At 40.6% G+C, this 72,089-nt stretch overlaps 1 protein-coding gene across 1 annotated transcript; it reads left to right on the forward strand.

Annotated features, from left to right (window-relative positions):
* Positions 1-4,074: 4,074 nt before the first annotated feature.
* LOC114555927 (protein crumbs homolog 1) lies at positions 4,075-49,326 on the forward strand. Its single transcript, XM_028578699.1, has 13 exons — positions 4,075-4,295; positions 19,252-19,947; positions 20,870-21,065; positions 24,223-24,362; positions 27,461-27,646; positions 27,757-27,870; positions 35,839-36,783; positions 37,653-38,194; positions 40,402-40,567; positions 41,855-42,716; positions 44,125-44,241; positions 44,457-44,583; positions 46,557-49,326. The coding sequence occupies exons 1-13, from the start codon at positions 4,226-4,228 to the stop codon at positions 46,776-46,778; spliced, it is 4,383 nt and encodes a 1,460-aa protein (XP_028434500.1). The 5' UTR covers positions 4,075-4,225; the 3' UTR covers positions 46,779-49,326.
* The last annotated feature ends 22,763 nt before the right edge of the window (positions 49,327-72,089 follow it).

Consider the following 72,089-nt stretch of genomic DNA (forward strand, 5'->3'; position numbering starts at 1 on the left):
AAACTTAAAGTATTATCCACTCGTGACAGATATTTAAGTGCTAGGCTACATGTGATTTCAAATGCTTAAATATGTGGCAGGGACTAGCCTATTCATTGCCGAGTTATTTTCTTTCTTTCTTTCTAGGTAAATACCAGTGTTTCTGTACAGTGCTGTGTTGTCTGTGTGTGGTTCCCCCCAATAAATCACCTCTGCCCACACAGAAAGCTTGGCTAGTTTTCACCTCCATTAACTGTGCAATAATGTTGGTCTGTTGGGCAAGGACCGTGGCAAGGAGCAGGGCTGTAGTCAAGTCCACCTTTGTCGAGTCCAAGAACGTCCAAGACCAAGACTAGTCGAGACCATGTCAAGACCGAGTCCAAGTCAAGACCGAGTCCAGAAAAATTTGAGTCCAAGTCAAGACCAAGTCCAAATGAGAGACTGAGACAGAAAAAAAAAATCCTCTTCAAGACCACTCACTTACCTGTTCATGATTTGTGTGATGAGAGGGACAGTATATTGTCTACTTTAAGATGATAACTTTGCTTTAATATTTGTAATAATCAAGAAACCAATGCAGAGTAATACACTATAGGATCAAATTAGGCCATATTATTTACTTAAAATATAAAATGGAAATGTTCCCATTCTTGAATTGTCCTGAAGAATTCACAGTACAAAGTGATCGCTGACAGTGTGGCTAAAATGATAGTTATTGATTCCTGATGGTTGAGGTATATGATCGTATCAGGCGACCAATCTCAATGCCTGTTCTAGATAGATTTTGAATTAAACTAATACCTGTTTTCTGAACGAGTGTGCTTCATCAATGGTTTTGTTTTGAAGGAGGAAGTTACTTTAGAACAAAATCATATTGTGCTGTACCTTGTTCGAGACTAACTAGAATATTTGGCGAGTCCAAGATAAGACAGAGTCCAAATACCGAGTCCAAGACGAGTCTGAGACAACAGACTCAAGTACTACAGCCCTGGCAAGGAGGGTATAAATGAGTTTATAGAGAGACTAAATTGCCATTTTGTTGCTCATTCAGTTTAATATTTAGATCGTATGGGTTATTTTGCTTTGTTTGGTCATAACCAATAAGTACCTATAGGAACAGTTAACTCAATATTTTTCATGTTAATACTATACATTTTCCACTTAAAGGGTTGATTTTTCTGTATGTTGACTAACAGAAACAACCTGTACAGCTGTGTCATCCATGCCATTTATTCTGGATGTAGCTGCTAGCTATGAATATAACCTCCATATTCAAGACCATTAGCTATATTACCTTGTGATTGTTCAATTGTTTTTCCAATTGGGGCCATGACACCAGACTTATTTCAGTTGCTGAACAAATTGGGAAGGCCCCTCGATTTTCAGTTGCCTTGCTAGATTGTCTACTTGCACTGTAAGAAGAAACTGTCGTAGCACAGAATTTCCCCTCAAATTCTTTAAAGATGAAACACTCGCTGCAAATCTGTCCACATAATTACATAGACTCTTGTTGGCAAACAATGTAAATAAAAGGCAAAGGTTTGGTTAAGCCTAATTCTCAGAACACTGGTTAACTCTAGCCTCAGTTCTCACACAGTGCCTCTCACACAGTTGCTGGTTGTGCTAGCATTAGCAAGACCGATAAACTCCAGAGGAAAATTACATTGTGCACAGGAGTGAAAGTGGGATCTGGCAGGTGTGGGAACCCTAATATCTCGGAGAAGGCGCTAACACTACACCAAAACTGCATTACTACTACGCTACTTTAATCAAGTCTGACAACAAAATCTGCGAGTCGGGGCAGGCAAGACGCTCCGCTTCTGAGATGCTCCCGGTGTGGTACTGCGCGTGTCCGAGCACGGAGCCAAACTGTGGCGCAGCCAGAACACAGCACAGATACGCCCAGTGGAAAATCAGGGTTAGCTCGGCTACTCCCATCATTGACTACATTTACAAGCTGTCAATTTTCGGGTTATGGTCGGGTTAAGGTCACTATTCGGGTTTCTGAAACATTCAGAATAACCCGTTTACATGCGTGAGCAGAGAGAGTTACTCCTGTATACATGGAATTTGTAATCAATTGGCAATATCCCGATGTAAATGGCGACGCACGGTTAGCGTCTGGACGTACGGACATGAATCTCACTATCTCGGTATTTTCTGCCGTCAACAAAATACATTATATTCATGGTTTTCACCACACTAATAAAGAAATTGGTTTCCTCCTCGCTCCAAAAGTGTGGTGCTGTGCCATGTTTACCTCTACTTCTTGTTTACTTCCGGTATATATATATATATATATATATATATATATATATTGACATATATATATAACTATATTATTATAGTATATAATTATTATTATAACTATGTTTTCTGGCGCATACAAGAAGTTCCTCTACTCAAAAGACCAAGATTCCTTGCAAATAGAACATGCGCAGAACACAAATCAATGTTCCTTTTGATGGGGATATGCCGATACGCGTTTACATGACCAAAATTTCGGGTTAGAAAAGGGGTAACCCAGGTAGCATATTCGGGTTTTTAAAAACCGGAATATGAGCATATTCGGGTTTTTGCCGGTGTTTACATGGACGTGCGGGTTATTGCTAATATTCCGGTTTTGAACGGGTTATCGGCTGCATGCAAACGTAGTGATTCATCCCCCGAGAGTGTCCCCAAAACAATCGGAGATGTGGGTGTAAATTAAGAGGTCTGGAACCTGGCCACTAGTCCACTGTTTACAATGGAGATGTTCTCTATGTTGTATCATGTAAATATGATGTATAGTGGGATCATCAAACAAAGTAATTAGACTTTAAAATTCAGGGAAAATATCACATCACAGTAAAAATTAAGAAACGTGTACCTCACTTTTCCTTGACAGAAAGACAGACCTACAGACAGACAGAGAGACTGTCAGCATCCTCAGCCTGGCTGAGACTCCATGTCAGCCTGCCAGTCTATTTCTCTATTGTGTTTCTGCTTTAATGAAAGCGGCAGCCAGTCACTGAGGAATGTGAAGCTGTGGAGCTGCTGTGACTCACTACTTTACACATTTGCATGTTGCTTGTTGAAGGCCACCCGCACCCCCTGCCCCTCCCCCACCCCCACCCCCTCGCCGTGCGAGTGTTTAATTAAACTTTTTTGGTTGTTGTGAACGCAGCAGGTTTAATCCTGACGCTGGGATCAGCGCCTGGGGATGGGGTTGGGGGTGGGAGTGTATGTGGGAGTGTGAGTGTGAGTGGGGGGTGAGTAAGAGACATTCGTTATACTAAAGAGGGCTCCGCCAAGCAGATAGATATAAGCTCCCTCTATACCCCTGCTCCCAAAGGTGGGGTGGAAGTTGAGGGGACTGGGGAGCAACAATCCATTGATCCACAACCTGCACTTGTGCAAATACTTTTTTAGAAAGTTGTCTTGGTTAAACACTGAAAAAGTCAACAGTTGACATGAGAAATTATGTGTTTACTTTCTCAATATCAAGAACTTAACACTTCCTCAACTGAAAAAAAACAACATTGCCAGTGAACATAATTACATATCCCTTATAAATTATTCCAGGCAAACCATAGTAATATACAAACGTTTTAATATGTTCTGACATTTTACAGGCCAAGCAATTAACCCATTGATCGGGGAAAATAGTCAGCCGCTTAAGCGACTATGAAAAGTTGTTAGTTGGAGTGAACTGCAGCCATAAACATGTCCATGTGTGGGATGTTGAATCCCAGCATCACTGTGATTGATTGGAGTGCATGTTCGATGCGTAATGAAGAAACTCCTTAAAACAACATGTAAATGTAAAAAACATAACCGCAAACATGGAAATAATGACAGTGAACAGCGAGTCAAGTTCTTAACTGGTTTAGAGAGAGAGACAGAGAGAGACCAATCCAGCAGTCCAGCTCATGTTTTCCTCCCCTCACCCTCTGCTGGGGTGATTACTCTGCTTTACTCCAGCCCAGCCTGGTCTCCAGAGAGACGCACACACACACACACACACACACACACACAAACACTCCAAAACCCACGTTCACACACACACACACACACACACACACACACACACACACGCACACTCAGACCCAGAGTCCCAGTGGTCGGGCATGCATGTGTTGGAGCTCACTCTCAGCAGCTAACTTGGAGCAGCCTGGATGGAGCACTGCCGTGTGCTGGATGGAGAACCTGTGGACTGACAGCATCGTTCTGCACTGACTGGAAACCCTCAGCAGCCTGTTTTACCATGGAGTTTGGAAGAGTTTGGTCCCGATATCAGAGGACGGTACTGATTACCGCGATGATGTTCAAACTGGGTAAGGCTTCAACATGTGCAGTTTACCACAGCTGCAGGAATGTAAACACATCACCTTAATATATGCATTCATTCCATACATCAGGGCGGAACACTTTACGCAGTTTTTAAGTTTTTAGGGGGAAAAAAAACAAACAATTCCATCCAGAATTATAGATTTATCCGTTGCCTGTGTGTGAGGTGTACAGCATGTGTACAAACCTGTTTGTTTTCAGTACGTGCACATGCATGGCCATGTATTGCTATGTGTGTTTAGAGAAACTACAGGACCATCCCGTAGAAGTATGATAGTTTGGTAACCCTTTATTTTATGGGTCTGTACTTTTATCATTTCAACACTAAGTGAATATTGTTCAATCAGTAAGTACACTTTCAAATAATATTTTCTAAATATTTACCAGCATTAGCTGGTGGGTCTTTTAGTCAGTGCACAGCAGATCAGCTGAACATACACACATGGAAATCTGTCAACCATACAGTTAGTACACATATGGTGATGAATACATGAAAATAAATAAGGTGCCCAATCATAAATGAAAAAAAAAAGAAAAAACGTATTCGTACCTGTAATTAATGCCAAATAACAACTTTATTTCCAGGAAACTTACCAGGAAATCATTGGGAATTGATGTAGCTATAAGCTAAAGTTTCCTTATTTATTAAATACCAGCATCAAATGTTACTGTTAATTGCAAAGAGAGAAATCCATCTTTTTAGCATCTTTTGTTTTCATTTCAACATTTTTTATCATTTGTTTTGTATACTAAATGAAACATTTATTTATGTAGTGATTTCTAAAGGTATCTGTGTGTGTATGTGTGGGTTAATTCTCGAGACAGTCCTCTACGTTACAACTCCCTGATTCACAACAGATAATCAACTCATTTAACAATATCTAAGTAGTTTCCTCATGAGCTTCCAGCTGGTCCTGGGGGGTGTGCGTGTGTGTATGTGGGGGTCGTTCTTGGTCAACCCTACCACCTAATGAAGCCCTGTTGACCTATTTTTCCCGCGACCTTCATTTGTGTGAAGCGTCTGAAGCTCGTTTAAACGGTGGCGCACCAGCAGCAGGGATTGGCTGAGGGTGGCATTGTTGGAGGTCTCCATAGTAACGAGCTGAGCGTCCGGCTGCACTGCTACGCAGCTTTTTTGTCTTAGCTTTGAATGGAAGGAGTTATGGCTCTTAAGGACCATGGCAAGAGACCTGGCACTCTGGAGCTCTTTAGGATTTCAAGAAAAAAAGACAGCCGCCGAAAAAACACAAACGCAAAGGAGATTGTGAAAAAATGTCCCAAAAGCGCTGAAAGAAATTGACCAAAACATCAGAAAAAGTGACAAAGAACTTCGTGAAAAGTGACAAAAACACAGGGAAAAGAAACTAAAGTTTCTTGAGATTTTAATTTGAAATTTTGACCCAGAAAAATAAAAGTTGCATGGTCAACGGGAAGACAACACAAGGGTTAATAAGGATAGGGATTTGATTGGAAAAGGTCCCAAAACATGCAGGACTGTTAGCTTTAATGAAGCTAAGCCTGAACAACAGCAGTTTTAGGCAAGAAAAAAAAAACACCAAAAGAACCGTCCTCTGTGGGCCTCTGAAGCCATCTCCGGATGATACACAGAGGAGGCAACTGCATTCTTGGCTGTTTATTTAAAACTGTGACTAAGTTGAGGTGGATTTGCTCTCATAGTGAGAAACTACTGACTCAAAAAATTGGAAAATATGGGTGTACAAGCATCTACAATAAATGTATTTTCAAGGAGAAGCCAGCAGATAACTTACTAACTCCTTAGTAATTCCTCATTCCTCTTAATACTAGAAAAAAACGCACATTGATTTTTTTTATTTATTGTGATTGTAATGACTCGTCCGATGACTAATTTGTCAAATTAAAGTTAAAAGCACATATTTTTCCCCCCAAACTAGACAAAAACATTGCATCAGAAATGAAGCAGTCTTTGCAGCAGCTCACACAGGAGACGATGTGCGTCTCTGACTCAGTGTGTAACTGTGACTGATTCAGAGAGGATTTGTGCATTTCTTTGTACAAAGCAAAGCAGCCACCTGCTGGGAAGCCTTTGGAGCACAAAGATGAACTCCGGCAGAGCTGCTAGTCACTTGTTGTGATTCAATAAAATTCCTCTGAGCCCAACTTGTGCGTTAGACAGGGGCTTCCCTTTTCTCTGTGATTCATAGCGTTGCTGCTTCCTCTGCCCTGCAGCGAGACTCTCTGTTGACTTTGTGTTGCTGTTTTTTAGTGACTCGGGGCAAACACTTTTTCTCACTTTCCCCCTGCCTTTTGCACCTGCCAAGAAGAAAAGTCCTATCTCATTTACGGGTGTCTTACTTGGTATTTTGAGACATACAGTGGCCCTTAGAACAATAAAAAGTATGGAGTGTTTTAGCAACATATATTCTTTCAGCATAACATATTCTCACTGCCCTTAACTTTTATTTCCTACACACAGATTCTTGCAAAAAACACAAATCTATGCACATGGGCTTTTTAGATTAAAGGTCCCATGGCATGAAAATTTTTAGCCCTGGGTATCCCATTCTGCCTTTGAGAAAATGAAAGCTCAGATGGGCCGATCTGGAATCTTCTCCTTATGAGGTCATAAGGGGCAAGGTTACCTCCGCTTTCTCTGCTTTGCCCGCCCAGAGAATTTGGCCCACCCATGAGAGAGAGACATCATGACTTTCAAACGAGCAAAGTGGCAGTTGGTCAAGGCCACACCCCCACAATCCACCTTGCCCCCCCCCTCCTCTCCTCCTCAATAGCATTTAAAGCTACAGACACAGAAATGGCAAATCCTAAGGAAAGCTCATTGTGGGACTGGCTCTAGTGGCTGTAATTCTGCACCTAGGCTGAATTTTGGGAAAGAGACTTCAGATACAGTATTAGGGGACCACTAAGGCCCATATAAAAGCACCCAAAGAGCACCATGCCATGGGACCTTTAAGGTTTTGCTCTGGGTGTTCCTAATTTAAAAAGTTGGTTCCCCCAAACTACAAAAAAGACTTTTCGATATATTTCAAACATAAGTCTGGAGTGGTTCTATATTTTTCTTGTTGTGAACAAATCTCACTGAAAGACAAAAAACAACTAGTGCGTTGAGATGCAGTTTAAAAAAACGATTATATTCAGTGAAAGGCCACACCCGATTTCTCAAACGTCATGTAAACACCTTACCCCGGTTATAATCGGAGTTCTCATAACCCGGTTAACAGAGGTAGAGAACTCCTTTAGTAACCGCAGCATCCCATGCATGTATACACCTTAACCGGGCTGTGATTGGTTTAAGCGTCTGCGCATGCTTCAACTGCCCTCCCAACTCCGAGATAGTTGATTTTGAACCGGACATACTCCGTCAGCGCGCTGTGAGCATGGATGTATTAAGAGAACTTAGTCGTTGCTATGACACCACACAACAAAACTGCATTACCCAAATCAGCGGCGGGCAGCAAAAAGCAGTATGTCTGTTTTACTTCCTGCCGAGGCAGCAGCAGACATCTGAAGATGGCTAAACCGACTGTCCATCTCCGGGGCTGTCAACGCTGTGTCTCGGCAAAACAGTGGAGGGAGCTGCGGCCCCTGGCTAATGTTAACGTTAGCTAGTTAACAAAGTTAGCTTGTTAATTCCACCCGACACTAGTTCCAGATAACGTTATAATCATAGTCGTCTGGTGGGAACATTGTGCTGTCTTACGCTGAAATAATAATGTGTAAATTAAACATTAAGATGTTAAATTTGACAAATTTAGTGATCGGTCAACCGGAAGAAAAAACATTGTGCGATGACAGAGCGCCACCTACTGTACCGGAGGTAGAGTTACTCCTGTCAATCCCCCCATTCTTCACCGCTCATGTATACAGGGAGAACTGGCCTAACCCGGTTAGTCACTTAACCGGAGTAAGACCATACCCCGGTTACTGCTGTGCATGTAAACGTACTGAATGTGTTAATACTCTCAGACTTCCCTACCCAGTCTGTGGCTCTAAGCCCTAAGCCCATTGGTTTCAATTGAAGACGTAAATCTTTATATATTATTATAAAATGTATAGTTTTTTTTTTTATGGATCAGTGATTTCCTAAAACAGCTGTTCACTGGAGTTTTTATCATGTTAACGTTATTCAAACAGGAAGAAGTAGTTAATAATTAATCCACATTTTGTGCTCTAGTGAGTATTTCCAGCAGGAGGGTCTTGTATGTGGGATGAAGTCAAAATAAAGAACAGTGTGTGCTCATTTTAATGAAGTGTGTGGCTCACTGATGTGTTTTAATAGTTTTTGGACAATTTTATGGAAACAGGTCAGACAGGTCTGGCTACTTTGCTTGTCATTGGTTGGCTGTCAAAAAAGCGCTTTAACGTAGGGCATTTATTTCTAGAAAAGTTGAACTTTTTTCAACTTAAAAAAGATGCCCTGAGCTGCAGAAAAGAAGTCGTCGGTGACATTTAAAAAAGCGCTCACGACTTTTTTGAAAACACGGTTTACGTCATAGGATTATAATGTATAACAGATGCTGGCAGCTTAATAAAAGATACCAAGTGTGAAGATAGCCTTACACGTGAATCTACTCCCGCCTTTGCATCAGAGGGAGTAGTGATCTGTGTTAAACCAAACCCCCACTGAACAGACTCTGTAAGAGCAGTTTAATCCTGACATCATTCTACCTGCCAACAGACAGTGTCTCTGCTCAGTGTTATTGTTGAACTGAGATGCTGGTACCAGTCAGTGCCAGGGATCAACCCTGTCTGGCCAAAACCATGATCTATGAAGTGCTCCATAATGGGGGAGGTGCTGGGAGGAGCTGTTATCAGCTCCCTGGAATGTGTAAAGGGTTGATTGGGTTTGGATGGAGGGGTGAAGAGTGAAGAGACTATCAGCCCTTCTCCTACAGGTTTCATGAGATTACAGGTAGCGCAGGTTAAAGTGCATGGTTCTGACTGAGATCAGCTTTACATTCTGTAGTCCAGGTAAAAGATCTTGGCTTTCTTTGACAAGTGAAGTGAAAGAGAACATTAATGAGAAAGAGTCAAAGATGATCTCAGTACTAGTGAGAGCCAACACAGGGAGGTAAAAGAGCGAGGTGAAGCAAGACAGTAAATGGCATATTCTGTAGCATTTGGTTCAAATTGTGAAAAATGGCAGATTGAGGGATTTACGGCATTATCAATTTTTTTACAGGAAAAAAAAATCTTCCTATTGCTGTGTAAACTTTCATGGTTCTAGATATTCATGTTGAAATTTCATGACTGTTCTCTATGATGTGGCAGTGTTACATGCTTTACAGTTGCGTGTACAAAAAGCTCTTGAATTAGTGGGTGACAGTGATAATGAGTAATAGATAATTGACAACAGTTAGCCAATTTTGTATGGATTGCATTTATTTTTAAATGGTGCTAGCTGCTCCTGCACAGCAAAAGGCATACAGCAGACCAGTCACTGCTCCTGTTGCTGTATCTTATTTTGCTACCGTTTTTTTCCAACCTACTTTCCTATGTTTTTGTGTCTAAGTGACTGATGGGAACAACAATCTTTGACATTGGTCCAGTATTAAGCAAGATTGCTGCAGTCGGCAGCGGCGAAACAAGCTACAATGTAAGTTGTCCAGTTTGTATTTACCTTCACAAAAGTGCTCATTTTGCCACTGACAGGCTCAGACTAATATTCGAAATGTCTGACAACACTATGGAAAGGATCCCTTGAGAGATAGATCTTTAAAACCTCTTTGAGACCTTTCTGTTTAACCAGAAACAGCTCTGAAGTAGCTAGCGCTAAACTACTATTTATTTACATTAGAGTCTGGTGGGTTTAGCAAACGCAATTTCGCGGATGTTTTTATGTTTAAAAAAAGGATCTTACTCTTTAAAAGAAAGGTCGACCTCCTTAGAAATCCTTTCCATAATGTTTTCAGACACTTCAAATATTAATCTGAGCCTGTCAGTGGCAAAATGAGCACTTTTGTGAAGGTAAATACAAGCTGGACAAATTATTGCCCTGTTAACTTACATTGTAGCTTGTTTCACAGCTGTTGACTGCAGAGATCTCGCTTAATACTGGACTAATTTCAAAGATTATTGTTCCCATCAGTCACATAGACACAAAAACTTAGGAAAATTGTTTTGTACACTTACAGTATATGCCTCGCACATGATAAATTACAATAACAAATACATTTTGAAAATGTCCAACACTTTGCTCATGACCAGATACGTGCAAAACTAGTAACATAATAACGATAACAAAAAATAACCCTTAAAAGCATTTTGATTAATTTCCTATTAATTCAGCATTTAAAGACAGAATAAGGAATCATGGGCGCCTGACTAGCTTACCTGGTAGAGCGCACGCCCATATATAGAGGTTCACTCCCCTTCTCTCTCCCCTTTCATGTCTTCAGCTGTCCTATAAATACAACTTCCAATGCAAATGGTATTGATTGATTAATTCATTTGCTAATTATTGTTAAATGTATTATTTTTGGATTTGATTTTGATTTAACTGAAAAAGTCTATAATTATTCCAGCGGCCCACTTTATACTCTATAGGAGTATACTATTTGGAGTTAGACTTTCTACTAAGTACTACTTTACACAACAAAGCCATCAAAAGAGCAGAAAACATTTCCAGTCATTATAAATTCACTGAATAAGGTCTGATTGCACTTCACTGCACCTCATTCTAACAGTGTAAACATAGGTTATAAACACTATGCTAGGGACTTCAATTTAAACAGAAAGCAGAAACAACACAGCACTTCTCTGGATCTATCAGGTATGGAAAGCGTCAAGATGGTGGGAGGAGAAGTGAGAGACTGATGTGAGGAGAAAGAATTGGTGTTAGAACAGAGTTCTAGCAGATGCATGTGAGAGGAACTGGGGGTGTTTAAGTGGATGCAGTGGGAAATGAGAATAGTAGGTGTTGCAGGGAAGATATAAACACATTGTTACTGGGATTGTTGATGATTTATCCAAAGCAGCCAACAGGATACCATGCATTTCTGAGTATGGGGGCTTGTAGTTCAAATCAAGCACCTTTTTTAGAAGACACAGCGGGGAAAAAAAGTGTGGATAGTCGTGATAAAGAATGGCAAGATTGTTGGGGACCATGGGGAGCATCACATAGGCGGAAATCGCGGGGGTGTCAGCAGGGTCAGGACCCACCCCATCTGAGAATTGCCCCCTGCCCCCAGATACATCATTAAATAATATATACTTCAAATAATTGTGTAAGTAGTAAAACAATACAAACACAAAAGTGGCAAAAAAAGTGTTTTAAGTTTAGAAAGATTTTGAGTCCCCCCTCCCTTGCTTCACAGTGGTTTGGTCCACTGCTTGGTTTCTTCATTTAAGTTAACTGTATGCAAAAGGCCCAGTCTGGTGGGACTCGTGGGAGAGAGCTAATTGTGTCAGTAAGTAGGCTGGAAGTCTGTTTTATTCACTTTAAACATCGGATGAAGTGATTATTTTTTCTAATACAGATGATGCTGAGTCATTATTGAATTAGTCATGACAAAAAAATATGTATTTTCCAACGAGTCCGCTATGTTAGCAGTTATAACGTTACTTGCTAGCTTGTTTGGTAGCTTGTTGGATAGTAAGTTAGCTAGCTTGCGAATTTCACCCACCGTGCTTTCATGCTACACACTGGTTATAGAAAATGAGATGAACACACTCATCTAGCGAGAGCGTTGTGCTTTTCCACGCTGTGTAAATAAAACAATAAGTTGTAAAACTTTACTAATTAAGTGGCCGGCCTGCTGGCTGGCTAGTCAGCTAGCCTGATTGCTAGAAGGCTCAGTTCTCAGTTCAACATCATCTGTAATAGAGAAAAGAATCACTTCAGCCAATGTTTAAATTGAATAAAACCACTTTGCCAGCCTACTTACCAGGGTTCCACAACTAAAGTTCCACATATCCTACAAGTACAATATTGTGTGTATTATTTGTGTCCCCTTCAATAATTGCTCTTAAGAAATTTTATGTTTGATGTCAATATCCACAATTCATTTTTTGGAGGGCAAAATAGAAAGTGATAAAAATAGTAGAGATAGCATCCTTGCATAGCATTCCACCATTGGTTAGTGGAAAGCCATTTTGAAGCCTCAAGTTTTCCAATACAGGCATCACCATCTTTTTTTGCAACCAGATTTGACGGGTTTTGACAAGAATTTGAGCTGAGGAGGAAGTGTTGGCAAAGTGTTGTTTATGGTTGCAATGGCGCTGTGCTAAGCTAAACTCAAAGGGGGGTAAGTTGCTAAACTTTCAAACCTTCTGAAGCTAGTCATCCAGTGGAGATTTACCAGCAGGTAAAGACGGACCTCCAGCTACTACCGCCATTCATCTGCGCGTACGACAGTACAAACTTTCCCTTAAGTTACCAGCTAAAGATAGCGCTAGCACTAGCTTGTTCGAATCCGATCATCTACTGGCTTGAACCATGTGAGTTGATTCTGAAAAAAGTGGCGAGTTCTCGGTGAACAAAGCGACACAAAGCAGGGTTCAGTTCACAATGTTCTAAAGGTTTAGTGAGACACACAAGGATATACATGTTTTCTAGCAATCGCCACATTCATTTAGATGACGTGTAGTAAGATACAAAAGAGTCAGGATGGGCAAAAGGGTTGTCTCAAGGTTTGCTCACACAGATAGGAAAACAGTGTTGCAATTTAGGATACAAATAAAACGGAGAACGACTTTCTTCAGAGTTCTCACAGAATGGAATGTGGAATGTAACATTATTCACAACAGCTTGGTTGGGAGTACACTGAACAAGACATGTTTAGGTGACCAAATGTTCCAATTAACTTTGATGAAAAGTATCAAAGTTTAAGACGGAAACATGGACCCATCCAAAAAAAGAGTTTAATCATGGATGTATTACATTGAGTGGCGCATATGCCAAAAAGGTTTCTAAGATTCCTGGTTTACTTCTGTGATACTGAATATGCACAGTAGTGTTTTAACCTTTCAGGCACTGCCCGTGAATTCCCGCTTCGCCCACAGACTTTACATTGTGATGACGTCACGTTTTTATATTGCTTGTCCATGAATTAAAAATTCTGAATAGAAATAGTCATAACCAACCTTGTTTGCAGTTCGAGGTGTCCTTGCAGCAGTTTTACAGGCGTCTTTTTTACAATGGTGGCCTATGAGGAAAATCCTTTATGGGCCGCAGGGGGATTTCTTTTAGCAATATCGCTATTGGCCACTAGAAAAAAAATGGCAGTAAGGTTAAGTGCTATTCCTGGGGGGGCTGATTTTAATGTACACAGTGCCATGGTTAGCATTGCTAAGCTTCTAACCTGATTGATAGGTCAGCGTGTAGCCACGTCCCTAAAGCATCCCCAGCTTTTTGGTCAATTTTTAAATAAATGGGACCATAATTTACAAAATAAACATCATGCTACATTGAAGAAGACTTGAATGTAGCATTTGAGCAGTAGAGTAATTTTCCCAAAGACTTCTATAGAAGAAGACTTCTTTTTGCTGGAAATTAGATAGAATGCAGTTTTAAGGTACTTCTGCATTCACTTCACTTTTCATGCCTTGTAGATTCATCCTTAGCGCGGTATGTGTTGGACAAATGGAAAAAGTGGTCAGACTGGAAAAAGAAGCAGCTATGGGGTTCATGTTTAGTATGAGTGAGATAGATAATTATTGCATTTTTTCAGGTTAGTCATATTACAATTGTTCTACACATCACAGTCTTAAGTTCCAAACTGTTCATACAGTAATGAGTGAAACTTTCATTGGCAACACTGACAGCTGCTAGCTTGGCCATGTAATAAGTTTACTTTTAACACCATCTGCTGTGTCCTTAAGTCCAGAGCAAAGAGGGGCTTGTCCCATATAGCATAGCATAGAATTCTATGTAGACCACTGTAAAAGCCGGAGGGTAACGCAGGTTAAGCCTATGTTTGAGGGAAGATCAGTGTACTCTGTTAGCCAACAGGTATTTGGTTCCCTTAAAACCAATTGAAGTGCCAATTCTCAGATGTATACCTTCATGTCACTCCTTTGTTATTATTTAGTATGTCCCATTAGTCATATTCTTGGGAACATATTGGATCACGGAATGTAAAGCGGTAATCTGTGAGTTTATCTGTATTTTTGGAGATTAGCGCTCACACTTCTTTGGTGTAGTTTACTGAGGTCACTTTTTAATCCAAATGTGTACTGTAATGTGTTTACTTGGAATTTCTATTAATAAAGATTAACTTTCTTTTGATGGCACTCTTGTCTTTGTCTATTCAGCCATTGTTGCTAACTTCTTCCATGGTGTAGCTAAATCCACATTCTAGAGTTTTGCCACTAATAAATTACCAAGACGGCGAAAACAACTTGTAACAAAATGTACATATATATATATATACTGTATATATATGTAATTTAAAAAAAGGTCTTTACTTAAACCTGCATAATATGAGTTTTTTGACCACTTGGGGCAACAAGTTGTAAACACAACAATGACAAATTCTCACATTCTAAAATTGATATTCAATCAGATTAGATTAGATTTTCTTAATCCCAAATTAGGAAATTTCATTGTTACAGCTGCAAAATATCAGACACACAGCACACATACAGAATATACAAGAAATACAAATAGGATAGAATGTATTCAAATATTCAAAAAATATACTACAAATTTACATACAATTTGGGAATAAAAATGTACAACTACTTAAATAGTATTTATAAAGAAAGTAAAACGTGTTTGTGGAATTTGCACTTAGTGCAGTATCGCGATGTTTTTGAGTCTTATCTTACATTTAGTGATGAAGTTTTATTGCCTGTGGTAGGAATCATTTATTGTAGTGGTTAGTGCAACACCGAAGCGGTCAGAGCCTCTTGGAGAGTGTGTTGGACCAGTGTGGGGTGAACATTGCTAACGTGTAAGCATGCATTTGCGTATTTAGACTGCCAAGAGAAACATAGCAAAATTTGTATTGATTTGTAGCTGTCAAACGCACTGCAACTAAAAAAGAAGCACATGCAAATAGACAAAACAAGGCAAATTAAGGAAACATCATTAATTTGACAACACATGCACAGCATTTAGCAAACACGCTGCAAATACACACAACACAACCAAATACGCAAACACGCTGCAAATACAGAAACACACAAACCCAGAAAACAAATGCAACAGAAAAACGCTGCATCCAGTTTACACAACAGAAGTTCTCCAGGCCTCTAGGGGGAGCGCTAAGTGGAACAGTTTGATTGAGAGAGAGAGAGAGAAAAGAGAGAGAGAGCAGATGAGAGGTTTGTTTTGGAAACGGGAAGGAAAATGTAGAAAAGAGGCGACATAAAAAGTTGCATATTAATTTTTTCGTTTGGCCCTAGTCTTACAGTATTATAAAAGAGCAACAGGTTTACATAGCTAACGTGTTAGAGACTGACTTCTACAAGAGCTTGCGTGCTAATACTAGTTAATGTTACTGAAAAGTAGAACACTTATTAAAAATCTAATAAAAAAATTAGAAAAACAAAATATCCACTCTCTCTGACATAACCGCACCTTCCGTTGTGTAAAGTGGATGCAGTGTTTTTCTGTTGCATTTGTTTTCAGGGTTTGTTTGCTTCTCATCTCAGTTTCTCTATTTGCAGCGCGTTAATGTATTTGGTTTTGCTGTGCATATTTGCAATGTGTTTGCTAAATGCTACGCATGTGTTGTCAAATGAACGAAGATATTTTCTTAATTTCATTGTGTCTTGTCTATTTGCATTTTGTTGTCTTAAGTTGCAGTGCTTTTGCCCCTGTCGGCCACTGTAGTTTATGGTCTTGGTATATGCAAAAGTGACTTTCCTTTTAATTCACTTTTGGTCTCCATCAAATAAAAATATATGTTCACCAGATAGTCTCTACATTTGTCTGTCAGCCACCCCAATATGTTTCATCTGCTGCTGTCTGGCAAGCGGTAACACAGCCTTAAAGGGGTGATAGAATGATTATATAGAGTATTTCACACTGTTCCTTATGGTCTCCTAATGGGGTATGTAACATTGGTTGGGCTGAAAATGGCCTGGTTGATATTTTATTGGCCCTTATGCATCCCTGTGTTTGGCCCTATTTGTAACAAGAGCTTTTCTTCCAAATATGGTATGCTCGTGAATATTTAGATGAGCTGCGCGCTGATTGGTTGAGCGAATTGCCATACGCAGACATTAGAGAGGCGACAGAATCTCATATTCCAGACACTGCAATGTTTCATTACCAAATTCACTTCTGAGACTTTTTTATGTGAGAAATCAACTATATAAAGCTCAAATATGGTCCGTCTTACCAAAATTGATGGCTAATTGCAAATATGGTAAGACGCATGGTAAGTGTCGGATAATCCTATGTGTACAAGACTTCGGCTAGTTAGCTTCATTTTTGGTCGTAATTTGAGTATATTTACAGTTTGCATTTCGTCACGCCACTTATACAACATCTAATTAAATGTTTTATAAAGCTAACAACGGTGTCCGATTTCAAGTTAATGAATATTTGTGAGCTGTAAGGGTTTCGTTAGCTGCGTTTGTCCCTACAATCCTATTACAAGATTGCGGCTAGTTAGCTTCATTTTTGGTCGTAATTCGAGTATATTTACAGTTTGAATTTCGTCATGCCACTTACACAACATCTAACTAAATGTTTTATAAAGCTAACAACGGTGTCCGATTTCAAGTTAATGAATATTTGTGATTTGTAAGGGTTTTGTTAGCTGCGACTGTCCCTTCAATCCTAGCTGTGTGTAGCTACAAATCACGGATAGTTAGCTTCATTTTCGGCGTAATTCCGAGTATATTTACAGTTTGAATTTCGTCACGCCAGTTATACCACATCTAACTAAATGTCTTATAAAGCTAACAACGGTGTCCGATTTCAAGTTAATGAATGTTTGTGAATTCCAGAGGAATTCTAAGAGGAGGCGAGATAGCTCCATCCAGCTGCAGGCTCTATCAATGAGACTCGTGGACAAGAGGCGTGTATTTCCCCAATCGTTTGTTTAAATAACTCAACACATTATAATTACACACATTAAAAGATTAACTGAAACCTGTGGTAAGACATTGCTGGTGTAACAAGCTCGCTGACCGTGCTCTCACTCACATACACCGGGCATTTAGCTAGCAGGAAGAGGGGAGTTTCAGGCCCTGGAGCTCTGTCAGAGCGGGGGCATTTAGTTGTCTATTACCCCAAGATACGGTGACTTTGCACGGGTATGGAGTGCTGTGGGCTGCCAGTCGTGACGGAGCTCCAAGTACCTCAGAGCAGGCCGGGGTCTGTGAAGGAAGGCAGGCTGGGCGGCGAGGCAGCAATATGTCAATGGCAGCAACACAGGCAGCACCGGTGCTGAACTCCGACACACAGTCGGACAAAATTTGCAATTAGCCATCCATTTTCGTAAAGTGGCCCATATTTGAGTTTTACAGAGTTGATTTCTCGCATAAAAAAGTTTCAGAAGTGAATTTTGTAATGGAATAGCAGAGATCTGCGTGACCTAGCTAGATTCAGAAGACTACCTGATCTCAGGTCAGTTGTGTAGCCTATGTAAATGTTGGGGCGTGACCGTTCTCTTAATACACCCATGGGCTGACAAAGGTTCCGGTTTTTGGGAGGTTGACATCAACTTCCAGCTTTGTTGAGATTTGCCCGTTTTCAGCGGCAGTTTCAAAATATGAGATTTTCATAGTATAGGGGTGTCAATGGGACTTTGAGTTTCTATGTATGTCCTATTTACCCACCGAACTGACGTTATTCAGCTATGACAGGGTCAAATCAGTTTTGCATTCTATCACCCCTTTAAGGTATGGCCCAGCAGGGTCTAGGACAGTTCTTTTCATCAGGCAATCAGGCTTATGAACAATGGACATTAATGACCTGTTGCCTGGGGGGGAGTGAACCAAACAATAAAGTAGTATGCTGTTAAACAAAAAACATCTACAAAAAGTAAAAAATCTCCATAGAGCTGGGGGAACTGCAGACCTGGTCGTAGTTCTCTGTCACATTACACATTTAATTTCAATTCAATTACATTACATTTTATTTATAGTATCAAATCATAACAAGAGTTATCTCAAGACACTTTACAGATAGAGTAGGTCTAGACCACACTATATAACTTAAAAAGATTTACTTACAACAATTCCAGTAATTCCCCCAAGAGCAAGCATTTAGTGCCACAGTGGCGAGGAAAAACTTAGGGAGACACATCGGGTGGTGAGGAAAACTTCCTTTTAGGGAGAAACCTTAGACAGACCCAGGCTCTTGGTAGGAGGTGTCTGACGGTGCCAGTTGGGGGTGTGATGAAAAGTGGCAATTATAGTCACATTAAAGATAATGGAACTATGATTAGAAATAGTAGTTGTAGTAGTTCATGGCGTAGCATGGCACTGCAGGGCGTAGCAGGATGTAGCAGGGCATAGCAGGGCGTATGCACATAGTCGTTTTATCCATTGTTATATCAAAATATTAATTGGAGCAGCTTTAAAGCTTAAATCTGCTGTAGATGGACAGCAACAGCCAGAAATGGTCCCCCTTGAATGAACTCAACCTTCATGTGGCAGTGGGGAGTCAAGGTGCTATGCATCACAGAATGGGGGTTTAAACGTAACACAGGCGCCAATTTCAATATTAGACTTCTTGAGCGTATAAATAAAAGCACACAGAATGATTACATAAGACAGTAATATTTAAGCAAAGGGAATAAAATTACAAACATGCATAATATACACATGATACGTTATATAATGACAGTATGATGCAAAACATTTGTAATTGAGTAAATGTACCTTACACAAGAATTTGGGATGGACTAAGACGAATATGCAATGTTTCGGCAATTGAATACCACCTCTCTCCATCCCTGTTTGGGATTTAGTATGTTAAGAAAGATAATTCTTTATAGAAAGATGTCTATTGCATCTAAATTCCAATTTTGTCTTCCATTCCAGGCCTACTGTGCACAGTAGCAGCAGACTCGTGTTTGTCATCTCCCTGCAACAATAATGCCACATGTCTTGACCACCTGGGTGACTATGTGTGCGTGTGCCCCAAAGGACCGGTGTGGTACATGGGGAAAAACTGTGATGAGCTGTATGACGCATGTATTATGGCACCCTGCACCAACTGTACCAGCAAGCCTGGGACTGACAAGTTCACCTGCCATTGCCCGGACGGCTTTACAGGGCTAAACTGCACCCAGGATGTAGATGAATGTCAGAGCAACCCCTGCAAAGGTAACCAGTCCTATTGTGTCAACGGAGTCAATGGCTATTCCTGCCACTGTCCCCTGGGAATGGGAGGGCACGACTGCCAGGAGAATGTGACTACTTGTTCAGAGAAAACATGCCAGAATGGAGGCACCTGTATGGACATCCCTGACATTGGGCACATGTGCCAGTGTGCGGCTGGGTACCAGGGGAGGAACTGTGAGGAAAACATTGATGAATGCCTGTCTGAGCCCTGTCAGAATGGAGCCATCTGTAAAGACGGGGTTAACGCCTACCAGTGTTTCTGTGTGCCTGGATTTCAAGGCTACCACTGTGACTTAGACATCAACGAGTGTGCATCTCGACCCTGTCAAAACAATGGCACATGTCTGGATGAGGTGGATCACTACAGGTGTGACTGCGCTCCGGGCTTCAAAGGTAAGCCAATGTGTATAGTAAGCCAGGGTTGCATCTCCTTTTGAAAGGAGAACTGTATTTATTTATCCTTTATTTAGCCAGGAAGTACCCATTGATATACACAATCTCTTATTCGAGTATGTTTTGGATCAAAGCTTCTTCGCTAATGATCTGACATTTTGTTATTGATTACCTAGAGGGTAAGCCCTAGGGCTCCAGACCCTTGGTGGGTTAGGGTTAAAATGCCAATTCCATGTGTGGCAATACATTTGTGGTAATTTTGTTTATTAAAAACCCATATTTGGTGTGTATTCCTTAATTAGGAAGGGTTCTGGTTGGATTCGCCATTTCAGTCCCATTATCTGTCATGTTGGATGATTCAGCACGGAAATTAATGTTTAGTGAAAAAAGTAGTGCACAGCAGTAGCACAGTTTCAGACTTAGAAAACCTGTGCTCAAGAGAGAGGTTTTATTGCTCTTTTTAGTGAGTTGGAGTAAAATTTAAATAATATAGTCATGGCATTACTTTTATGCTGACCATGCTTATGTTATCCAGTATTTCGTGACATCATTCAGTGACTTTAAATTTGCACATTTTCACGAGTTTTATTCAAACAAATCTCTAGATCTTTGAATGAATCATAATGCATTTTGGGGCGTAGCTTAAGAGAGATTAGTACATTCAGAACAGATAGTATGCTTTATCTTTACCTTTGCATAGAGCGTAAGGGGGGTTGAGTTTTTATATCACTGAGTACTCTAAGAAAAGAGGTTTCATGGCTCTGTTTAAGTAGAATTAGTCTGTGTAGCAGTTGTCCGTCTGCAGCTGAGTTCTTGGCAGCTCCAGTGTTATTGTGTTGTATCTGTACGTGTGCTAAGATAATTAGGTGTGTTGCCAATCCCACTCCTTGGCCCACTGTCATCCCTGCTCTGTTTCCTGCAGGGATTAATTGCGAGGTGGAGATCGATGAGTGCGAGGTGCATCCCTGCCAGAATGGCGCCACCTGCCGAGACCACATCGCCACATACACGTGTGAGTGCATGGCCGGCTTCCAGGGTCAAGACTGCGAGGTCAACATAGATGAATGTGCCAGCATCCCCTGTTTGAATGAGGGCAAGTGCATAGATGGGGTCAACAGGTAGGATTACACACAGGCATGCTTTGAAATGCAATACAGCATCATGTATAAACAGTTACACTGATACATACAAATGAAGTGTAGTACATGTGAGGCAGAATGCAATTGCCAAACGGACCACTGATGTTTGATTTTTTTTAACTAACAAAATGTAGACATATACCGTCAGCTGGTGTGATGTTGATTACCTGAAACTTAATAATACTAGAATTAAGGAGGTATTGACCTTTGAAAAAATTTAAAAGGTGCCAATCGCCAATTTTCATCATAAATCTGCAGGCTGAAATTAAATTGTTTCCTCTTAGAAATACCTGAGAGTTCATATTGATATGTAACTGAACTTGTCAGAAAATGTTGATGCTGTTTGTAACATTATTTTCTATCCTTTGATTGTAAATCCGAATTTTGTTTCCAGTGTCATGTTTATGTAATAACATCTATGCCAATAACAGAAAAAGGCTTAACAAGGCTAATTCTATAGTTGGTTTGACTCAAGATTCTCAAGAGAAAGGTATTAAAGGAAATAAAGAGGGGAGTTCAGACCTTACTTCAGTCCCTTCTTCAGTTTGAAGGTTGCCCTTTGTAAGATTTTGCAGTCCAAAAAGTATGTTGGTTGACCAGTCACCTGCTTCAAATGTTATCAGCCGATTGAATGCGCATTACCAGTTAACAATACCATAGAAATTGATAGATAGATTTGATGTGGTAGGGCCCAAGTCTACCTACCAGTTGGCTCAGTTGGTTCTTCTCCTGTGTAAAACCAAATGTGACAATGACTTTTTTGAAGTTACATAGTACATAGTAAGTTAACTTTTACATCATGCTCCTTACGTAAAGTCCTTAACTAACACCACAAACGTTAGTATTTCAACTCAAACCCCAATCTTTTACTCAACCTATCTAAGTAGTTTTTGATGAGATGTCTGACTATGAATAATGTAAGCTTTGGTGGAATTTGATCAAATGCCCAATATATCAAGGTTATACTCATATATTGAGTTAGATGGGGGGCTGTAAGTGATCACCGTCTTATCATAATTAGTGCAAATTTCTATATGACTTTCTATACTCTGTCTGTGTTTATATTTCCCTCTCATGTTGAGCTTGGTAAGGCCGATGTGTCATCCAGCAGTGTGTTGTGTCAGCCTGAGGCTGCATGGCAGACATTAAAGTTGACTAGCAGGGATAAGAATTAATCCACTTACTGTCAGCCATTGTGATGAGTCATTAGATGTCTGGAGGTGCTGAGAATACCTGGTAGAACAGCCGGGAGTGAGGAGGATGGGTAGGATACCAGACAACTGATCTAAATTGGTCCAGAAAACAGTATATCAGTGCAGGTTTCAACAAGAAGATGAAGTTGTTAGACGCCACTCAGCTGATCACCCTGAGCGCCAACTACACACCCATTCATATAACTTAGTTATCGTTTTAAGTGCACCTTCAAAAGGTCAATACAATGATGAAGAAATAAGTGCAGTTTTTTTTTTATTGTATGAATCAGCTGAAATAATGCTGTTTTATTAGTTGTGGCCAATACACAAGGTTTTCAGATTTATATTAACCTTGTTAATTACAGTCTTTGCAACGAGTACCACAACATTCTGTTTGTCTGTCTATTTAAAATCTTGTCATATATGTTTGTCTTCAAATATTCTATCATCTTTCTTTTCTATCTATCATCTTAGTCTGGTATGACCATTAACGTATGGTTGCTAATGTCAGCAAAGTTTAGGTATATATCGTTGGGTACAGTTACTGAAATAACATTATAACTCTTTTATAGACCGATGTCTCACTAACAGAAATCACTTCTGGGTAGACAACTGCCCGTTGATTTAAATTCCAGAGATATGTGAAATCGGCAAAGTTGTTTATTTCTGTTGTCATTTTCTACTGTTACATTTTGGTCAGACCTATCTGTGGTCTCTGCTGTGCTTATTTTCTGTACTGTGTTGCATTGCTAGCGCCTTTGATAAACCAAATCTAACATTACGAACAGCAACATGTTACCGCCGGTCGGACTGACTGCTACTGTAGTTTGGGTGGTGTCATTTTCTTTAGTCTGTGGCCCAACAGGCAAATTAGGTGTGTTAGTGTTTACATATGAAAGCATAAAAAATGCATTTTAAATGAATGAGAGTAGTAAACAGTTCCTTGTCCCAGTTTGCTCAGCGCCGTTTAATTGGATGTAAAGGGACTTTTTTACCAGGAAGTTATTGCAAACAAACATTGTGATTGGGTCTATACTTGGTTTCTGTTGTATCATCAACATGTTTAAATGGTTTTATAACTAGAGTTAAAACAAGTGGTAACCCAACGCACCTCAACAAGAGACATATTTGTTGTTTCCTACTTGTGGTGCCACTTCACTCACTAGGTTACCTAATCCATTAAAGGGTAACTACCATTTGTTTTTCAACTTGGACACTATTTTCCTATGTTTTTGTGTCTAAATGACTGATAAGAAAAACAATCTTTGAAATTGGTCCAGTATTAAGTGGGAACACTATAACCGGCAGCAACGGACAGGGCTGCAATGTAACCCTATGAGGCAAATGTGCATCGTCAATTTGGTCCACTGAAAGTGCGTTATTTTGCCACTGAAAGGCTCAGATTGATATTCTAAGTGTCTGACAACATTATGGAAAGGAGATAGGCCTTTTTACAATCTATTTAAGACATTTTTGTTTACCAGAAACATCTCTGAGGTCGCTAACGCTAAACCCACCAGACTCCATTTTAAAAAACAATATTTAGCGTGTATAGAGCCAACATATTTTCATGTAAATCGGTAAACTATGAGTTTATTTTAGAGTCGTGATGGTTGGAAAAGTGGAAAGACGACCTGAAACGGCTTGCATAGCTTTATTTTGTTTCTGTCGACTTTGAATGAAGTGTATTTTACGATGCTAAAATGACTGTTTATTTACATGGAGTCTGGTGGCTTAGCTTTAACGCAATTTTGCAACTGTTTTTATGTTTAAAAAAAACTCTTTAACAGAAAGGTCAACCTCCTTAGAAATCCTTTCGATAATGTTTTCAAACATTTAGAATATTAATTTGAGCCTGTCAGTGGCAAAACAAGCACTTTTGTGAACGTAAATCCAAGATTTTTATTGACTATTCCTTTTGTCTTTATTTATCCTTCCTCCAGCTATGAGTGTGACTGTGAGGGGACGGGCTTTGTAGGCGACCACTGTGAAGAGGATATTCCTGAATGTGCTTCTGACCCCTGCCAGCATGGAGCCACTTGTTTGGAGGGGACCAACAAGTACAAGTGCCTCTGCTGGCCAGGTACATCATTACTCTGGACCAACTCTACACCTGTTACAAACCAACTCTCACACAGCAGCAGTCAGCCATAAACTCACTGCTCAGTATAAGGTTATCATACTTTATATAGCCATTACATTCAACATAACATAATTACAGTGTGAACAATTTGTTAATATTCAGTAGATTGCAACAGCCACAAAGGGCTCTGCTTGAACACTAAACAGAAAGAATAAAAGACATTCTAAGGAAAGACATTTAAGGAACTTTAAAAGAAAAAGCTAGCTAGATGCTTGCACATATAAAAAGCATCAGGCTGGAAGATTCCCATACATACATCTAACCGAACAAAAGAGTTGGTTGATCTGACCCTTGAGTTTAGAGGACAAGAGGGGACAAAAGAGCAGGGCTGTGCTTTGCAATATGCAGCATGTATGGTAGAGCAACAAAAAACAGCAGATCTAAGCCCTGAAGGGCTATGATGAATTAAGAAAAGGGATGCATGAGCACACTGCGACAGAGAAAGGTGCAGACGTCAGCAGTCTTTGTCTGATTTTTGCTTTCATAATTGTATTTTGTGTGTCCATGTGTGCGTGTGTGTGTGTGTGTCTGTGTGTGTGTGCACGTTGTATGCATGTCCTAAAAATACCTTGTGCAGATTTCACAGATGGATTTAAAGAATAGGTTCGGATTTGTATTAGTCACTGTAATACTGTCCATACTAGCTATACGCAATTCAGTCTTTCCCACAGGTTGAGAATTTACTTGTTATGGCTGGGTTCAGGAAAAACTAGTCAAACAAAGGTTTATGAACTATTTATTGAAAACAATGATTAGGCTACATAACATTAACATATAATTTTGAAATAAATAACCATTTACATATTAAACATATCAGACTAAAAGATGATACAGATATAGATGAAGTGTAGCCATGATGTGCTTTGTCAATTAAATCTGGTTGGTTTGTTGTTTGGTTCAGCAGATAAAATACCTGATTACCCACAGTCCAAATAGGCTATTATATGTAACATAACCATAATACAGTGATCCATATGGAGAGTTACATGTTATTAAAAATCTCAACAGTCTCCTCTTAATTCCTGTTAAATCATATAAGACTAAGGCTATCTAAAGTAAACATAAATAAAAAATTGTTAGATCTTTGTTTGTTTTCCGTGTTTTGGGGATCGTAAACAGTTTTTTGTAGGCTACTATAGCTACAGGTCCTTGTTGCAGATCTTTTCTGAAGATTTCATTCAAACAACTCTGAGTTGTAGATTAAACCTTTTACAGCCAACTTAATGAAATATAGGGTTTTTTTCGGGCTTAAGTCCATAAATACATGGATTCAGGCATGGAGAACGACAACTGAGAGCTCAGTTAGCAACGATTAACTCTGTTAGCGGTAAGCTCCATTATGAATATATGGAGTGGAGGAGACTGCCACGGACAGGGGTATCAACCGAACTCTGATAAATGACTTTCAGGGAGCTTTGACAGCGGTGTGGCCGCGGCATTTCTACGGTTTGTTAAAGGGGTGATAGAATGATCATATAGAGTATTTCACACTTCCTTAAGGTCTCCTAATAGGGTATTTTATATTAGTTGGGCTGAAAATGGCCCAGGTGCTATTTGTTTTGGCCCTTATGCATCCCTGTGTAATGGCTCTATTTGGAACGAAAGTTTTTCTTCCAAATATGGTATGCTCATGAATATTTAGCTGAGCTGCACGCTGACTGGTTGAGGAACCACATACACAATACATTGGAGACGATACAGCAGGTCTCGTTCTAAACACTTTTCTCAGGGCCAGTAGGCTATTCCGTTGTACAGTCTGGAACACTGCATTTACGACCGTGGTTCTTTTTCAATATCCTTCCAAAACCTCCAAACTTTCTTCTTTTCTAAAGTACACTGCGCAGCTCGTGTGGGAGATCCTGACAGAGCTCCAGCTCAGCGGGTCTGTGAAGGGGGAGAGGCCGACAGGGACGACAGCAAACCCGGCCAGCAGCCGCCGCCTGTCCCGGCAGATTGTGGAGCTCGTAAAGTCCGACACTGTCCTACCAAATTTGCCATCAATTTTCATAAAACGGCCCATATTTGAGCTTTACATGGTTGATTTCTTGCATAGAAAAGTCTCAAAAGTGAATTTTGTAATGGAACAGCAGAGATCTGCACGACCTAGATTTAAAAGACTAACTGACCTCAGATCAGTTAGTGGCCTATGTAAATTTTGGGGCGTCACAAAGATAGAAGGTAGAGCCAAATGAGGAGGAATTGGGATGTTGACATCAACTTTTAGCTTTGTTCAGATTCGCCCGTTTTCAGCAGCAGTTTCAAATTGTGAGATTTGCAGAGGAAAGAGGTGTCAATGGGATTTTGAGGTTCTATGTATGTCCGATTTACCCACCAAACTGTCATTTTCCAACTATGACAGGGTAAAATCGGTTTTGCATTCTATCACCCCTTTAATACAGTTAATCCCACGATAAGACCACCAGCAGCATGCTACTAGCCTGAAGTCATGTATGTCATGCATGCAGAGCGCGACTTCCAAGGGGCTGGTGGCCGCTGGTCTGTGTGCGCTGTAAACAATACATTGTTGATTGGGGAAAAAAATGTATTTGGATTTGATCTATCTGGGTGGGTCTCAATCTACCTATGGGCAGCACTGCAATTGTTATCGAGCCCTTGTGTGACTGGGGACGAAATCCACAGTCCTTGTTAGTGTTGCCAACTATTTTCAATGGAAGTTAGCTCAGGCATGCTTGAAAAGTAGCAACATGACTTCCCATGTTCCCATGGCCAATAGTGGTGTGTGAATGCTATTGAAGGGCGGGTCTTGCCTAGAAGTTGCATAATAACGCATCAGTTACATCAAAAGCTTGAAAAAAAGAATACGTTTAAAAACAGTCTCTCTCACTAATTTAACACTGGCCATTATTTTTTAATACATAGGCCTATATGTGGACTATATTGGTGTATGCATGTATATTACGACAGGATGACCTCACGGCCTGTTTAAAAGAAATGATTACAGTCAATTTAATGTACTACTGTACTGTATTAAGACAGACTTATCCTTCAAACACGTAATTGTGTCTATATGTGTCTAGGTTACGAAGGAGAGAACTGCCAGCTGGATAGAGATGAGTGTGAGCAGCATCCCTGTGAGAATGGTGGCGAGTGTTTCCAGCGCTCAGATATTGTGAACTACGGAACGCTGCCTGAATTCAGCAAAGCCAATTTCAGCTATGAAGAGGCAGCTGGCTTCATCTGCCGCTGTTTGCCAGGATTCACTGGTAAGCCAGTTCACAACAAAAACCTTAGTTTCTTGGTATATTGCCTTATTAACTCACAATGAAGTGGTGAGGACAGAGATATGAATGTCATTAATATGTTCTGTCGGCAGGAGACAACTGCTCAGTCAATGTGGACGAGTGTGAGTCTGCTCCGTGTCAGCATGGAGGAACCTGTCAGGACCTGGTTAACTCTTATCAATGTGTGTGTCCAGATGGCTTCACAGGTAGGAAGAAAAAAAACGCTTATCTGCTATTTTCTTATCTCCTAACAAACAAAACTGAGCTGCTCTTCCTCCAGAGGCACCCCGCAGAGTTGTGTCCTGTCCCTGTTTTCTGTTCACCCTCACTGACTGCAGAAGAACAGGCACTTACCAAAGTCACCATGACAGTTGCTGCATGTGCTTGTGGTCAATGAGCTTGTACAGCTGTGATGCTCAGGCTACGTGTCCACGGTGGCGTTTTTTGGACGGGAGGGATCGCCGCGCTTCCTGATGGGCTTGCCACCATAGACAGTATATAATGGACCAATAGACCCCGTTGTTCTGGACGGAGACCAGTGAAGGCTATTAGAAGCACTTTTCCGGTGATGGCCAGCTTTACTGCGCAGCCTCCAACTGAGAGAATGTGACGTGAGCAACGTGTCTGAAAGTTGGAAGTCTTCTGGTAGCTGTGCCAAGAGAAATCTCAATCATTCCCAATCTTACAGATACGGAGACTGTAGGTGTATGTAAGGAGATAACATGGGCACAGGCTAATTATTTATCACTAACATGCTAGTTAACATTAGTAATTAAACCTAAACATCTCATGTAAGTCAAAACTGCCTGCGAGCTTCTCCTGTACTATACGGTAATTCCTCTACTATGCGACAGTAAGTCACTTGGTTATGACACAATCGTTAGCCTATTTTTACAAAAACGTCTGCTACGGAGCCATAACGTGAGGTACAAGGTAATGGAGCCTTTTATACATTGTCGTGTTTCTTTGGAACTAAACAACGGAGAAATAGAGTCTTTAAATGCTTCAGATGTAAAGTTATTCGCAGTCAAGTGACGTAAAAAAAAAAATGGCGGTCAGCGGAATGCTAACAGGAGGTGATGGCCAGTTAGCAACAAAATGGCGCCATGATGGCTCGAGTTCTGAAGCGAAGCTTACCCCCTTGCTTGCCACTAGCTAGGTCTCAATTTCTCTTCAATGTCCAATGGCAAAGAAAATAGGCTACACCCTTCCACAACCTCAATGGCTGCACCCGATTGGAAGAACACTTTACTTGTGAGCTTTGAAACAGACCACAAGGCTAGTCTTGTTTGGAAACCTTTGCTTATTTTACGAAATGAGTTCATTGAAATGTTTTTCTGAAAACAGTGTATGCCTAAAATAAGCTATGCCGCTGTATCTGTCTTCAGTTTAGATTGACCAATGTCAGTTTAAAAGACTTTTGTGAGTTTTCGAGAGGCGGCGAGTCGAGCTGAACCCCCCCCAGATTTGCAGAAAGTAGCCTGAACCTCAACTTTATGCAAATTAGAAGCAGGCAACTCAACGCCCTGTCTCTTGAAAGTCACCGCAACACTGCCAGAATGCAATGCCCAGCTGCTTACATAGACAATGAATGGGAAGCGTGGAACTGACACTGCCATTGGAAATGTACCTAGATTTAGGGAGGCTGAACATTACTACGACTCCAGTCTCACTTTGCCAGACCTTGGTCTGGCTAGTCCACACAGCTTTCCGGGATGGGAGAAAAACTTGCTCTGGTTTATTGGCATTTCTTTAAACCAATCACAATCGTCATGGGTGGCGCTAAGCGTCGGACGGAGCCACGGTGCCGCTGCAAAATAGCCTCGGGGAGGAACTTGTTTTGGTGGAAGATGTGATGTTTTACTCATGCAACAGAAACCTCAGCTTGGACAGATAGTCTAGCTAGCTGTCTGGATTTACCTTGCAGAGATCTGAGGAGTCCTTAGAAATCCATGCATCTTCATCAAATGTAAGTAGGCATTTACTTACATTTCAGAATTGCATTCTGGGGTAGTCCGTTGACTTTTATCAGTGCAAAATTACAAGGATCCAGTCAAGCTAGATCAGCATAAAGTTCGCCGTGCTGCAGGAAACGGCGATGCATACATTCTGATGCTGTATCGAGAAGGACTTTATGGACATTGATTATATAGTCTGTCTGTGAGTCTGTAGCTGTGTCCGCTGCATCCGCTGCATCACCAGACTCCCCTGGCATAGCTTTTCTTTTTTTTCTTTTTTGCGTTTTGGTGGCAATGCGGCCTGCACTTCCATTTCAGATTCCTCACTTTGAAATCTTGTGTTTTGCCCAGTTTACAAAATTGTCTGTGGCCTTTTTCACTGTGTCAAAATCTCTCACATAGTTTTTTCAGTTGCTGGTGTGTTTTAACGATCCGATGGGCACCCAGGAGATCCATCCCGCTGGTTTGGAGGTACTTTGACAAAGGCGAAGTCAGTGAAAAAAATCCGCAGGAACACTTGCACAGTCAAAACAGTCTCGTACTTTAAAAGTAGTATGTGTATGAGTATGTTGTAGTATGTGGAGGGCCACATAAAAAGCATTGTCTGGCTTTTGGTAAAGGCATTCTCATGAGCGGGTCTGTAGGATATTGTACAAAAATGTATGCCCACCAAAACGTATGATATCCTACGAAATCAGGAGAAATCTGCAGAGCGTCGCAACGGTGGCTACGGACCCCTGTCACAGCTCAGTTGTATCAGCGGCAGTTGGTAGATGTATTTAGCCGAAAATTAGTGACTTTGAGCCGGGTACAGAGCACAGCTGCCGCTTGTTTCGGGGACAATTACAGTTAAATTTAGTCCACAAAATAAGAGCTTTTTGCCCCGACGAAAGTTAAGATTAGGCACCAAAACGACAAATTAAGATTAGGAAACACTCCCAAGGAACACGCATTTCCTGGGTGAAACTCTCTTCTAGTTTTCCCCGGGAAGCGAACTCCGTTGCCTGGCTTGAAAGTCCTCTATGTTAACGCCTACCCATCCACTCCGACCATCGCCCTACATGGGACCTTATACATCAGCCGTCAATGTGAATACAGCAACAAAAAAAAAAAAATGGTATGCTTACGAATTACAGTGCTTAACGTTTAGTAGCTTTTTGAACGAATGGTTCATGAAAACATGCTCATCTGGTAAGATACACAGGTCTGAAACGTTTTCTAAAAGTGTTAATTCCATGAGAGAAATTTCATCAACAACAATCTTTTGAATTCAAAAGGGGTTTATTCTTTGTTTGGAAGACATAAACCATCAATCAATACATCAGATAAATCAATAATTAACATAATGGTTAGTTTCAGAGATGGGAAGTAATGAAGTACAAATACTTTGTTACTGTACTTAAGTAGATTTTTCAGATATTTTTACTTTACTATTTATTTTTGTGGCGACTTTTTACTTTTACTCCTTACATTTGAACACGAATATTTTCTTTCTATTCCTTACATTTTAGAAAATGTGCTCGTTACTTTAGTTTTGTACAACAGGTCGTCTATCAGGAGTGATTGTGAGTGCATGTCAGAAAATAGCGCGGACACGCGCCTCACACCGCGAGCGGGCCCGCACGGAGAAAGAAATGAGAGAAAAGAAAAAGACACAATCTGTCCGGAAGATAACCAGTTAGATCGTGTGTGTACGTCCTTGAGAACTCTAAGTCGTATAACTTATGTTGTCAGTTAATGTAAGCCTGTTGTTGTATTGGTCTATAGTTCTTGCAAACTTAAAGTAAGTTAGCTAGTGATTCTGTTGTTTGTGTTCTTCACCTGTTAGCTAGGATGCACGTTGCTTGATCTTATTGAAGCATCAAAAGAGAGAAGTTGTTAGTAATTCATATTTAATCCTTTATTTTCTTTCCAGAAGCCATATTTGAGCACACACACATACATGTAGATTCCTTTAAATGTTAAGGGGAAGATTAAAAAAGAGAAAATGGATCTGTGAATTCTCACAGAATCACAACTGAATTCATATCTTGCTACTCAGTCCGAACTGTCCCAGTCTCTGTCACAATAATCATATATGTGAGGTTTTAGGCCTTGGCAGACATCCATTTAAAATGTAGGCAATGGCATTTATATAAAGAGCCTTTTTTCCATGTCCACTGAAGTTTCTCAGCTTGCACTCTAGTAACATTTATGTGGTCCAGGTAGCTTTGCATAAAAGATTCACAAGGCTACTTTTACTTTTATACTTTAAGTAAATTTCCAAGCCTGTACTTTGTTACTTTTACTTGAGTAAAGAAGTTAAATCAGTACTTCTACTTGTACCAGAGTATTTTTTAACACAAGTATCTGTACTTCTACTTGAGTACGAGAAGTGAGTACTTTTGCCATCTCTGGTTAGTTTCAGCTCTAAATTCCATGCACAATAAACACTCTAAATTCAAATACCAGTATATTAGAAACTTCCCCAACAGACATCTTATTTACATGCTATATATATCAGACTAGATTAGAATTGATAAAACGTCAAATCCTCTGAAATGTGTAACAAGCCATCTCTCTTTTACAATAATAACAAGTTTTTATGTAATAGTAATCATTGTTTTTGTGCTGGTTTGGCTCACTGCAAAAAGAACTTCCCTGTGGAGGACAAGAAAGATCTTAAGTGAAGTGAACAGAGCATGCAATAGAAGCCATTCTTGACAGATAACCTTCATGCCTTCAGGTCTCAGAATGTCCTTGGCCAAACAATAAAGGGTTAATCTTCCTCCTGCTTATCATTCCTCATGGCCAGCCAAGGTATTAATTCCTCATTAAAGGAGGTTTGTCACCGCATCACTCAAAACAGGAGGAACCGCACCAATAGCTGACCATGAAACTCAGAAGTGAGGAATTCTGCTTTCATCAACAAAATGAGAGGCTAATTTAATTTGCTAGGCAAAAAACAGAGCAGAGGATTGGAGGGGGATGAGCGTGCATATGGTATGGAGGAGCATAGCAGAAAACAACAAAGCCAATTAAAGGTGCCATATGTCAGGCGTTTAAACGGGGTTCTCCTATGAAATTTGTCAGGGGGAGGGGAGATTACAGCAAAGCTGCTTAGCAGCCTCATTAAAACCTGATGAAAAAAAAAAAGACGATACAAAACATTTTGAGCAAAACAAGGGCATTTTTCCAAATTATCTGTATTTAATTTTTCTGGTATGCTCTGCTGTAGACATTTCACTATTGTGCAACAGTGAGGAAAGATAGAGGAAAACCCCATGTGGCTAAACAAAATAACATTGTATGGCACATGTGCAAGAGGTTAAATTTCCACGTCCCTATAACTGGTTGTTAAGCCTGTAGAGATGAACCCTGCTTGTGCTCTCTACATTGTACTTGGGCCAGTCTTATAGAGAAAGTAATTAATGCCAATTCCAAATTTACCACTTTAATGTCAGAGAATATCCAAGTTCTTTTTATGTAAATTTACAACTTTAATCTTCGAAATTCAGAGTTTTTTCTCGGACTATTACCCCTCTCTCCCGGGTCCATAAAATTATTATTTTTGTCCTACAATGGCCTTAGAACGCTATCGTAGCAGAAACAACTTGCTTTTGCCAACATCAAGCTGACAAGAAACTCTGTGGCAGATAAAGTTTATGATCTTTCTGGAGTGGTTTACTGGTCTGGCCCACTTAAGATCAAATTAGGTGTATGCCCATTAACTCAATGAGTTTGACACCCCTGGGTTAGGGTTATTAGTTTAGTCATATATTATGAATAACGCATTTCACATTGTGCCTTCCCCCGGTTTTGCTCATCACATCAGCAACAGGTGGATGCTTTTAAAGCTTGGTGAAGTCAACACAGACCATGTGAAAAAACAAACAAATCTGCATTATTATTTCCAGCTAGTATCAACCCCATCAATGCTGATGCATGTGCTGGTTCTATCAGAGTTCCATTTGTAAATGTTCTTTCGGAGGCTTAGGTAAAAACCTTGTTGAAAAAAACATTTATATCACCGGATACTGTGAGTATTGCCAATGGAAGAAGATGATCTCTGAGATGAATTACATCAATCAAGGCAGAATTCAAGAATACATGTTAGAATATAGTTTGACTAAGATAAAATCTGAGATTTGTTTTCTAAACAACTGTTTAACAACAGAATTTCAAATAAGAGATACTTTATTTGAGAGTGAAATAAATGTATTGACATGGTGCACAATCAGGTTCAGAGATGTGAAGAATGGTTGGACCCCATCGCAATGTCATACATTTTTTAGGGGGTAGAGAGGCCATGGGTAGTACAGGAAAATCCCCTAGATGGAGTCTAGAAATGGGTGGTGGTGTAGGGCAACAGCAATGCTATGATTGGCTCACAGAGACCTTGGCAAAATCTGATTGGTTTAACTGAAAGAGTGGACGCCCATAGTCAGCAGATTAAGATGTAAGACAGTGAGAATGAATGAGAAGGTTTTCTTTCCTCCTTTCCTTTCCTCCTCTTAACTTCTGCTAAGCCTCATTTAAGGGAATGTGTAATTCAAACATAACATTTGCAATTAACTTTTATCCCACACACCCCCTTTCCTACCCAACCCTGGCGACCATATAACAAAACACAGAATTGTGACAATCAAATGCGACACTCTGACAGCAAGGTCAGAATAAATTCAGAGAATGTAAGACTTAAATGTCACCACAGGTTAAACAGTCTGGCTTTTGTAATTCAGAATTTGGAGAAAAGGTTAGGATTGTGAGGTTAAAATCACAATTCTGAGACTTTAATCTCGTAATTGACTGACTATTCATAATTTATTTCAAACATTATAACCATTAAAATCTATAAATCTGAATATTAGTTTTTCCCCCCATAATTTCAAAATAAACTCCAAATTTAATTTTATACCAGTGTAATACTAGTGTTGAATCTACTTAAATTGTCTTAGATTCAGTCAGGAAGCAAGTCTTAGCTGCTATACAAAAGTTAATAAAAGTCCCGTCATATGGACATCAATATGGCCTCTGTGTATCGTCCAGCCGTGCTCAGGCCTGAAACCTAGAACCTGCAGCACCTCCTGCAGGTTCATTCTCGTAGCTCCAGCCACTAGTGGGCATCCACAGCACAGCACATGGAGCAAGGAGGGGATGCAGCACTGCATTCCTCTTGTCAAACACTGACAGGAGCCAGCTGGAGGCTGCAAGCTTACTGCTCTGCCAGGGCTGGGCTGCAGACAGGAGAGGAGCGGGGGGTGTGAGGGAGGGATTCGGGGAGGGACGGAGGAGGGAGAAAGAGAGTTAGGAAAAGAAGAGGTGGGCAGGGCTGCCTTGTAATCACTTCTGCCTGTCTGCCTGGTACAGAGTGGAGGCACTTCTGCTTTGTAAGCTAAAGCGAGAGAAAGAGAGGGAGAGAGAAGGAGAGAGAGAGAGAGAGAGAGAGAGAGAGAGAGAGAGAGAGACAGAAAGCAAGCCTGGTTGTGTCACTTCTGTCAGCCAGCAGTGTGAGGAGTGTGTTGGCTGTTGACTCAGTGGATCATGGGGGGAAGCAGGTTGATGCTGCTGCTGCTGTGCTGCTGCTGTGGGCTCTGGTGGCTGACAGGTACAGTATGGTACAGCACTTTAATGCTACATTAGCAAAGAAGAAAGTTGCGTGCTTGTGAAGGAGGGTGGAGTCTTGGCACACAGAGAGGATGAACAGCTTTAGGGTTCCTTGGGTGTAGAGTATTTTAAAGGACTATGTTAATGCGAGTTGACTGATGCTGCCAGGGCTTAATGTTGAATGCGGTTTGATTAGATGGCTGTGACTACTAAAACCAGACACATTCAGTAGACTGTAATTCTGGCACAGGGTGTGTGTGTGTGCACACAAGTTTGTCTGACAAGCATATAGTCAGTATGACAGACACTGGTTTAATGGTTTTAAGGGATTCTGTGCAGATCTAATTATTATCTAATTGTTCAATTAATGGCCATTTCCTCCAGTCATTTCCTCATCTGCAAATAACTGATCTGCCTGTTCATCTGTATGTGCTAAGTTCTGTGTCTAATTAAGTCATCTAGTGTAGTTTGAATTTCCAGGCTCCCAGTGCATCCCCCTTGATTGATTAAGTAAATTTATGTGATAACTAAATTATCATTAAATATGACTCCCTTTGCAATCCATGCGAAGGCGGTGTCAGCGTTGTCAAAGTAAGTTGTAGTACTAAACGTGAGTGTCTCTCCATGCAGGTGTACACTGTGAGGTGGACATCAACGAGTGCGAGAGCGATCCCTGCCAGAATGGCGCCACGTGTGAAGACGCTGCCAACTCCTATAGGTGTCACTGCCCCGTGCCAGAGCCTGGCCAGGAGCCTTGGGGTGGGCGAGACTGTGACGTCCGTCTGGTCGGCTGCCAACAGCACCAGTGTCAGCATGGAGCAGGTTGCGTGCCCGCACTGACCGATGATGGAGAGCACAGCTACACCTGCCTCTGTCTGCCTGGCTGGACCGGAGAACGCTGCAACACCTCCACCACCTTCTCCTTCAACTCTGAGGGCTACATCCACATGCAGCTGCCTATTTCAAAAAACAGGACAAAACGAGAGACTAATCACGGGCTCCACATGCAGCTCCGATTCAGGAGCACTCTGCCCGACATGGTGCTGTACTACCGGGGCAGCACGGAGCGCTTTGTCTCCTTGGAGCTTGTTGGAGGCTCCCTTAAGGCCAAGGTGAAGTCAGGGAAGGTACTGCAGGTCATTTACCCTGGCCCAGTCAATGACGGGGAATGGCACCAGGCCACCGTGACCATGGATGAGAGGCTGGTTCTGGTTGTAAAAGGACCCGGCTGTGAGGAAGAGTGCCTGGTGAAAAATGAGGGCTACAATCATCTCATCTTCCTACAGCGCAGCTCCTTTCAACATCTGTATGTCGGAGGGGCACCGCAGGAATATTTGGCCCAAACGTCCAGCGGAACGGGGTTCATTGGCTGCATGCAAGACCTTCAAGTTGACCACAAGCTGCTTCTACCTCAGGATCTCATTAAAGAGGAGAACCAGGGCTTGGAAATAGGATGCAGCAAAAATGATTGGTGTCAAGATGACCCATGCATGCAACGTGGGCAATGTGTGGACATGTGGGTTCGTCCCAGCTGTCGGTGTCATCGGCCCTACTATGGAGAAAGCTGTGGGAAAGGTGAGAATAACTATTGTATACTTATAGGTTTGCAGCAAAACTACTACTTATAGACCACTGGATAGATTACTTTGTGGCTAGTGATCAGAGTGGTGGTCTCCAAGACTATGTGTAGGAGGAACTGTTGGAATGCCTGTGTACGTGGGATTCTTACCCTGCGACTAATACTTGAGATGAATACAGATTGGTATCCCAATTTGATCTCTTGGTATCTCGCTCAAAGTGAGGATCCTGTTTTTTAGGAAGGTATGACAAATCAAAATGTATGAATGAAATCTAAAGTCCCTCCTAATGAGCACTTAAACGCTTTTTCTGGACAAAGCTGGATATATCAAAGTCTAAGCTTCTTTACCTTCCATTATGAAATAGAGTTAGCTCTTACCGCTGTTTGGGACTGCTATCATGCCAAATCACAGAGTTTAGTGCAAAAAAAACCCTAAAACATTTACTTATAATGTGTTAATGAAATTTTGTCAGTCTCATAGATACAAAGAACAACAAAGCCATTCAAAACGCTTTACATTAGACATAAAAAATTTAAAAATGCAGCAGAGGCCCAATCCTGACATGTATTCTATACAGTATGGGTCAAAAAGCACTGGATCCTGCACTTACCCTGATGCAACTTAACCATTTACCTTCCTGGCACTTCTTTCAAAATGTCTGTTAAAAAAGTACGGTTCAAGCCAGAGCCAAGACACACACGTGTTGTGTCTTTAAAATGCTCCTCAATAGCATCACAAGACATTATAAAACCATTTCAGTAGTATCTCCCCCAAAATAAAGTATTACTGACGTAGGTACAACATGTGCCAGTGTGTTGGTTAATATACTGACAAATGTGCGCTTCCCATCCCCCCCCCCCCCAGAGTATCCATCCTGGACCTTCGGACATGAGAACACCACCAGCTATGCCGGCTTCAACATCTCGGAAACTCATGGAGACAACTTCACTATCTCCTTTTTAATGCGCTCCCTCAAACACAACGGTCTGCTCCTGCAACTCCGTCGAGAAGGAAAGCCCTACCTGACAGTTTATCTGAAGGAGGGCACTGTAGCTATTTACAGCCCTCACACCACTCTGCTGTCAGAGGCCATGTTCGTCACTGACGGCAACAATAATTTAGTGACTGTACAGGTACAGTATGGCCATGTGGTCTACCCCAAAGCAGGGAATCATCGGGCATTAGGGAATGTGAGTGTAGAGGCAGGGGACGTGGTGTATGTGGGAGGGCTCCCTGCAGGCAATAGCATGAATGCCTGGGGTGGAAATTTCAAGGGCTGCCTGCAGGACATTCAGCTGGACCACAAGCATCTGACCACTGAGGATCACGCAGAGGGGCTGGAAGTTTACCAGGCAGGCCCAGAGGAGAACGTGCTGCCAGGATGCCAAAGTGATGACACATGCAAGGTAAAAGAGAAATGTATAACCAGCTGTATTATTATGACCTTAACTACAGAATTGACACAAATTTGACGAAACGTATGCTTCTCTCAAAATCATGAAATGTAGAGAAAGGCTGAAGTGATATTCCGTTTGGTAATGTTACCAATATTTTTGTACTAGAGTACAATTATGAATCTTTACACCGCAAAAAAAATCCTATTTAATTTCAAGGGTCCCATGGTAATCCCAAACAACATTTGGGTCAGGATTGTGGTTTGGATTTACATGTTGGTCCCCTTAAGTAGTACTCCCGGGACACAAACACGTTTCGTGGTTGAAAATCTTGTGCTTTCCCCGGGACTCGAACTCCCCACCCCCCAGCTTGAAAGCCCTGTGTTTTATGACCACAGCGGTCTTATACAGCATCGTGGCCAGTGGTGGAAGAAGTTTCAGATCCTTTACTTAAGTAAAAGTACTAATACCACACTGTAAAAAGTAACAAGTAAAAAATCCATTGGAAATCTTAGTTAAGTAAAAAGATGTAAGTAATATCTGGAAAATGTACTTAGTAATTAAAGTAAAAGTACTCAAGGCAGAAAAATCCTCACGTTTTTGAAACTGAGAACGATATAAACAGTTCTGTCCATCAACTATGTGTTTAATCGTTTAGTCATTTCAGCTGGACACGTAGGCCGTTAAATTGTTATAATCCAACATTGTATTTCATAAACTACAAGTGTTTTGTGTGCTAAAATCTTAACGTGTAAAGTAACTAACTTAAGCTGTCAGATTAGTGTAGTGGAGTAAAAAGTACAATATTTATCTCTGAAATGAAGCAGAGTAGAAGTAGAAAGTGGCACTAAAAGAAAAGACTGAAGTTTTTTAAGTACCTCAAATTTGTACTTAAGTAGAGTACTTGAGTAAATGTACTTAGTTATATTACACCACTGATCGCGGTGCATACTACAATAAATACGTGGAATACATACAAATTAAAGTGCATTACTTTTCGTAGCGATATGTAACAGCCTGACCTCTGTCACTTATACTATTTCTACTACAATTCTCTACAGCACATTTTTCTACAACTCCTGCTTCTGCTACTGCTACTACAGCTACTATTAATGCTACTGTCAAACCAACAAAGAGAAAATTAAAGCACAATAATATGGAATATGCTTTATTTCTTGCATCATAAATTATTTTTTGTGTTAGGCTTGTTCAAACTTTGTTGTAGTGATAAATTGTTCAATAGAGTTGTTCAATGTCTTGAGCTACCCTAACCTCCAACAGTGAGGCTGTAATGCACAGTGTTAGATTGACCCGTTACATTTTTACCACTATTGTGGGAAATGGTGTACAGTAAGGTTTGGTTTGACAGGCCATGGTGTTTAAAGCTGTACGTCTCCAGCTTTAGCTGTACTCCATCTCAGTTGTTCTTTGTAGAGCACTAAAGTAGAGCTGCAAAGATTGATCAATTAATCTATTTGTCAACTATTAAATTAATCGCCAACTATTTTGACAATCTATTAAGTGGTTTGAGTCATTTTTACTGAAAAAATTAAAGCTTCTTAAATGTGAATATGTTTTAGTTTCTCCACTCCTCCTCCTCTGAGAGTAAACTAAATGTCTTTGAGTTGTGGACAAAGGAAGACGACAGATCATTAGACAATAAAAATGATTGTTAATTTCTGTGCTACACTAAAGTCAGCAGGTAAACATACAACTACTGGATGTTTACATGCTATGTTAGCATTGCTGTTAAATTGTAGCTCAGGCTAATGGGGAATGTAACTTCCAGATCACCAAAGTCATTTCTATTCATTATCTGGGGTCTGTAGCGTACCACATTTAATTCCAGCCCATCCAATAGATTTTATTTTTTGAAATTTCAGTTTGGACCAAAGGTGGTGGACCAACACTATGACCAACCAACATTGCCATCTCTAAAGCCACTTTAACATGGCGTGTGGCTAATATTCAGTTTTAATAAAAAGCCCCAGATAAACCCTGTTATGTTTTGCCAGTGTGTAGCTCTAACAGCGCCTTGTGGTGCTGTCTGATAGCTGATAGATAGTGCTGTACTGTTTTGCCTCAACCCTATTAACATTGATCTGATTGTGAATCCCTTTGATCTGTAAGTTACCGCTCAATCCTCTCTGCCATCGCATCAGGTGGGAGATTTTACAAGTGATCATCTAATCCATCCATCTGTGTTTGTCTTGTCACAGGATCAGCCCTGTTTTAATGGTGGACAGTGTCAGGTTACCTGGAATGACTTCAAGTGCGACTGTTCCATTAACTTCTCGGGCCGGCTGTGCGAGACACGTTTGTGGTGCGTCGACAACCCTTGTTCTGACGCAGTACGCTGTGTGGACCTACAGGACGGATATGAGTGTGAGTAAACTTAAACTCTTGTCAAGGTAGGGCGAGTCAAGTCAAGTCAGGTGAGGTCAAGTTTATTTGTTTAGCTTTTAATTTCTTAATTAGCCTTACCGTCTTGAAACGTTTCTGAAGCTCCATTCAAGGACAACCTGCCAACCTTAGACCATTACTGACATCAAAGGAAAAACAAGAGAGAGGGAAGAAACTCCATGACCTCAAGAGTTTGACTGCAAAGGGTGCTAAGAAGAGAAATTATCCGACCTACTGAAATACACAAACAAAAAATAAAGAGTTTATGGTTGATGCTTTTTCCAAGTAGCAGAAATAAAATGGAAACGGGAAGCCTCAGAGACTCTGGAAATGCAACACTGACAACAGATCTAATGAACAAAAATCTGTTTACTTATGGTTTATTCCAGTGATCTTGATTACCCATCATGTGTGACTGCAGTGGGATTTGAAATCCTGACTGTGTCGATTTGGGAGAGCGATGTTGATAACGATTGATAACGTTAGCTAGCTATCTTCGCTAGCATTACTTACACTTAGCTGTCTAAATCAGTGTTACATTGCAGAATTTACACACTACTGTGTGTTTTCTTTTAGATGTTGTTTAGGTAGGTAGCTAAATTGTATTACCGATGATTTGGCTGACATCTCTCAGACAGCCAGAGCTTTTTGTTCTTTCTCCCTTTTCATTCACTTTCTTCGAGTGTGTGTTAAGGGGGCAGGGAGTTAAAAGTAACACATTTCAAATTAGAAATGAGTCAAGTTTTTTGGTTGCATTTGAGGCAGGAAACAGTCCATTTTGACTCTACATTCATTTAGCTTAGGTGGTGTGGCCCAAAACGGCTTGGGTGCTGTGACTAAGCCTTATAATGGGAGGGAAAACCCTGTTTAGTCCAAACACCAAGTTAATGGAAACATTAAAAGAAGAATGGGCGAAACCAGTGCATGAGATGTAGAAATGTCCTGAAATTTTCTCTTCAGTATAGACCAAGCTCCCAAAACAATCACTACACTACATAATGCAATGTGATACTTTCATTAGACCTTTGCCTGGTTAATGCTCATGGCTTTCAAGTTCCACGCCCCCAGTATTTACTGATGGCTTTCATTTAAAAATTGTAGTCCCATAGCTTAAACTGAGAAATGATGACATAATCAGGGTAAATGTCCCAGGCTACATCCACATTACTACATTTTCATTTTTAAACAGCCTTTTGATAGAAAAATGATCTCTGTTCGCACAAGTTTGTAACATTTCAAAACTGCTCACATGGTATTTTCCTCCCACAGGTTTAACTGAAGCCATTTTTCAGGACAACGCTCTTCAGTATGTTTCCAACAGTTCCCTGCTGAGCCCTGTTACCAACATCACCATGGATGTAAGGACGCGGGACGAGAACGGGATCTTGTTGCGAGCCGGCAGCAGAGCCGAGGTCTTCTGCATTGGTCTGCTCAACTCCTCCCTGCTGGTCAAACTGAACAGCGGGGCGAGTGCAGAGCTGCTGGCCTTCACAAGTGACAGAGCCATCGCAGACGGAGCATGGCATCACATCCAGCTGACCATGGTCGATCCCACACAGTTAGCATCCCGCTGGCGCCTTACCGTCGATGGGCAGAGAGTGGGTGGTAGCTTCGGCGTTGGCGGCAACCTTAACTTCCTGAATGACACCATAATCTGGCTGGCGGAGAAGTACACTGGATGTTTAGGGGAGGTGCGAGTGGGTGGAGTCTACCTGCCGCTCATAAATGTACCGGACGCCCCGCAGATGAGCTGGTTCTCCAGATTGGGTGGGCACGAGCCAATCATAGGATGCCTAGGTGCACCGATTTGCGATTCCCAGCCCTGCCTCAACCAGGGTGTATGCCAGGACCAGTTTAATGAGTTTAACTGCAGCTGCAGCGCAGGATGGGAGGGGGAACTGTGCGAGATGGAGGTTAATGAGTGTTCTTCAGGTCCCTGTGTCTACGGTACATGTACAGACCTTCTGGCAGACTACCAGTGTGACTGTGAGCCTGGATACACAGGGACAAACTGTCAGGAAGAGGTGGATAACTGTGTGGAGTTCAGCTGTGTGAATGGAGGAACCTGCGTGGACAGGTTGGGAGCTCACACCTGTTCATGTCCTCCTGGCTACGTCGGCAAACGCTGCCAGTGAGTACAACGCTTTCTATACAGCACAGTTTAGGCTTTTTACCTTTTGCACATATTTATGATAATTACCATGACTCATCAATGACCTGATTATGCTGCAGTGTAATGACATCATTGCAGGCTGAATAAGCATCCTTTCTAGTTGGCTGTTTGTGTAGACATGCTGGTGTTTAGCTGTGGGCTGGGACGATATGCTTTTGTCCCGATTTGCTTATTTCCTCGATGCATTGCTGCCGGTTTGATTTGTATTGTGAATTTCATTTATTGTGATTCGATAGTATTTTCCTTCTTTACCAAAAACAAAAGTGGAATAATACACTTCTAGAGACAATATATCATGAAACATTTCTAAACTCTTAATTGTTTTCTAAGAAGAATGCACATCACGTCAGTCAGTCAGTCTATTTATTTAATTTGTAAAAAAGTATTTATAGTATAAGGATTTTCTGCAATTTCTGCTTTTAGTCTGTTTTGCTGTAAACGGACATGATGTAGTCGCCATCGGCGGTACCATATGAATAGAAAATATTTAGGTCAAAGTTATTGCTAAAAAAAAAAAATTTATGAATAAAAAAAATATTGATTCTAGGGAAAAGAATCGATTTAAAAAATTGTGGCGAAAAAAATTACGATACGTACGTTTTCCGATTTTCTTTCCCACCCCTACTATTTAGCAGCGATCTGTGCATGATGTGAACACTGAATATTGAATGGTGCATGACCTTCCACCCCCGCATTGATCATGCAACTGGTTTTGCTTAACATTAAATGTGACGTTTTCTTTTTGCCACTCAAGGAAAGCAGAGGCAGTTGTCAACAAAAAAGTTGACATATTATTTTCTTATAAAGTTGATTGGCAATTGTGTAAACAGACATTTGAGAACTGCAGAGTTGGGGATAATTCTCTTTGGCTTCATCACTACGAGCAACATCTTTTGAAAATTAAAGTAATTTAACAAATTGTTATTATTAAAAAATATTGATTTGTTTTGTTTTATTGCTACACATAACTGGCTTCATGTTCACGCCATTCGTATAAAAACATTTGCTTCAGATAATTCTTTACTACTTAAAATATAATAAAAGCAGATTCAATAATGACAACAGCGACAATACAATTGTATGCCCAAAAGTTAGTCATTTAATTATATTAAAAAGTTGCCTGTGCAATGAAAAAGTCAGAAAGTAGAACGCTTCATTTGATGTGGCACAAGCCACTATCAACGCAAAGTGTCAAATCACACCTACTCTTGTTCAAATTAATGTGGAAGCCAAAAATCATTATTGTATGATTGTTGGATTAATTGGGAAGATCTTAGTTTCACCTGCACAGACATTGGGTCATTATTAAAGGTTGTATAACTACAATATCATACCTTAGAGTGTAATAAGTGTGTGTGTCCAATAGGTGGCGTTTCCCTCCAGTGGCGTGCGATGCACACACAGAGTGTCTAAACGGAGGGGTTTGTATAGGAGGCGACTCTGGAGGCAACTGCACCTGCAAGCCGGGATACACGGGTGCCAGGTGAGAGCCGCCCAATGTACATTCCTCACCACACACACACAACTGCTGCTCAGGAGAAAGTTTGTCTGAACCACATCAAAGTGTAAAGGTCAGGAGTGTGTGCGCGCGTGTGTGTGTGTGTGTGTGTGTGTGTGTGTGTGTGTGTGTGTGTGTGTGTGTGTGTGTGTCTGCTCTGTCAGTCAGGGTTGTGTTAAAACCCTTCTGATGTGTTTCAGGTGTGAGACAGAAATAGACGAGTGTGAGTCCAGCCCTTGTCTCAACGGTGCCACCTGTCTCGACAGACTCAACCACTTCCAGTGTGTGTGTGTGCCGGGTTTCAGCGGCACAATGTGCGAGAGCAACGTAAGTGACGGACAGCTTTTTTTCACTTACACTGGCTTTGAGTCAATTCACTTTCACAGCACATGTGCAAAATTAGGGTTTAATATCCATGGCTTAGATGCAAGTAGCCTACCCTTTAGCTGCTAAAGTTTAAATAGGAAAACTAATTTTTGTGTGGTTTGCATTTGTATTGTTTTACTACTCATACAATTACTTAAAGTATATAATACACAGCGTGACTGAAACCTATGAATATAATAAGCCAGGTGTTCACCAATCAGAGAGCTTGTTTCCATGCTAATTTGCATTGTCTTTCCAACTAGCACCTGGCCCTAAAGGCTCAGGGAAAGCCTAAACGAATGGGTTAATTCTTTTTGAATCGGATTTCGAATTGGATAAGGAAATGGATTTGAAAATGGGGAAAGGAGTTCCTTTTTAAAAGCTGTATTCTTAGTTCAATTAGTGATTTCAACTATTAATTCCTGTTTTTACAATTGCATTTTCGAATTCATTTGGAAATTATCTTTTTCATTTTGTAATTCATTAATGTATTTTTAAATGAGAATGTATTTATTTACTGTTTTAATGTTTAACTTTGAAACTCTTTTTATATTTCCTCTATTAAATAATGGATTAAAAGCTGAAGCTATGAATCATTTTGACTAATAGTTAGTTAAGATCAGAGGATGTTGAGTGGATCAGTCAAAGTTAAGTCAGGATACTGTTTTGAATCATTTACATTTTTTTTTTCAAATGCTATAAAATTGAATAAAACCCCCAAATTAAATGAAAGCCATCATTAATTTTATGTGCAAAGAACATTGTGGTTCCAAACAAGGTAGATCCCAACTTTGTTGAGTCAAATTAGGACAACACAAGGGTTAAAATCGTACAAAAGAAGGTATGGTCATGCATACAGTACATAACTAGGGTTTTAAATTGACACCCGGCAACTGGCCAAATGCTGCTAAAAATTTCCTTTGGCGGGTAACATTGTTAAGTTACTAAGCCCTGCTATGCTCTGCTACGTCCTATAATGCCCTGCAGTGCCCAGCTATGCCATGAATTACTACAACTACTATTTCTGGTCATTGTTCCAGTATCTTTATTGTGACTATTATTGCCATCGTTCATCACACCACCAACCGGCACTGTCACACACCGCCTACCAAGAGCCTGGGTCTGTCTTAGGTTTCTCCCTAAAAGGAAGTATTCCTCACCACCCAAAGTTTCTCCCTAAAATGAAGTTTTCCTCACCACTGTTGCACTAAGTGCTTGCTCTTGGGGGAATTACTGGAATTGTTGGGTCTTTGTAACTTATAGAGTGTGGTCCGGACCTACTCTATCTGTAAAGTGTCCTGAGATAACTCTTGCTATGATTTGATACTATAAATAAAATTGAATTGAATTGAATTACTAGCCACTTTGGATAAAAGAAGCAAATGCAACTGCGTCTGTTTGAATCGGTCAGCTACAGAGAATGAAGTCAGTGTTGCCAGATTGGTCTGTTTTCCGCTAAGAAACTTTGGGTGGTTTTGTGTGTGTTTGGCTTGGAAACGTAATCTTTATCTGGCAACACTGCGCGTAGTAGCCTACTAATCCTACATTTCCCATGAACACTTTATCGTGAAGTGTCTTGCAACTGTTGGCTATGAGACTAGCGTGTGTGGTATTGGTTACGAACTACGCTGAAACAGAGAAGACGAGCGGAACGGGGCTAAACAAACCAAAGGAGCTGAAATCAAAGTAAAGTTAGTGAGGTAAAACAAAAACGTGGAGATATTTTTCGGGAGTTAAGAAACCAGAGGAGCAAAACAGGAAGGCTGCAGGGACAGGTGACAATGAAGATGAAAGAGGAGGGGGGAAAGTGAAATTTGGCTAGTGGAAAATCTCATTGGCTGGTCATTTTTAAAATCTGCTAGCCACTTTGGCAGGTGATAATAAGAAGTTTATTTAAAGCCCTGCACGTAACGATCTGTTCTGTGCTCTTGCAGAAAGCGGAGCCTATGGAGCGAATCCCCTGGCTGGTGGTGACCATCCCCCTGATCACCCTGTGTGTGTTACTGGCCATCCTGGTGGTGTTTTGCCTCATCATGACAGCGCGGAAGAAGCGGCAGTCAGAGGGCACGTACAGCCCCAGCTCACAGGAGGTGGCCGGTGCCAGGCTCGAGATGGGCAGTGTCCTCAAAGTGCCCCCAGAGGAAAGGCTGATCTAAGGCCTGCAGCCCTGCCTCACAGCCTCTATCTATGTAAAGGGGCAGAGAGAACATAAGGTCTGCAGTGTCACACTGGCGGGCCCTCCTGCCCTCTGAAGAAGTGATGGAGGATTACTCAGTCAGTGCGTTTACATGCACAGCAGGAACCGGGGCATGGTCTTACCCTTGTTAAGTGAATAACCTGGTTATGCCAGTTCTCCCTGCATACATAACGGGGAAGAATGCGAAGAATAACAAGAGTAACTCCACCTCCGGTAGAGTAGGTGGTACTCTACCAACGTACAACTGGTAGGAAAAATCACAACAGCTTGGAAAGCAAGGAGAACATGGACCAATTTTCAGCGCTCTACATTTAATACATTCTTCATGCCTTACTTCTCGTACTGGCGTGGGTTTAAAGGTTTAAAGCTTGTGTTGTTGCTGTTGCTGTTTGGCGCTGTTGTTTCCAACTGCTCTCTTATATTTCCGTGCAACGGAGAGGGCAGGGGCTGCATGTGCAGACGCATAACCTGAGCTTACCCCGGTTAAGACGTAAACATGCCCGAATACCGCGGTTACTAAAGGAGTTCTCTAGGTCTGTTAACCGGGGGAAGAGAACTCTGATTTTGGCCGGGTTTAGGTGATTACATGGCGTTTGAGTAACCGGGGCATTGCCTTAACCCAAATATAATCACTCAGGTTCTTAAACTGCATGTAAACGCACTGAATAATGACTGATCCTCCACCTGGAAAAACTACTGATGTTGAAGTCTCACAGATGTACGGTTAAATATGAGTGACAGTTACCCGATTACTCAGGCTGTCCTGCTGGGGCGAGAGTGGTCAAAGGATGCTCTGATGCTGGACGCCCCCCCTTGAGGACAATCTCAAGCTTCACATGGGACCAAACTCATGTGAGGACCATGTGTACTAAAGAAAAGCCCTGTCTGTGGGTATTAAGGAATGTATTCACACAGGCTGGAAACCACAGCAACTGAAACTCTCCGACACCCTCCATAGGGGCAAGTAATTCATCATTTATGGTTTAGTCAAGCAAAACATTCAAAACCTTCCTCTGCAGATTGTGTTTTGCATGAGAGGGGAACGAGGGATGTGTAAAGGGAGAAGAATACATGTGAAAGCAATTCTGTTAAACAGAGTTTAATTTGCATGAGTATGAATTGCATAATATTATCAGGGCGGCACTTTCTTCTTCACCAACATACTCCTTGTAGTATTACATTGCATTTACAAGGGGTGTCTGTTTAAAGGGAGATTTTTTTTTTTACAGACAAACACTAATTCAATGCTTATCCTGCATGACTTCAACTCTTCTGCCATGATGTGAGCTAATTTCAGCTTTTTTCTCTCTTCTGCCACGGTAAATTTGTGTTTTTTTGTGTCTATGAATTTGGAAGAAGCAGTTGCAGGAATGTATTTTTGATTCAAAACTCATGTCATCTTTTGCTGAATAAGACATTTTCATTTTTTACAATATTGCCTTGAGCACCGTTGATTTCAGGTGCTTAATATAGGCTATATAGAGTCCTTCTTGTCCGACAGGGAAAACATTCTTAAGTTGAAGGCGGTACTCATCTATCATGTGGATGCAGGTTTTCATTCACTCAGTTACCGAGTAACTTCTCTTTATTCAAGCTGCTGCAGTCTGTGAATGAAAAAAAGTCCCCCCCGCCAAAACCCTAACCCATAGGATGAAACATGACTCCAGAACCCCCAACTTAACGTGCAGAGTGACATCACTGCAGCCTCTGCAGGGGTCAACAACTGCTGTGTTAATATTTGCTGTATTATATTGTCAATGTGCACTGTACAGGCTAACCACTCTTCCATTCTCAACCATTCTTTGTCACTGTGTAAATATGCTGTGAGTGTTTTATTATATATTGTCTTTGTGTTGTGTATAATGTGCTGCAAAAGTTCAAGTCACTGTATTTCCCTTTTTGTAATATTTTCAAAAAGAACGGTATGTAATTGTAGGAATGTTATTGCTGTGGTCTAACGTGTCACGTCAGCATTTGTGGAAATGTTCTGACACTTTATTCAAGTGTCAGAAAAAAGAGAATTCAGCGAAGAATGTCTTCTTGAATTGTAGCTAATTTAAAGGAATAATTCAACATCTTTAGAATTCTACTTATTCACTTTTTCCAAGATCTATATTTAGATCGCTGCCTTTTTGGTTTAAAAACAAATGGGTCATGACTTCTTGTTCTCTGAAACAAATTAATGTTGTTCACCATTTAACAGTTCCAGCCCCTAACTCCCCCTAAACCACAAGTTCTCATTTCTCAGTTTCCATTTCTGTTCATTTACAGATTAAATAAACAAGATCCAATGTGTTAATTAGTGAACTTTACGGAACCAGGCTAGCGGTTTCCCACGGCTTCCAGTCTTTATGCTAAGCTAGACTAACCACGTCATAACAAAGCTAACTACTGAACACACAGACATGAGACTGACATCAATGGCAGAAAGAGTGTAAATAAGTGTTTTTCCCCAAATGTTGAACTATTTCTTTAAGTTTTAATATTAATGAAACATTGTCAAGTCACCGTTTTTGATACTATAATCTCATGGAGCTGCTTCAGACAAACCTGCATTCTAGCTTTGGATGCCACTGCACTCACACTACGTGTCTTCAGCTGTCACTACTACTCGTCCCACTGCTCACCTGCCTTTCACTCTGTTCTCACCAGTGAATCTAACTTAACTAACTTAAACTCCTTAACCAGGACGCTTTTACAGCTAACTATGGTTAGGTGCTGATGTGTTTCAAATTCAGACTGACGCACTGTACCATTTTCATGTTAATGGGAATAGAACAGTTTGTGAAAGGGAGGGTAATGTTTGAGTATTAGGTAGGGTTGATACCAGATTTTAAAGTTTACTTTGACTTTATTTCCACTGACCTAGTACAACTGGCCCAATATCGCTCAAATGTGGCTAATTAGAGGCATTATATGGCCAAAAGTATGTGGACACCCCTGTCCGCATGCTTTTGTGTAATTTTTGTCTGGGGCTGTTTTTCAGAGTTTGGTCCAGGCTTTTTTTTTCCAATGAAGGGAAATCTTTATTAGGTAACTTTTTTTTATCTTAATGAACCTCTGTTACATTCAAGCCATTGCCAAATGAGTTGCTACAAAGCTAATTAAGACAATCAGCTCTACACAACTCTCTCTGTATTTCTCAGTATGGCTAGGTTAAAAAAAATGGTGTCGTCCGGCGACTTTCGCACGCAGAAAATCGAGCGAAGATAATGACCTCTTCTGAATAGTCCATGTTTTTTTAATCCTGTGTGTCCACCTTGGTTGGTTACAAGCAACTGCGTGGAGGAGGGCTTGTATCATGTGGATGTGCCGACATCTTAGTTGTCATTACTTAAAAAATACTCATGGGGGAGACAGAAACTACGCACTATAGCTTTAATGTTGCAGCAGTTTGTGCTTCTCCTCTTTCAACATGACAATGCCCCAGTGCACATAGCCTACTCCATTAAGATTATTTTTTCCAGTTTGGTGTGGAAGCACTTGACTAGCCTTCACAGATCCCTGACCTTAACTGTATTCAACCCATTTAGGATGAACTTAAACACCGAATCTGAGCCAGAAGTGATCACCAAACATCAGTGTTGGACCTCACTAACAGCCCAGTCTCACGGCAGTTCGTGTAATGCCTGCAGCCAGGTTCCAAAATCGTCCAGAAAGCCGGAAATCAGAGTGGATTCTGGTAGAGTAGCACATCAATGTCCATAGTTTTAGAATGAAGAATATTCAGCAGTTAGATATGGGTGCAGTCTATATCCATGACGTTCCCCTTCCAGGCATTGCTCTGCCGGATATCCTACTTTTCAGCCGGATGTCAAAATTTTAAACTCTGTTGGATTTATGAGGACTATGGTTAACTGCTCCTCAGATCTCTGCAGGGTAAATCCAGACAGATAGCTAGGCTACTAAAACAACATTTGAACGTACATGTTCCACTAAAAGTTCCTTCCCGAGGCTATTTTGCAGCGGCACCGGGGCTCTGCCCAAGATGATTAAAATTGGTTTAAAGAAATGCCAATAAACCAGAGCACATTTTTCTGCCATCCAGGAATGCTATGTGGATTAGCCAGACCCTCCTCTACAGCGTTGTGAAGGAAGGTCTGGCAACGCGAGACTAATATCGGTGCAATGTTCACATACTTCTGGCCATGAATTGCATGTGTATGGAGGTTAAAAAGTTAAGAATTATCGGATATATCATCATCATTTTGAGGAAGATCTGCTTGGGGTCAGCTCTCCAGCATCAGACCTGGGCTCCAAGTCTCTACACTAGAGGTCTTCTGAAACAGACTGATAGAAACCTGCCCATACCTGACATACAGTAAGTTAACTTTTGAAAAAGAGAGACTCAGTCCGACGGGACTGATGTTATCAAATATTTTCTCCCACGGTGATTGGGGCATACCCTCAGATTCATTCATATACTAGACATATTGACACAGAGCAGTGACAGTAAAATTAAACCCTTCCCAACCTGAGCATATTTTGGACCTGGTCCAACTTTGTTCCTGGGTAAGGTCCTTCAGAGCTGATTGGAACCACAAAAGAACCTCTTCTACATCCAACTCAACTCACTCCCCAGTTAATCTATTATATGGTTATTGTTTGTAATTCATGAAACACAAGAATGGTCTGTCTTATGCTACTTATTCAGGCAGTGAAAGCCTTTTGTGGACTGTATTTTAAAGGAGAGGACACTGACAGAAACCTCAATGTGAGAAGTGTGCAGGGATGCAGCTCTGCTCAAGTATTCAAAAGTTGTTAAAAGCATCATGGTATTGTACAGACATGAAGTGCTGTGAATTTACAACAGAACATACACAGGAAGTATCCCGGCAATGTACAAAATGGTAGTGATTTTACACTGGAGTTGTTTAACTAAAGCTGTACCATGTACAGCACACTGTAGATCAGTACATGAAGAGTTCTATTCCAAAATATTACATATTCACGTTAGGAAATAAACAGGATTTAGTTTGTGAGTGATACTAATGGGTCAACCCAAGACTTGTACTGTAATTCACTCAATAGAGACCCCTGTTTTTTTCAAAGTGAGTATCTCATTTTGATATAAAACTCTTTATTTGTACTCAGTATGTGTATATGAGGAGGATTTGATGGTTTATGGTCATTTTGTGCATTTAGTTGGAAATGTCGCTAAGTTGTCGCTAAGTTCACAGTGTTCAAGGAAAAATAAAACACATAAGAAATAAATGAATAATGAATGGATGGTTTTTTTCCCATTTTCAACAGTAAAATAAAAGAACATATCCACACTAAATCAAGTTACCACATTCAAAAAATCTGGTATGACAAGTACTTACAGCAGAAGTAAAGGCTGCAACAAAACAGGAAAGTGAATGTCTAGGGCGATGGAGTAATAACAAAAAAAATCATACAAAACAATTGGCTTAATTTACTAAATATATGACAAATATTGTGTTTGGTTTAAACTTTGGGAAAAAAGAAGCAAATGTATCATTTATGTAAAGCTCCTTGGTGCAACATTCGTCTCTATCCATCGAGGATAGACGGAATGAATGATTGTCAATCATATTTCTTCAATCTAAAATATATTGCTTCCCCAATAGAAAGAAATATATGGATTACTAGTAATAGCTGCTTCAAAAACAAACAAAAAACACTGCAATAGCAAAGATACATTGAACTGTTGAACCCCCTCCACATTCCCTCTCTGTCTTTGAAGCTAATGGTGCATTCCTTTGTGTCTCTGAGCGGCTCCCACCCAGGCTGGCTGCTGGCTTGGTCAGTGCTTCTCCTCCCTAATGGTGGCAAGTGAAGCAGGACAAGCATCCTCCTCCTCTTCCTCCTCCTTCTTGATCCCACAGTGTGGGGGCGGAGGAGCCAGGAATGCTGGCATGAAACCCTGAGATCCTCCTGCTACTCCACACCAAGTTAGAAAATTAGAATTCTTTTTTTTTTAAACTAAAGAAACACATACAGGCACCTTCTCAGTGAGACACAATGGACATGTTCTGCTTCCAGTGAAATATCTGAAATTGGAAACTTGAAAATGCTGTAACATGAAGATCATAACGTGGATATTGTTTGTTGGAAAGACAAATTGCTGGAGTGTTTTATGTGTAACTTTTAAATGCGGTGAGCACCACAAACTAAATTTCATTCACCTTTGTTGATATGTGTTGGAAGCGTACATCTCAGAGACAGATATGTAAAATTATATTACATTTCATTTAGATGACGCTTTTATCCAAAGCAACTTACAATTGCTATATCTGTCAGAAGCCACACGCCTCTGTAGCAACTAGGGGTTAAGTGTCTTGTTCAGGGACACAGTGGTTGATGTACCACATTGGGAATTGAACTCAGATCTCCCACACAAAAGGCCTGTGTCATATTCACTGCGCCATCAGCACCTATAATATCATTATATAATATATACCACTGGAGGAAGAACGCCTAAACCGAGACCAAGTCATCACCAAGACCGGAGTGTATCGAGACTAAGACAAGACCAAGACTTTGAGGGGTTGAGACTAAGTCAAGTCCAAGACCAGACCAATGTGAGTCCTACACTGCATGCCACGATAAAATGTGGAAAATGCTAACCATAGGCACTCCTCAAATTGATCTGAAAGAAAAAAATAACACGGAAAACAAATTAAGATTCTTCTTCATTCACCTCTTTTATTGCCATAAGTGTATCATGAAAAATGCATTGATAAAATAATCAAAAGGCATTTGTGGTCTTGAAATGAAATCCTGAGTCCTCTTTATCTGAGACAGAGTCAAGACCGAGTAAAAATGCGGTCCATTCCGAGACGAGACCGAGACCTTCAAAAAAGTGGTCTTGGTCTTGTGATCAGGACCGATCTTGAGTACTACAACACTGTTTGACGCAGATGCAAATTTGCGTTTCCTAGGATGGCGAAGGGATGTCCTGACCTGCCCTATACTCTGCCTCTCATTGGCTAGTACTCGTTACCTTCGTTGGTTAGATTGGTTAGGTTTAGGCATGAGGGGATAGATTGGTTAGGGTTAGGGTAAAAATACCTGGGTAAGCCAATCAGAGGCAGAGTATGGCAGGGTAGGGCCAGACATTCCTTTGCCATCCTAGGAAACGCAAATTCACGGCCGGACCAACTCCGGTGGATTTATGAGGACTATGGTTAACTGCTCCTCAGATCTCTGCAGGGTAAATCCAGACAGCTAGCTAGACTATCTGTCCAATCTGAGTTCTCTTTTGCACGACTAAAACAACTTTTGAGCGATGCAGGATCTCAAGGGAGAGACAAAGTGAGGGTCATGCTACTGACTGACACAGCCATAGACATCTGTAGGCTACTTTTCTGTAATGCTATGCTAACATTACAGTCCAAACCCAACGCAGACAGTTGATGCACACATGCAGGGTTCTGGTTATAACCTGTTCAAACCTGTTCATGAGCGTTGACCAGAACCAATGGAAAAACCAGCTAGCAACAGTGCTATCTCAGCTACACCTGTCTTGTATGTCATAGCTCTCCCTCAAAAGTTTCCCGATATGGTTCTGTGTATTTTCCTTTGCAGAAGAAGGGCTTGTCTGTCATAAGCAGCTTAAGATAGCTGTAAAAGGTGGAGTTAGGGCACCTGGGTAGCTCACCTGGTAGAGTAGGTACCCATATATAGAGGTTTACTAATCGGTGCAGAGGGTTCGACTCCGAGCTGTGGCCCCCTTGCTGCATGTTGTTCCCCCTTCTTTCTTCCCCCTTCGTGTCTTCAGCTGTCATACAAATAAAGGCCTAAAATACCCAAAAAATTATCTTAAAAACAAAGAAGCAGAAAAAAGGTGGAGTTAGATGACCTTTCAACTTCTTGGTCGGAATATTTATCTCAAGAATGTTAGGAAACATTGCGTTTTATACCTATCTGAGATCTGATGATAGACCCCCTCCAGATGTTCTCTAGCTGATCTGATTGCATCCTGATATCAATGTGTTCTGCCTGCAAGTACATCTGCATTTATATACGTTTTTCCAGATCCAGATAAGCAGAGGTGCTAGTACTAAAATATTGTACTCAAGTAAAAATACCAATACTTTGATGAAATATTACTCAAGTACAAGTAAAAATACCTATTTGAAAAATTACTCAAGTAAAAGTTATAAATAGTTTATTTAAAAAAAACTGTAAAACAGGGCGGGGGAGAGACTTCAGTTTTGATTATTATAAGTGTTTACTATTTATTTTTTTAAACCCTTAATCGTCTTCTTCCTTATTTCTCTACATTTGTATTATTGTATGGGTAACCCGTGGTTTAAAATTATTATTAGATCAATTAACAATTTGCCATCACCGCATTAAAATGTCAACTATGTCCCACATATCCTTCAGAAACTATGACATATATTGACATTTTGCAATACAAATATACTTCATTATAGACTCTGCCTCCCTGGCCCTGAGAGTAGTGTGCATGGTGCACCCTCCCACACTCGTGCGCCTCCTCCTCCACCCATCTGCCCCTCGCTCTCCCTGACTGGATGGCTGGCTGGCAAGTGACAGGACTGACAGACGAGGCCTGTTCCTGGGTTAGTATCATGTCGGCGGGGAGCGAAGCCTCCCGGCGGTGTCAGCCATCATAGTGCCAGCTCCAGGTCTAATGAGGGAGACTGCCGCCTCGGCATTCCCTCCCCGGTGTCAGGAGTCGGCCGACAAATCAGCAGTGCATCACGGGCCCAGCACAAATGATATGTTGACAAATGCAGATATTTCACTTTTAATTGACACTAAGAGACAGAGATGATCCGGCTGCCAGGGCTTCTGAGGAGACAAGGACAAGACAAGATGAGAGAGAGATATGGAGAGGGAGAGAGAGAGCAGGGGCGGGGGGTTTAAACAGTGTTAGAGAAAAGAAGATAATGGAATAGGCTTTGGAAGATGTTTAATATTTGCGCAGGGTGTCATTTTTTCTGTGTGTTATGGCTGAGGAGGAGAAGAAAGGGGGGTTGAGATTAGAGGTGTGTGTTTCTGAGGCTTGTCAACGCAGACAGTCGCTGTATTATATGGCAGCCTCACAGCCTACTGATTCTTCTAAACCCTGACAACACTGCCTATTCATTTAGCCAGGTGGGCTTTCTCTGTAAAGACCCCCTATCTGAACTCTGCCTGACAAAGGCTGGATCAGGGAACACTTGATATTCTATGTATTTGCTCTTATTGTCTGCTTGCTGATTCATTTCGGAGGTCTTATTAGTAAGTCAAACCACTGTCCATCAACTACAATATGCATACAATGCAATTTTTAAATTGATGATTATGATGACCTTTTATTATTAACCATATCCAGTATGCTGTATACATTTATAAACAATACTACAAAGAAAACAAAGAATATTAGTTTACATAATTTGACCTTCAAATGTACAACTAAATGAATAGATTACTGGTAATAAATCAAATCAAAGTAGACTCTCTATAGCTTCCATTCCTTGAGAAAGAGTTACGTAACTTACAGTGCCCATATTATGAAAAAAATCAAACTTGGAAAAACAAAACATCCATGCTGTTTTGAGTGAGATGCGGGTTTCTGAATGTGTCCTGCCTTCAATTTTGAGAATTAAACCATGTAAACCTATTCTGGTATAACCTCAAAATACAATTATGAACCTGAAAATGAGCATAATATGGGCACTTTAAAAACATCACAATGAAACAACCTGTCTAATATTTAATCATCAGTACCTTCCAATATGTCAGTTTTGTCAAGCAATTCCATTAAGAATTGGTCATTTTAAATCATTGTATGTAGTTTCCACCAGTCCTGAATGACACAGTTTACACAATCTGTTTTCCGTCTGAATATTTTTAAATCTGCTAACTTCAACAGCTTGAGGAAGGATAGCAGTTCTTAATTGTGCCACTAAAGATCATTGGATTCTGGATAAGTGTGATGTAACTCTGGGCTATATTTCTGTTCAATATGCATGTGTCCTGAATCTTGGTTTTGGCATGATATTTTCTTACCATTTTCTTCAAACATGGACAAAAGCTTACTTGATGATGTTAACATATCAACATACTGTCAGTTATTCTTATATATAAGACATATTAGGCATTAATTAAAAAAAATTCTGTAATTTAACCCAGATAAAATCCATACTTTGTCTATCCTCTACCATTCTAATTAAGAAATTGTACAGTAAAACTGCCTGAATTGCCAACATGTGAGTGAATCAATAAACCCTCAAGACTGCATACAAATTATACTTTATTTTGTGTGTACTAAAGAAAGCAAAATCATTACTTACTGTAAAATGTAAGAAACGTTTTACTGAGCTATTTTTTACGACATCCTGATGGTAACAATACAGATTTTCCTTCTTCATACCCTGAGTCCCCGCTTTATTAGATAGAATTAAATGCAGTATACAACTAACAATACTGCAATGAATACTGCTTTTTGAAAATTCTATTCATAAATGTCATGTTTTTTTCTGATACTGAGACAAAAAGGTGTTGATTCAAATCTTGTTGTATCGGACTGTATTATATTATGTTGTCTACCTACATTAACATCATAAAGAGGGCAGAATATTACGTAAATAATATAATGGAGTCCAATACAACACCACTTACTGCGGCCTCAAAAACGTTTGATTGGACTTTGGGTAATTTTGCCTTTAATTAATGGTATATACTGTAATAGTGAGGAAGTCTGGAAATGTAAGGGGGGAGAGGAGAGAAGGGGATGACGTGCAACAAGGGTCCCACGGAAAATTCACACCACATACATACGTTAGACCTTAACCATCCTAGACCCTAGGCCATCACGTTGTTTTATCAAATTCAAATCCTTTTCAACAAACTTCAACTTCACGTCTTTTTCAACAGACACTTTGACTTGTCATAGAAGAGCACAGGTGTTACTGATAATATTAATAAACACCATGACAGCGTGACAATGAGCAAGCATGAATAATACCAGCACCCTGAAACTGAAGCAGCTAAATGGAATTCAGCAGTCGTTCATTTTATTATTTATGCCTCCTGTGGCATGTCAGATGGGAACTGATTAAACTCCTGGATTTAAAGGTATAATATGCAGTGCTTTGTATATTGACTAACTGTATATGTAAAGACTTTGGCACTGTAGCCACACCAGCCCACATTACCAAGCCCATGCAGCCCTACCCACGGACAAGTGCATTTACTAATTACATTTGTGTACAGGTGGTGAAATAATATAAGCAGTACCTTATGTAACATATTTTTAAACATTTAATGTAAGTAACTGGCAAACAATGCTTACTACTTTTTAAAGAGCATACGTTTATAACAAATTTACACATACTGCCTGTTTATGCCGTCATTCTTTACAGTATGATGTTCCTTGTTGTCACTGTCTGTCTGTTCGATTGTCCGTGTTTCTCTCTGTTGACACTGTACATATTGTCTGTCTGGTTCTCCATCTTTCATCTCTCCATTTCTGCAATTTAAATATGTTTTTATGGCTGTGATATACTTCAGGGTTTTTCCTTGCTCAGAATTGGCCTTTGGGGGAACACATCAAGTTTTGAGGGTAAAAGACTTCAATTCCTGCATTTTGATACATTTTTAGGCACCAATTTATAGTAAAAACGTCTATATTTATGGCAAGGAAATCACAAAATTTTGGTGGCAGGTAACAATTCAAAATACAAAATATAATGGAATATTATTATATTCAGTAATCCAGTAAGGGGGCTTTCACATCTGGGACATGGGCCGGATACGACAACACTTGACCCCAAGGTCCAAGGTGTTTTATTAGCATGAACAAGGATTTTTGGTAATTTTTTTTCCCCAAGGTGCACGTTTTGCTCCCAAGTTGAAAAATATAGGATTGACTTAGGCTACTGCTTTCACTGCTAAATTGTACAATAACACAAACATGTTATGGATACAAAACGTTGTGAAGTGTACATTCTATTGATCAAAAATGATCAGTGATGTTGAATATAGCCTACAGCAGTGGTTCCCAACCTTTTTTCCTTGGCGCCCACCCTACTTATGTCTAAAAAAAGCTGAGCCCGTCAGCAGTAGCTTCTCGCTGCACAGCCGGTCCCCCAGAGCAGCATGATCACCGGGAGGGTCCGGTACAGCTTGAACCCTGCAAACGGAGATCCCATTTGAAGGTGATGTGCTTGATTTTGACTGAACGTCCCAATTTAATTAACCTCTGGATGGTTCGGTCGGCCCATCTTGGTACCAGGCTGGCCGTTGCCGACTGGCCAAATACTTAATATTTATTCTTATTATTATTAACCATAGTGAAATTGTACAAGCGATAAAAACCTGTCCTATGTGCTGTCGGCCCGTAAAGACAATTTATTTGTATATTAAAAAAAATATCTGACTGGCCCGCATTTAAAAAAATGGTCCGGCCCCTCTGGCATTTGCCAGAATTGCCAGATGGCCAATCCGCCCCTGGTATAGACTTAGCCCTCTGTCTGTATTTTCTCTTTTCTTCTAATTTTGGTGCTACACATCCTCATACCTAAAGGTTGTTGTAGGCCGATTTTCAAAGCTCCCAAGAAGACACATACATGGATCTATTCACGGAGGGGCGGGGGGGTCATGTGACCATAATCATGTGACTGTTCTATTTAACGTAACAGGGACAGTTTTGAACACGCAACAAACATTGTGAAACAGAACTAGTTAAGTTTAGGCAACAAAGAGGGACATGAGGGATTGACTTAAAATGAGTAACGTAAAACTACTAAAATGAGGATGTCACACATGTCACTGCATCACAGGCTAAAACTTGGTTAATTTCAAAATGACCCGATCCCCGGTCTACTGAGTGAAAGCCCTGTGTTTATTTGACCAATGCGCCACCCCAACCTGCCTCCTTACAAACTTTTATACATGGGCGCCCACTCCACCAACCAAGCTATCCAGGCGCCAACTAAAGCTCTTTTGTTTTAAATTAAATCACTATTACGGCCCCTGTGTGGAAAGATCTGAATCTCTAAAGGCGAACAATTTCAGGTGCAATAACATTTTGAATTTGAAGAGAAAAGAGTAAAACATTTTTATAATCTAACTTTTTATATACTAGCCGAAGTATGAAACAAAATCAAGACAATTGTTACTGGTATGCTAACAACTTGGTTTGTGCCACTAGGTGTATTTTTCCTACTGTAACAACCTAATTTCACCACTGTTAGCAACATGCTAGTCTCACATTGCGGACGAGGGTCTGGCTAATCCACACAGCATTCCCGGATTGGGAGAGAAACATGCTCTGGTATATTGGCATTTTTTTTAAACCAATCACAATCGTATTGAGCGGTGCTAAGCTGCGGATACAATGAACCTACCCCTCTGCAAAATAGCCTTGGTAAGGGAACTTGTTTTGGTGGAACGTGTGTATGTTCAAAGGTTGTTTAGTCATGCAACAGAAAACTTTGGAAAGATCTAGGTCTAGCTAACTGTCTGGATTTACCCTGCAGAGATCTGAAGAGCAGTTAACCATAGTGCTTGTAAATCGACCGGAGTTTAGAACGCCAACACAAAGAAAGTGAAATGTAGCGGACATCCGGCCTTAAAAGAGGGACATATCTGGCGAAATTTCCAATAGACAATCCCAGAGGTGGAACGTCGTGGCTATAGAAGATAAACAGACATGTGCCAATAACAACTTTAGTTCTCTTCCCCATGCATCTAATCAGAACACTTCTAACTCTGCGGCCATTTAAAATGTGTCATTTAATGTTAACATGAATTTGAGGCTCACCTTTTAATACTGGCTTTCAGGTGCATGCTTATGTTTATCAATCCAATAACATGATTCCACCAAAAAGATCCAGCTGTAAATCTACCCAAGATGCATTGTGGGCAGAATAAGGAATGACTGCTGACTCTAACATCTTCAGGAGGAGGTTTAAACCAACTAGACTTCCAATTGGAAAGTGCAGGCACGTAAATGGAAATGTTTCTCCAAGTCTGTCTTTAAAATGGTTCAGCAGTTTCCCAAAAAGCATATAGTTTTCTTTTTTAAGCTCTAGCTTAGACGTTTCAAGAGAGATAGTTTCGAAATCCGTAAGACCAGAGACTAACTGGGATTCAACATATGAATATTGCACTACAGATTTCTACAGAAGTAGCTTGAGACAAGGAATACATTTAGTATCTAATGTCCAGTGGCAACTGGTCATTAGGGGCAGGTGGGGCACAGCCCCCCTCTTCTTGTCAACAGAAAGAAATGCAAACAAATGTTCTGTTATTGTTAATTAATTCAATATTATTATCATATATAATGTATTATCTTCTATGAATATAACATCTTCCTAAATTGCATATAATTTGTGGTAGGATTTTGATTTCCCATTCTGACCCTGCTTTGCTGCTTCAGACTGCGTTCTCCCGTGTTTGCGGTAGACTACGGCAGCCTGAATGTGTCAGAGTGGGGCTAGCCCCTCTCACACAATGCAATGTGCATTGTACATGGGAAATTATGAATATGCATGCTTAGAGTGTTAGTGCGTTTAATGGAGATCACACAAATTTGATGGCCAGTGGGGCTGACAGCCCGTTGCCCCACGATAGCGTCATTTCATATCTCAGATATGATTAGCTGTCTGGCGCGGCACCAACAGTCGGCAAGAAGAGTGAAGAGGGGAGATTGTGTTATTGTCGCTAGCCAACTTGAAAACTGATCGAAGTGGATTTTATACTCAAGCACAGGTTTGATCCCTTTGGAGGAGAAACTGGAATTAAAACGCCTTGGTGCCCACCAGCCTCCGGATATTGTCATCACTCAAACTGATGGTAAAAGTAACCGCGGTAAAATGTGGAGTGGTTAGCATACTAAATAAGTCAAGTTTGCCCAGAGGAAGAACCGCCGTGTCGCCTATCTCTTTAGTGAGCCCTCAGCCTTGGAGAATGAAAACCCATTTTATCATCCTGCCCTTGTGGTTCTGGCCCGTTACGTTAGATGGTGACGAGTGTGTATGTGCTCGGTTGTTGTCATTGAATGGATCTGTATGCATCCCCGCATGATGTTAACTTTTTCTGGCTAAACTCTAACGTTACTACCATGGCCCCTAAAATCTCCGTCATCTGGTGGTGCCTGTAGCCGGGCTTGCAGTCACCTACTTACGGTGAAACAACTGGAGCTGGTAGCCGCACGTGTTCACGTTACAACTCTGTCTGTTTTGTGGAGCCATGCGCTTTGTTGACATGTTAACAGAGTGAGATACAGTGTATTCTAGTTTTACTGTTATGGAGCCCATCTTTTGAATTTGTGCCCCACCAATTTCTTTGATATAAAAACGCTAATGCTAATGTCATCTATTTTCCTGCAGGAAAAAATTAAATAAATCATGAGCTGTAAAGGATGAGCTGCCCACAGTTACTTTAGGCTACAGTGTCAAAATGAAATCTAGGATTGTGTTTATTATTAGTGATTAAGCATTAGAAATAGACTGTTTTTGCAGCAGACAGAGCATGCATGTATTTTAATACATATTCGTTCCATGAGAGGTAAATAACCCGTTCTGATTTATGCCATTCTCCTGCACGCCTTCTTAAGAGCAAATGTTTCATTATTAAACCAGGGTGTAGATGTCTTTGACCATCACATTTTGGAAGGAAGAGGTGTAACTGGATCCAGGAGTCTAGAAAGAGCTGTGTCACTGAGTGTCACAGTTTATAGCAAGGCCTGTCGCTGCAGTGAAAGAAGCCAGGACAATGGAGATGGTTCCAAGAGCCACAATTAAGTTGAAATGAATGCCAAGACTGGAGGTGAAATTGAAAATAGATTCATACAGTAGATCTGACATCTTCAACAGGGGGTCCGTGACTCCTAGGGGGTCCTCAGAGTCACTGCAGGTGGGGGGCCCAAATTATTGTTTAATACTTTTTTGAAAGTCTTTATCCGCAAAAGACAATTTTAATATACATTAACATGAGTCCTACATATTATTAGCAAAGATAAATTGGCCTATTCTTAAATAACAACATTGATACATAGGTAGGGTAGCCACTATGGTAGCCATCCACAGATACAGCTTAAAGGTCCAATGTGTAGGAATTTCTCCTATCTAGCAGTGAGATCATATATGGCAATCAACCTTCTCACACCACGCAGTTCAAAGTACATATTACGTATTCATGCTTCAAAAAGCTGGTCTCTTGCTCTTTTCAATATCCTTTTTCTTTTTCTGGGCGAAGAAGAAGTTTACTGCTGTTCCTGAAATTTGGATTTTGAATCCGTGTTTCCTTCTTCAAACTTGCCGGGGCCGGGAAGCTACGATACCCATTAGCAGCATTAGCAGCACCTGTGAGTTTATCATGTGACAGCGAAAACGCGAAAGGCGGATCAGTATGTCCTGTATATCCCATACCAGCTAACGTATTTCAAGATGACACATGAATATGGAGCGTCTACACCAGTTCATGCAAATGCAAATGTAAAATGTCAAGCCAAAAGGAATACTTGGAATTGATGGTGGAGGAAAATATTCATGAAAAAGGACAAGTTTTTGAACGGGCAACACAGATATTGATAATGAACAACTAAACATATTACACACTGGACCTTTAAGGTTTCACTGTGTCTTCCACATGTATGTTTGACAGTAAAACGTGATGATATATGAATTATGTAAAGAATATGTTATTTTAATAGCTTAGTATTGTAGGGCACCATAAAAAGGTATATATAAAGGCTTTCGGCCCCCTGATATGTTAATGTAGGCCCAGTTTAATATGCATCTTATTTTTATACAATATATGTAGTAGGGGGTCCCTGCTAGTCTCTCTTTCAGGTTAGGGGTCCTTGGCCTAAAAAACTTTGAAGACCCCTGCTGCAGACTGAGGCAACACCTCCACCTGGTTGAGTAGCCTGGGCATTGGTCGGGTGGGGAAGCTTCATTTAATGATTAGAAAACATTTGGTTTCAGCCATATTTCACATACATATACATACATATACATATACAGGCCATGCTGAGGAATCAAATCATGTATAATTAAGGCTTTGGTAAACTGTGAGTGTCTTGTTGGGGCCCCAGTTTTCATGAGTATGCCAGTCTGTAGAGCTAATAGTATGATATATTGATTGGAACATTCCTAATATTATTTTATTATATTTCACTTCACCACTGTCAGTGCATGGATGATAATCCAAATTTGTGTGCTGGAAAATATACATAGAACAAATAAACCCACACTGATACCCACTGGGTCACATTAACATAATACAAATAATGAATGCTCATTACTTATCGCTGATTATAAAAAAAAACAGCCCATTGAAAGACGTTCACATGCTTTCTAAAAATGTCCAGGTGATACAAGTGGATTTTTCGTTCAGACTGGCAGACTTGGTTGTCTCCAAACTCTGTGTTTGTAAAATGCAGATCCACAAATGCCCTCTCACAGATGCCGGTTCAAACATTGTAAATGTTAAAAAGGAAGATGTTTACAAATGTTTTTTTGGAAATTATGTACTACAGATATTTCTTTCATTTCTGAAACTTGTTTGTGTATTTGCACATCTGTTTTATATTTGGAAATTATTTTTGTAAGTTTCCTAATGTATTTTTTTGTATTTGTTGAATATTTTAAAGTCTACAGATTACACATTTACACACAGATTGTGAATCTGTTCACACAAATAATATTGAGACAAATCTCTCTCCAACCCTTGGACCATGACCCTTATCATCAAATTTTAAATAGACATTCATGTTCACCACAGGATGCATCATGACTGTCTGAGGAAGCAATCGGCATTAACCCTCTGAGGACAAAAGACACTCCACTGCTTCCAAACGACGTTTGACAACTCTCCTACTCAAAAAACGATATTACAAAATCTCATTTCAGACATTATTTTTGCACTTTGTGAACCTAAAGACTTTGGTAAACACATTTCAAGCACCAAAACAATTCCTTCAACACATCATAAGTTAGGGTTTGTTGTCAAAACAGATTTGAGGAATTTCAAAAAGCCAACATCAAACTTTCAAAAAAGTATTAAACAATAATAACCCCCCCCCCCCCCTTTTTACAGTGAATTCAGACAAAGCAAATTATTATGAAACAAATTGATTTTGGATTTAGTTTTTTATAAATGTTGACCTCCATATCTATCACTATTTTTACATGATCAACATGAAGTCACTGAGTGTCCAAAGTATCTCCAAAAGTGGATTTCTCTTTACTCTTAATGACAAAACCCACGACAATAGTTTTAGAGGAAAACAGGAATGTTTCGTGGGGCTTCGGGTCACATCTTTTGTCTCCATCTGCTTTCTCCTGGTTGTCCCTGTTGCAGTTTACCGTCCTGACCGCCAGAGGGCAGACACAGGCTACAGCTTTGACGGAGCGCTGACATCATCCAAGTTTCAACGTGTTTATTTCCCATCCTTGGGCTTTGCTCATCAGATCAGTTTAAATAACTAACCCTCCGAGCTTCCACATCTCTCTCATGAATAAAGCTGTGGCCCTTAGTGGTGCCTGCACTGTCTCCTGGCAACGCTAGACTGCTCTCTGAAGCTTAATACACAGTCACTCACACAGACACACACAGGAAAAACCCACAAACACACACACGGCACGGGTAATAGTTGCGGGTCACAACAGAAACATCATTAGATATCCAGCTGTCAGCCACTTTCTTGGATTCTAAATTGGACGAGTGGGTGAGAGTGATACAACACAGGCGAATAATGACTCAATTGCATATTGTCTGATCTGTTTAAAAAAAAAAAAAAAAAAAACTGGTGTCTTCTCACCTTTAAGTGTCTGCTGGAAGTGAAGGCAGACAGACTTAAAGTACGGTAGGAATCAAGTCGAGTCTGGGCTGAATCACTTGACTCGAGGGGTCGGGGGCGGGGGCTTTCTCACGGAAGTAAGAGTTTAAGAGAGTACGTTTCACACGAACGAAAGAGAGAGTATTTACTCTGCTGATGTATTTGTGGTTAATTGTGAGTGTTGGTGTGTATGGCTATGTGGGGGGAATGTTAATGTGTACCCTTGGGTAGGGCTGATAGAGAGGGAGACATTCCTCATTAAAGTAATTAGACCTGCAGGAGAGGATCCCCTGGCCCAGGAATAGATATGCACACCACATCCACATGCACACACCACACACACAACTGTGAGGACCTCTCACACTCTAGACACTAAGACATGCATGCATCCACATAAACACACCAATACATGCATGCATGCAGGCAGGCACACATGTTTCTTTCAACACACACACACACACACACACACACACACACCAGAAAACCTAATCCAGTTATAATTTAAAAAATGTAGCTTGGTGTCAGACCCTTGCACATGAATCCTCCAATATGCCTGAAAACAATGTAGCCGAAATTTTTTTAAAACGTACATAGGATTATTATATGTATATGTATTATACGTATTATAGGATCATTCTGGCTTACAATTACAATTTCGATCTTATTTGGGTCTGATGATCTAGCTGCATGCATTTCTTGACTCAACAGACTTCAATTCAGTGATGTTGCAATCTCATAAATTTTTTTTTTATTAAATGTATTATATTCAATTAATTTCAAGATAAAATGATAAAAGTAAGATGAACTAAGTTTGCAAAAAGTGGAATTATGAAGCTGACAAGCCAACACTTCACACTGCGCAGGTCTAGTGTAGAGGAAAAAGTACAAAGAAAAGATGCTGTCACAACTTGGTTCAGACTAGGACCCAAATGCAGAAAGGCAAAAGAGATGGCAGCAGGTGGTATAAAGGAGTTTAATGAAAAACACAAGGAGATTACTGTGCACATAAGTACAGTAGGTACCAAATCCAGAAGCACAAAGAAAACCAGGAACATAAAAACTTGGTGAAAAGGGAAAAAAGGAATCACTAGAAAACACCATGAACACACAATACAGCTGGCACAGGCAGAGATCTCAGAAAGCAAATACAAAAGAGAAAGGGAAGAAACGAGGGACAAAAAGCCCCAGTCAAGTCGGACAGTTTCCAGCCGTTTTCAGCAGCCTTCAGGCTGACCAGGAAGTCACAGAAACACTCACATCCTGTTAGCTATGATTCCGATTTCATAAAATGTTATCAGACCCATATATCAGCTTGTACGTAGTCTCCAGTTGTTTTATTAAGACAGAGTAGCTGTCAAAATGCTCTACATGTGATCTGTTGCTGATGTTGATGACAGACTGTAGATGATCTAGCCTGGGTAAACCCTGACGAACTTCCGGCAAATTTGAGATTTGCTCTGCAAGTCCGTCTGGCGAAGAGCCCATTCAAACCCATTTCCAATGTCCCCAAAATCGAGGCACCAATCACAACCGCTGAGGCGGGCTTTACACCAATCACAACCGTTTACGCTTTACGGCTTTACGCGACGACGACGATAGCGCAGCGACGACGAGCAGCGTTTTGTTTAGATTCTCGCACATGTAGGGAACCTCGTGAATTAACCTGCAACATGTCAGCTGTTTGGAAATTCTTCAGCGTGTGTGCAGAAGTTAACAAGTTTGCAATATGCAACAACTGCTAGGAAAAAGTAGGACATAGGTGTAATTTCTGTAGCAACATATGTAGATAATGTTGTATGTTTAAAATTCATATGCAGTCTTAGGCCTGTTAAGTATTTATGTGTATTTTAAGTTATTAGGTATGGAAGATATGTGAGTGGAGAAATGCGTGGTGTTATGTTTGGATAAATAAAGGATCAATCTATCTATTCGATATTTGCAGTAAGGAATGTACACAATTTTCAGGGCCATGCAAGGGAGGAAGTCTGCTGCAACATCAGTACATCTCTGAAAAAGTTATTGGCCTTTATTTGTTGGCGAGATCTTCGTGAAATAAAAGGCTGCAAGACAGACGCCAAGCTGGCATTCTTGCTGTTGGACTGGTGAGTAATATTAGCTAACTTGCTCTGTCTTGTGTTGCACTTGCTTAATGTTTGACTGTGTTAGCAAAGTGAATCGCTAGTTTTTGTAAGTATTGTAACCATAACAAATGCACATGTACAGCTGTGTAGAAGTAAACTGCATTCTGAAACTTTTACAGTATGTTTGGGGGTGGTGGGGGGGGCAAAGAATACCAATGTATGTACAATATGTTACATCAAGCAATCAAATCATATATATCAGTCACAGCATCAGGAGCAGTAGTACTTTTAGTATATTTTGCTGATAATACTTCTCTACTTTTACTTTAAGGTATAATATGTATACATTTCTGCATTACAATGCCTAAAAACAAAAATAATTATGTTATATATTTAAGCATAGAATGTACAACGGCAACAATGGCTTATTTTATTATGTTTGTCTTTAAATCAATGATTGACAACCCACTTGCCAGCACTAACCCGGTTTTTCCACCAGGCGCGATTTTGTTCCATCCTCCGCCACACGCCATGCCACACTGGGAGTGTCTTGCTTATTGTCTCTACAAGTGCTTGAAAGAACAATCACGTGTTTAATAAGCTAGTATCTACCTTCCACTCCAAGCATTCCTACAGTTAAACTCCATGCCTTCTCTTTTCTGGCGTTGTCCTTATAAAAAGGATCTGTGATGTCTATTATGTTTTTCCATATCCAAGATGAATCTCTCGTTGTCCAAGGTGTTATACTGTAGAAGAGACATATACGATATAGGGGTAGGGGGGTGTCTTTTGGTAAAATGACTGGATACTCTCACTGTTTTACTTCCTGCCTGACTGTTTGAACGCCCCGCAGCTCGCGTGAAAATAGACCTGCCGCAAATCTTTAGCGGAGCGGAGAGGCACTTCACGCACTCTTCTGGGACGCGCATCAAGCATTGACTTGAAATGTGCCGATTGCTTGCTGCGGTCTCCGGAACACAGAGCGTGGTGGAAAATAGGGCTAATGGTACATGTCCATATGCGTGCTGTTTTCACTGAAGGGATCGCCCCGCTTCCCAGCATTGCACGCCATTGGGCTTGCCACCAGCAGTTTCAGTCAGTTTCTCTTCACTGACCACTGGATCCTGGGTCTGTCTGCTCCCGGTTTTCAAAACCGACCATAATGGCGGCTAGCTTGGAATCCAATCTATTATTTTTTACGTAGTTCACCAAAACGTGTTTCTGAAAACATCTTAAGCGAGAAATAGACCATGCAGTTGCTGAATCTGTCTTCATTTCAGATCGACAACGATCAGTTTTAAAGATTTGTATCAGCTTTTGAGAGGCGTCGAGCTGAGCCAGCTGCTCCTCATTTGCATGAAGTTGCCTGGATTCAACTTCATGCAAATGAGGAGCGGGCGACTCAACGCCTCGCTTCTCCAAAGTCCCAGCGACGCTACCACAATGCATTGCACAGCTGCTCCCATAGAAATGAATGGGAAGCGTGGAAATAACGCCCTCAATGGACACATACCATAAGTTTATTGCTTTTTAGAGTAAGGTTCCCTTGAGTCTGCTGGACAGTACGCACCTAGCAGAGGGATCAACAGTTTTGGGTGGGGGGCAGGGGATTAGATTCAGTCAGACTTTGTTCACAGCTGTATTATAGAGGAGATGGGGAGGTGAACATGAAAGCCTGGTGCTGTGTGTCTGTACTTGAAACAGAGGAATCTGGGGAGGAGGAGAACAACAGAGCTAATTAGTCAAGAGTAGCTGACAGAGCCCAGCCAAGTAGCTTAGCGCCAGTCAGGGAGGGGGGGCAGTGGTGAGGGCATGGACATCTGGGTTAAACTCATTTATTGGTTTGCAGGTGCTGGACTTTTATTAAATATCAAATATTGTGCAGGTAATCATCAACCACATTGCAGTTTGCATAGCTATTGCAGTTATGTATGATTGTGCTTCATTATCATTACTTGTATTGTTATCCAGTGGTTACATATGGTTAAAGGAGATCCCTCTATAAATATTTGGCATGGGAATAGCCAGGTCCAAAAATATTGGCCAAGATCATCATACTAGCAGCTTCGGCATCTTTCAAACAAACAAGTATGGTGTAGTACAACCACATCCAATAGCAAAGGTTTTCATACCATTTCTGAATTCCCAAAAGAACCCATTGTGGTGCATGACTTGCTTTTAACTACTCACTGATTACCTACTTCCGGTTCCGGTCGCTGCGTTTTGTTTGCCTGCAGAAGTTCTGTGATAAGCTTTTAACAGCGTTTTTGTGGACTACATCGTGGATTTTTATGTCTTTTACCACTTTTATGGACTGAAGGACTACTAGTGATTGTGGGAGATGGATTGTTAAAACACCCCTTAAGGCAGTTACATACCAACCACACGGCCAACCGTCGGCCGAAAAGCCAGTCAGACTGATCAGTCTCCCCGAGTTGGTCCAAAAAGTGCCTCAGAACACACCGAAGAGACGAGACGTCTAGCGGCGCTAATCTGTATTGTTGCCCAAAAAATGAAAACCGTGATTGGACGAATGCGTCACATGGGTTTGTTTTCTCTGGAAATTCAAAGCCAGACTGTCATGGCGGCTTGTTCAGAATACGATCTCATATTGTACTAAAATAGTTAGTAGCCACGTTGCAAAGCCCAAGTCCCGAGCTTGTTCCACCCTTGAGCCCTGGACTGTTATGAAGCAACTGCCCACTCCACACCCCCGCACAATTCATATTAAAGTAATAATCAACAATAAACCGAAATCTGAACTTTTATCTAAAATAACTATTGATTTTGACAGCATTATAATTTTAGGTGATTTCAACAGTCATGTAGAATAGAGCAACAACTGATCAGAACATTCTGATCAATATTTCATATTTTTTTATGTTACGTGCTCCGTTGAACAGACAAATATGGTAAGAACCAACGTTACATTAATGCTAACACTGCAGTTACATTCAATGAATGTGGCCTGTAGAAATAAGGGTGTGCACTGACGTGGCATATTGCTCTGCATAACTTTCCCATGATACAAACAACTGAATAGAAAAAAAAATAAAAAATACAGCATCATCAGTGTTACAGTAAAAAGGTATTTGTCTTTGGTTTGTAAATTGTAAATGTATAGGAGTAGAACACTCTTGACGGTTCCTCATGACAGATGAGTGACAATGGATGATCTGTGTTACATGTGGCCATGGACAAAAGAAGCCTATTTCTTGCCATCAAAGGAGGGGACAAAATGGCAAAATAAGGGACTGTTGTGGATTTCAGCTTCAAGAACAAATCAAGTGTCTGAATATAAAGCTCCTGAACACGCAAGGTCAATGTCATAGCACTTATTAATCCCCGAAGACAGCTAAGTACAGGTCAGACAGGCGGCAAGGGATCTCTAACAACAGAACTTTTTGTACCATTTGGGCAGTTTCCACCAACAAAAAGTTGGGCTATATTCCAATAAATCGGCTTCTCCTCCCATCCGAGTATATGATGGAGATTGACAGGGCACAGGGAGTTCAGTAGGCTCAGCTTGACAAACAATGACTGATAACTGAATGGCATTCCAGCTTATAACTACAGAATTGAACCTTATTATTCTTATATGTGATCATGATATCATATGATCAAACATGTAATGTCCAATGCAACGTGTCCATGCAATTAGTAATGAGACATTATATTCATTTTATATGTATATATATATATATATATATATATATATATATATATATATATATATATATTCATTCTATGCCACCAAAGTTGTTGAGATGATGTATATGTATATACAGTATCTATATAATATATCTACTTTTAGCCATGCACAGGGCTAAAAAATCCTAACCCCTGTAGCTGCTTTTCATCAATGTCAGAAGTGCTGCCTGATCCTCACCTGCTGGGGCAGATAAAGGCGCGGGCTCGGTGCATATAAAGAGACATTCATACATATTGAAAACCACAGCAGGTCTGATTCCGCCCTCATTCATAATCCATATCTTTAAGAGACCCAAGAACAAAATACCTCTTAGTGCTCAGCTTTTGGCATTCATTACAATGCATTCTCCCACTGTTGCTTAGTTTGGACCTGACTGAATGTAGATTAGGATTCGAGAAATAAAGCTGTGTGGCCCAGATGTAATGTGATTATACATGCAAGGCATAATGCATTTGGTACCAGGGAGGCTTTTTTCAGTGGGCAGATAGAAAAGGTCAGATTACAAAGGAGAAGGATTGGCAGAATGTGAATAGCAGCACCACAGTTAGGTTATCAGGCTCTGCTGCAACATGCAATGTAGCCTATGGCTAATGTTGATGATCTATAGAAGACTACAGTACCCATTTCAAAGGCTAGCAGTAAGTATTACATATTGCTCCTTTATCCGATCAGTTTATTTGATAAAGTTACCAATGTCAAGTCAATTAT

Source organism: Perca flavescens, chromosome 5, assembly GCF_004354835.1.
Source record: "Perca flavescens isolate YP-PL-M2 chromosome 5, PFLA_1.0, whole genome shotgun sequence".
Taxonomy (NCBI): Eukaryota; Metazoa; Chordata; class Actinopteri; order Perciformes; family Percidae; genus Perca; species Perca flavescens.

Coding starts and splice junctions, on each gene's coding strand:
- LOC114555927 (XM_028578699.1), top strand. CDS start 4,226: ATGGAGTTTGGAAGAGTTTGGTCCCGATATCAGAGGACGGTACTGATT. Junction 4,296..19,251: donor CGCGATGATGTTCAAACTGG/GTAAGGCTTCAA, acceptor CTTCCATTCCAG/GCCTACTGTGCACAGTAGCA. Junction 42,717..44,124: donor TACGTCGGCAAACGCTGCCA/GTGAGTACAACG, acceptor TGTGTCCAATAG/GTGGCGTTTCCCTCCAGTGG.